Here is a 53,086-nt window from a genome sequence, read left to right as displayed (position 1 = left end):
TGGCATCTTAATGTGCAAAAACATTATTTTTTTTTGCTTGGTTTCTAGCTGGCTACTTTGGGTTTACCGATGGTGTCCTTGCAGTGACAGCACAGCATACCTTTATGCCTGTGCTTTATAGATACTACTGTGAGGCATAAATGCCTCAGGACAATGGCTCGGGTTTTGCATGTGCATCAGGAAAGAAGCAAATGAACTTGAGTTCTGTAAATGGTTTTCCTGTGGCACTGGGGATTAGTGAAATACTTGACCAGATTTCTAGCCCATAGCTCCATCTAGTGGGAATGCAAGATGGTCTCTTACCGCAGCCAGCAATTTTCCATCATATATTTGAAAGTGGTTTTCTGATTTACCTTTTTTAAAATTTATAATTAATTTCTTTGCCTCATATATCCATAATCATGTGCATATCCTGAAAAATGTTTAGAATTTACTCTTCTAGTATCCATCCATGTTTGCAGCTCCCCAGATGGTTTCTTAAAATTGAAATTGTCTCTAAATGTTTTTTAATTATTTAAAATAAGATTACTGATAAGCAGAGACACAGAAGCAAAGTTTGCCTTTCATACAAATAATAAGCATGGGTGTTTTTGTATTATTCGATGTATTATTGGGTTATAGATTTGGAATGGTTTTTATTCTTTATTGCTTCAACACAGAGTTCTTTCCAAAGTGCAATTGAAAATACTTTGTACAGAACAGCTTTGGCACAGTTTGTATAAATATCAGTTTCCTGGAAATTTTAGCAAGCGTTGGACGCTAAATCAGGGAAATTGGACATTCTGGCTTGGTTTTCAGTATTTTGGAATGTCTGAAATGGAAACTGGAGTTGCTGTTATGTGATGCCGAGTAGATGGCTACGTGTGGCTACACTCAGAGGTAGTTTTGAAAAGCTAGTTCACTTATTCCATGAGGGAAATGTCTCAAGCTCTACAAGAGATGATCATGACTAACAGTTTTCTGGTTTCTGTGGCTTATACGACAAGCAGTAAGGTCCTGTGTTTTCAATACCAGAGAAATTTTTTTTATTTTTACTTCTCCCCTTCCCCCCTATTTTGTATTTATGTTATGTTAAGGAAGCTGAGGACATTTTAAAAACTATATCTTCACAAATTAAGAGTGAGAGAGACATCTAGCAGGGCATTAAATTATATATATGTTCTTATTGCCTTTCAGAAAAATACTGTAGAGGTGTTTAAAAGTGCAGTTGCAAGTATCGTGGAGAAATAGTGGTGATCAAGAGGTTAGTTCAGAGCAGTGAATAATGAGTGCCACTGAGTACTTATTTGCATGTGATGGTAGGGCAATGCAGGAATCCTTTTCATCCTCAGAGTGAGAATAAAGCAATGTTAATTTGAGGTTCAAGGGATCTCATTAATTGATTTATATTTGAGATTATTCTCACATTATTTCCCACTCTTCCACCCAGAAAATAAGGATGTGAGTTTGCATCTTTTACTTGGTTCCCACTGCTCTCCTTTGGTCTAAATCCCTCCCCATTAGTACGGCTGGTGACTGTCAGTCAAAGGAAATCAGAATTACACCCTGGGTCAAGTCTGACTTTAAGTCTTTCTTCACACAGAGGGACAGAACCGTGCCTAAGAGACAGGAAGGAGCCAGGCAGAGAAGTGAGGACTAAAGGTCTGCTTCACCTTGCTGTACCCTTGACTTTAGGATGCAAACCTCAGCTTGGCAACCTCCCATCCGGACCCTAAAATTTGACCAGCATCTGATAACTTTATCTGGAGGTGAAGGGTTTGGTAGCATCATTCGTAATATGAAGGCCGTTGTCATTCTTGACTGCATAGAAATGCATAGCAGAAACCTTTGCTGATTTTACATTCTTTGTGTGTGTGTGCTGTACATCTGTGCATCCTGCAGTGTCCAGCTGTGCTGTACAGATGTCTGAGACACTCCATCTATTTTGTTCTCCTCAACCCCCAAACTCCATTCTCTTGTGCAAGATGCTGGGAGGTCAGGGCTGGAGCCACTGGGCCCCAGGATTTCAGCCAGTTTACCCTCTTTGTACTGTTACTCTGTGAATATGCAATTACTTGATTTGTTAAGTGTTATTTATTGCATTAAATCACTGCTAAAAAACAGTGCATATGTAATTCAACTAACTGGACAGAGAAAGCGAGGAAGGAAGCTACCAGAGCAACTCATCAATTTAATCTATCTGCATTTACTGGAAAGTTTTTCTCCAATTTTCATGGTTTTGTTTAGTAGTCATGGTACTACAGTATCTGTCCCCATAAACTCTCCGAGGAAGTGGATAATAATTAGGAATTGATTAGAGAGAAGATGAGTCAGAGCTAAAGTATGGGAGTCAAATTTACTAAATTTGGTAAAGAATTAACTTTAGTAGCTTGGAAATACTGCATAACATGCTGGAGAGGAAAATTAAATATTTTTTCTGTTCATTCCTTTTCTGTTCGGTGTTTATTCAGAGAGCACAGTGATTTTCAGAAAGTTTGCAATGTGTATCTGAGGGAAATGGACTGTGTTACAGCGGTGTCCTGCTGCTGGAACGTGCTCCGTCGGGTTTCTGTGGCTGTGGCTCTGAGCAGTTGCAATTATCTGATCTCCTGAACCTGCTAGAAAGCCGTTTATGGGACTTACCATCATGCCATGGGTACAGGCACAAAGGTCTCAATGCATCAAGCCTGTGGGGTCAGGGCATTGTGCAACAGCAATAGTTTGGTTTGCCTGTGCCTGTTCCTGGACTCATCACACAGACGTGGCTCAAATGGTCCAGCTCTCCCATGCAGCAGCTTCCCATGAATGGCTCTGATAAATAGAAAATTTTTCAAAGCAGGTTGAGATGAAGAGTGGTTATGGAAAACCATGTCGATTGGTTTTTTGGTTTTTTTTTGTTTGTTTGTTTGTTTGTTTGGGTTTTTTTTAAGTATGAAAAGGATTTTCTATTCAAAGACTCAAGTATAAATACATGAAACTACCTTCCCTTAGTAGTTAAAGCAGTTAGTCCATCTTACTAATAAAACCAGACCAGCCTCCCTTCTCTTTCTGCATTTCATTCCTTCCATCATTTTAATTCACATTCACTGTATTTTTCTTAGATTTATACTTTTAACTGCTAGTAAACTAAATGCTTATCATAGCACTGAATCTGATCCTGCGCTTTGCATTTTCATGGGCTCCCTTGCTTTCATTTAAAGCTCCATAGCATGCAGAATTTAAGCACCATTAGCCAGGACGATTTCATCCCACCTTCTTTTGAACTCTGGGGTAACCTCACAAACTCAGGACCTTTTCAAGCTGGTGACTCTTGCAGCACTTGCATGAGAAGTGAAGTTCTGCACCGGGGCAGATGGCACACACGGGGTCGCAGCATTTCTTCCGTCTCCTGTTCATGGGCTGCGGCTGCTTCCAGGGGAAGCATTGCCTTCCTTTCCTCCCTGGAGTGGAGCTCAGGGTGCAGATCACTGCTCTGCAGAGGAAAATACAGGTGTCAGGTGTTAGTGATTGAGAAAGCTGTGATTTAGGCTGTGTCCCTGCAGTAGTTGTGGGGTCTTGCTGCATCTGCCTGGCTGCTCCCCCTTCCTAAAGCCTCTGAAAACTAAGAGAGGAGCAGCACCCCATGGGGCTGACCCTACAGCTACAGTCCTACAGGAGAAGTAGGTATTTAAATAAGAACCTCTGGTCAGGTAAGTCCATGAGGAGGCAAACTGAATCTAAAACCACTGTTCTCTGTGGGAGCTGCCCACGCTGTGTCCAAGGGATGTTTCACTGTGGTTATCAAGCAGCTGCTGCTGGTGCTGTGTACAGCGGTGCTGAGCGGGGGTGGCTTCTCGCAGGAGGAGGGCGATGCAGGGGGGAAAAGCTGATTTCCATGGAAGTCGGAACTGAGTGTCTGTTCAGGAAGAAGAGCTGCAAGCTGTTCTCGTAACAGAGTTGATTCCAGTTTTCTGTGGGACTGGGCAGGTCTAGCAAGGCAAGAGGAGATTCTGTCTGCATCTCGGGTGAGTTCACATGTCTCGCAAGGAAGGAGAGTTGACAATCTGGATTGGAAAGCTAGAAAGTTTCAGGATGCTGTGACTGCTTTAAAATTCTGTATGGCTTTGCTCTCATCGGAAAAAACCCCAAACCTGCAAATCATCCAGAAACAGGCAAATATAACAGAAAAGGAGCTCTAGCTGTCACTCTTTGGTGCAGAACAAACCTGTAATAAAACACACCTGTAATTAACTGTAGAATGAGTTTTCCAAATGTCTGAGTCAGAAAGCAGGGTCAGAGACAGTACTGTGCTTGAGAAGAAGGGTACCACTGAGGTCAAGGGAGTCTGAGTGTTGAAGTGCAATGTGAATTGTAGAATGCAGCTGTGGCAGCACGATTACGGTATTGCTCCTGCCGCTGTTGAGATGGGGCTTGTGAAAGTGAGCAGCAAGGTTAGACGTCATCTGTGGTTGAGGGAGGACATCTCATTTGAGTTGGAGGTTGGGATCTTGGAAGGAAACCTTCCTTTTGAAGAGGAGTTGGCAAAATAATGCTGCGTTTCACCAGTGTGGTCAGTGGAAGATGAGTATTTTATTGATGTAACAGAAAAGGGTTTACAACCATGTAAATGTTACCATTACACATACAGACTTACGTAAAGGGTAATAATATACTGAAGCTATGACACACATTTTCTTTCTTACAATCTATTAGTTTTACTTTTATTTATCCTCAGCTAAGTGGTTGTTTGGTTTGTTTAATGAAAAAGCACTTCCCAAGATTGGGCCAGAGTGCTGTGCAGAAGGAAGAGATCTATTGGGGTTGGTTCCAGCCTGTGCAACAACTGCCTGCAAGCACCAAGGGCCATTGCAAACCTTGCCACCACATTCAAGGGCTTCCTCTGCTCAAATTGCTTTATTGACTGAAAAACAGAGTAATTTTATTTTATTTTATTTTATTTTAAATTTTATTATAAAGCTAATCTGCCAAAGCTCTCTGCTCAACACTGTTTCTGTCCTGGAGGAGCAAACAGAGTAAGATCAAATCAAATCCCATGTCACAGATGTTCATAGTGTCATTTAATTGGTTACTAGACATGTTAGATACTACAGCACCTCTCTTGCTACAACTCAAGAAAGGAAGTTGGAGCAGCGTTAACTACTTTTCCATTACATCTTATTTGAAGCCTTGTGTTGCCAGCTCAGTCCTCGGTGTACAGCTGGACAACTGCAGGACTGTTGCCTGACAAGTGACTAGGGGTATTCTTCCGACCACGTGTAGTACCTCCACAGCACATGGCTGGAGAGCTGATGCATCTCCTGTGCTCAGTCCAGTCTTTTTCACTTGAATCAGTTCTGTCTGAGGTTTCCATAAATTTGTTGACTCCCATCAGCTGTACAGTTAGGCTTTTTCCTGACACTGAATAATCTTTCAGGTTATTACTGAAAAGCTTTGCTACTTGCCCTGTCTGCTATAAACACGAACATCATATGTTGCCTGCTTCCTCTTTTCAGCAGCTTACTGTATATCTGAAGACTGCTAACACATTCTCCCTTTGGGCTTTTTTCTTCTGAAGACAGAGGACAGTTGTTCTCAGCAATTATTTTAATCTCTTTTTATCTCTGGTCACATTTTCTATACCTGTCCTCACCACTGGGCTCTTTCCAGTTGATTCAAATCCTTTTTGAAGTGAAGTGCCTGGCCAGAGTGCAACTCTTGCAGCCGTATGAATAAAGTGCAGCCACATGCAAGGGTCCAACTGCACCTTCTAGCAACTCAGAAGAGACTGAAAATTCATTTATCTGTGGCTAGCAGTAGACCGATGTTATAAAGGATAATATTTATTCTTTAAATCTGTCTTCATTCTGTGAGGGTTTGAAATTCCAGCCTGGTTCTGGCACCTGGTTCCCCTCTCCAGGAGCTGCTGTGCTGGCTCACAGCACTCGTGTACCCCGTGTATCTGTGGCACGGATCGTTAGCACCAACCAGCCAGATATATCTTGTTTCAGTTAAATACTTAGTGTTACTGTTTTGATGAAATGTGGATATGTAGTTGCTGAATGCATAATACAATTTACATTTTTTTCAGTAAATTATTATTCCATTTTCAAAAAAAGATATTGTACACTTCATGTGTGATTTCATGAGAACGGGGAGGCCTTTGTGTCTCACTTCTCATTGTTCACAAAATCTCAGCAGTAAAATGTTACCAAAGAATCTTAGATTTACTGCTCAGTTCTACATGGTTTCCATATTAAATTACATACAGTATACTAAGATAGATACATATATATATATAAAAATATGCTCTCCCCATTACTGCAAGTAACATATTTTGTGGTGGGATAGTTTTCTTTCTTGGTAGTCTCTCTACTCTTGGGTACTTCTGCAGGCTGTCAGTGCAGATTGAACTGGTGTCTTGTAGCTCTGACTCACTTTTTCTTCAGCTGTTTCCCTCATAAGTTAGGGCATCACAGCCAATCTCCTCTATTAAAAAATCTTTAGACATAGCATATGCCACACAGTTGTTGTCCATCAGATAAACTGAAGATTGAACAAGACAACATGTACTTTCTCATCTTTATCATAGAAGTGTTAGACTCGCTTAAATAGAAATCAAGTGGTAGAAATTTTATTTCTAAAATTGAAAGGGTTATTTATGTATCTTGTAGATGTTATGATATGCAGATGTTACTGTAGGGAAATATTTACGTAACTTTCATATAAACATCAAATAACTGTAACATGCTATTAACCATTTATTTTACTTAATTGTAAATCCTTTTATTTAGAATCAACCATTAATTATTCCATTCAAATATGATAATTGCCTGTGCAAAACCCTTTGGTCAAAATTACATCCTCATGTTATATTACACTAACTATGCTGCTACCACTAAAACTTGAAATTTACCCTCATTACAGGAAAACAATTCAAGCAACCTATCAAACATGAGGTTAGCTTCTGGATATCAGGATGCCTACATTAAAATCTTTTTTATGGCAATTCCTTTTCTTAAGTCTGTTTTCTTTGCCTGCATTTCTCCCAGACAACAAGAACCCATCAGGGTTAATACAGTCTTTCTATGATGAACTGATGTCCAAGTCAAGCAAATACAGGTTTTTCTGTGGAAGCGGGCGTTGATCAGAATTGCAAGATGTGCAGTCTGGGGTGGGCTTTGCAGGAGCCAGTCAGCCTTGTATTTACAAAAACACATCGTATTATAACATTTTTTTTCTTTTTATGTTGTTTGAGCCATTCTGTGGTAGATATTGAATGGGAATTTGGTGAAGGTGTCCTGTTGTTGCAGGTGTCATTGAAAGTAAAGTAGGTCAGGGCCAATGATACTGGTCAGACGTCTGGTGCAAGGAGTGGGGTGCCACCCCGCTGGAATTCCCCTGGGACTCAAAGTCTTATTCAAAAGGTAAGGCAGGGCTGGGATTTGGTAAGAAACATGGTTTTATGGGAGGATTGTCCCTCTGATTTTTGCCTGGTACCTCATTATTGTGATATGCTGCCTGTATGTTTTATATAAAATGGTGTTTGCAATTCCCATAGCTGCTGCCCTGCAGGGGATCAGGTTGGAATTTGCTTTAGGGGATTTTCTGTTTCTGAACCAGACCCTTGCCAACCCTCAGCTACAGCAGGGAAATTGTGCTTCCAGGAGAGTCTGCTTCAGCAGAGAAATATAACTAATTTATTTAAAACAATGGTCACAGAAAATTATTTCCAGACACTGTGCAGTGATTCTGAAGAACAAGGAATGGGAAGTGGCACGGAAACTCAAGGCAGAGAAAAGTGCCTTAATCTGACCCCAGACCTCCTGTAGAAGGGCAGTGCAGGAGTAAGGAGAGCTGGGACTGTCTCCACGGAGAGCATCGGGGCAAGGCTGGAGCCATGGCCAGCGGCTGGTCCCTCCAAGCAGGGACCTGCACTCAGGTGTTGACGGTCATTCATGGCTTTGCTAAGCACTTGGGCCTCTCTGAGCGGGAGAGTCCCAGGGTGTAGCCTCAAATGTCCAAATTTCTGGCATCTGATGTTGGAAGTCAGTTTTGCCTCTGAATACTGTTGAGTACTCAGGAGGCTGGAGGACAGTTGGCAAGTACTTATGCAATATTTTGGAAAACACATTCTAATAAAGAAGAGCACAACTGCAGAATTCAGTCATGTGTTTGTGCTGGTCGAACAGTTGTTCCCCTCATGAAGCATATTTCTGTGGTTTCCTTTTTTTAAAAATACGTCTTTCTGGGTACAGTCTCTCTCCTTTTTAATAGAAATGTCCTTGGCTTTGACTTTTTGTCTGGCTGTGGGCTTATTTATTTTGTCAGGATGGCAGAAGTATTTGATGCAATTACAAGTCATATGGGGAAAAGGAGACATAACTGCTAAGCTCAGAGCTAACAGTGACCAGCACATCCCAGCCCAATTCATTAAACTGTTGCCCTAAATTCAAAACTAGGTGGGATGGATTGTTTAGGAATTTGGCCAAAATGTATCGGCAAAAGTATGCACTGATAATATATAGCATTGTTAGTTTATCTCCTAGTGCATAAACAATGTGGGAACATTGTCAATATTTGTGTAAAAGCGGTGTTAAACTTTATTTAATGTCAAAACAAAGCGTTTTGTCATTTGTGGGTGTGAAGCAATTCATGACAGGTTGTGAACTCTAGCATCAACTTTGGTTTTGGAGTTCCTGGTTGCAAGAAAACATAAATTTCCAAGTTATGATATCTGTAAAATGCTTCTGGTTATCCTCAAGTTTATGGTAACATTTTTACTTTTCAGTGAAATTTTATGGGACTGTGGTTTGATGGACCATTCTACTATTTTCTGTTCTCTGCTCAGCGAACAGTAAGTTTGTTTCAGATCCATCCTCCTTCTGAGAACCACTGCTTGCCTTTTTCAACTTCTGCTGTTTTGTCGGATATTAGATCAAGTTTGTTCAACAAGCTTGAGAGAAGATTCAAGGGAAATATTGGATGGATGGAAGCTGAACTGCGTTTCCCCATCTCATTCTGGCATCAGTTGCCACCAACTTTGGAGGCACTTAAATTTGGGACTCCAACATTTAGTACCTAAAAGGTCTGAAATGGTGGTTGATCTCAGCTAGTGCTGTGTGTGCTATGACTGGATGAGGCTACCTACAGACGGAAAAGTAGAAGGCATTTTCCTCTGTACGTGGGTCATTCCCATCTTATAATAGCTTAGAAATTAGTCTGTTCAGCAAGGAAATTCCCAAGGTGAGAAGGGGTCAAATGCTTAATACCTTAATACCTTAGGTATTAAGACTTCATAGCAACACGGATATTCTATGAAATTTTTTTTTTCATTTATTTTTCCTTTGCCATTGAGCCTTTATCTATCTTTACCAGCTAACAGTCTGAGTGTGTTGATTTAAGAAGTGAAGAGTGAATGTTCACATAAGGAGTATCTCATTCTCTGACATGCTGGATAATATATTAGCGTGTTTGTTACTAGAAAATAAACAGGGATCAAACAGTTCCTGGTCTGCAAGATGCCCCCTCATTGCAAAGTAAAAGCATTTGATTTCTGTGATCTCACACATACCTTCTGTAAACAGGTCTTGTTGCTTTCAAATGTTGTGATGAGCTTGTGTACCTCACTTGAGTGTGAAGAAAATGTTGGAGCTTCAGAAATAGAGAATTTGGGATGAATTTTCCCTTGTTTTCTACACTTGCCCGTATCCCTGGACTTACGCTCCTTGTTCTCTGGGAAAATTTGTGCAGTTTAACAGTGATCAGTGTGCGAACACTGAATTTTGGCTTGAGTTTGTGACAAAAATCAAAAGATTAATTTGGTGGTTTCAGATTTGCAGTCGATGACTGGTAGAGCTTAAACATATTGGCTGAGTCTTGCTACCCTGGTGAAAATATAGCATGTTGAAGGGTGAACAAGGGGAAAACAGAAAAAGATGAATGTACTCACTTTCTACTACATGTTTTTGTGATGTCTATTAGGACAGAAATACTCATAAAAGCAGGCTAGGGGAATTCAAGGTAATTCAGCATTATAGTTCCAAACTATTCTACCTCCAGAAAGTTACCTAATGTGTAACTAATACATGATGGTAAGTTATGTGTGATATTTGACTTGGTCCTTGAAACTGTACCTTCACAACATCTTTAAGGGACTGAAGACATGATGGTTGCCTCTGAGTGATGCCTTCCCAGTGGCTGGTGGGTGTGTCTCCCCAGGGGAGCCCAGGCCAGTCAGAAGGGTCTCTATAAGCCCCTTGATTGTTTCCCACCGTGCTCTTACCCTTCCACATCTGCAGTCACAAAAAGGAAGGCTCTGCTACACAGACTTAAAAAACAGCTTTGGCTCAGAGACAACTCAAATCCAAGAAAGGGGTATGTTACATTAGTGACGGCAACAGAACTTCACAGCTGGAAGAGGGATGGGATGGAAAAACAGCTACTGTAACCACTTTTGTTCTCTACCTTCCCTGAGGAACACAGCAGGTATTGTCTTCTTGTAGAACCAGGAAACTATAAAAAGTTGAGTAACAAATCAAATATATAGTCATGGAAGTTACGGAAGTAACAGTCAGGAAATGTGTTTGATATTGACCTAGTGACAGGTCAGATTGGGCTGCTGAGCTACACCCTTTAGGGTCTCTGCCTATAAATTCTTGTGTTCTCCCGTACCAGGAGCTCCAAGATGCTGGTTGCGACCATGATCTTGTCTTGGATGGTTATGATTAGTCTTCAGATTTGGGTAGATGCAGGTAAAGAGTCTCACTTCTGATTACCTTCATGGCTATATTTCACATCAGGTTAATGTTGAGATTTAAGGGTAAAAAAAAGTGTAGTAGCATGGCTTAGCTCTTTCAAAAAACATGAGCAGGTCAAACCTATAAGCTGAGCAAATAAATTGTTATACTCATTAATTCAAAAGCTTTTAATGAAACTGCTTAATGAATTTAAATTGGTCTTACCATTTTTGTAAAGAGAGTAGAAAAGGAAATTCAAATGAATATACCATAAAGTCACTGATATCATTTTCTGAATCTTTGTATTGGAGTAATGAATTTAAAGACTAGTATGTATCCTCTGAATTAAATGTGTGTTTATTTTAAAGAGTTTGAGGCGCGCTTTGAACCATGTGTTTTGGTTTTGGTTAAGTATATTGTTACAACTAACACACTGGTGTTTAATAACAGAGTGTCCTAGCTAAAACAAGTATGGTACATGTCCCTGTTTCTATTATTATTGTAATTATTAGAACATAATAAGAATTACTGTAATTTTATGTTATTCTAATTTGTTCTGGTTGCAGAGGCAGTGATCTGCCCAGCTACTTTCATCCCTTTGGGGATAAATGGGTCTGATGGGGGGGAGGATGTTTCAAACAGGGTTAAATGGTCTTCCTGTGTTCAAAAAACCCTTTCCCCTCTTTCAGGTGAGGTTTCCCTTGCTGAGCGGAGTTCCAGCATGGTGCTGTGAGAAACAAAACATTTCTTTTCAAGCAGCTGTTGTTGCATTCTTTGTGCAGAAAGGTGGAATGGAAAAAGATCAGAAGTGTTTGCCATAGCTGCTGTCTTTCCATCCCTTCCTCTTTCAGATGTAAAGTTCTGAAATGAACTTGACTTGGCCCAATGAACCGAAAGCAAAAACCTGCTTTCCCTTTCTGTGCTCCCTCACACATCTGCAGGGCAACAGCGGGTCGTGGGTGCGTGTCCCTGACACAGGATACTGTGTTTCAGAGGGAACGTCGGGGCTGCTCTTGGGGCGATGGCTCACGTGCAGAGCAGGGTGCAAGGAGGGGGTTGGATGCTCAGGGAGATGCAGGATTGCTTGGTTGCCGATAAGTGGCACTGGGAGGTGCTCAAGACACACTGTCCCTGGAATTTGTCCACGTGGTGTTTTGGGGATCTGTACCCCCAGTGCTTTATGGCCATCAGCTAACGCAATGTGCTGGGTTTAGCCATTCTGTTTAGATTGTTTCTCTTCTCTGCTTTCCTTGTCTGCCTTTTTGGCCTCACCTTTGAAATAGGTGTAGCTTTCTTGGCCTCCTGTACACATTTGTGCTGGGTAAAGGCTATTCTTGCCAGAGGTTGAATGTGGGAATCTCTTTAGATGTGCTTCAGGACTGTCTTCCTTTTCATAAAATGGGACTTCATGGTGGGTATTTATTCTCCTCTAGCTGCAACAACTACAGCGAGCCCGACAACAACAAAGACCACGACTTGTAAGTTGGATTTAGTACTGTCTTTCCCACCCTTACATGCCAGGCCTAATCCAAGCATGAAATATGGCTTTCTAAGTTTACCACCCTTGTGCTGTTGGGAAGTCCCTCTTATGATCCTGCTGAGAAGAATTTGTATGATGTTATTCAGGGCCTAAACCATGTGCTTGATAACGGCTAATCCTGTAAGTTAATGGAGAAGTCTTCGTAGCATTAAAATACCGCTGGCTGCCCGTGTTGAGTAGTGGAGTGCATAAAATGTAACAAATCCTCTGATATTGCTGCGATATGTAAGGTGGAGCTCACAGATGAAAAGGTTCCTGTGTTTCTTTACACAGGGGAAAGGGGTGTGTGTAAGAACAAGTTATCTGGGAGCCAGGATTTCAGGGATTGCTCAGCCCCCAGGCAGCCTACATCCTTCCTAGGAGGAAAGAGCTCTTCCGCCGCTTGTGCCCTTCACTGGGGATGGGTCTTGGGTCACTGGGGAATGGGCAAAGCACACTGGTGGCCCCCAAAGGATTTGTGATAATCCATTTGCTTTCTGTGTATTTTTCTCTGCTTGTTCTCTGCAGTTGAAGTCATAGCTGATGGTGAGTCTGTCTGCCAGGGCCCATGCTGTGGCCCCGGGAGCGGGGACGCGTGTGCCCGCTGCTGCCCCAGCCTCTCCATCACCCAACATGGGAGCCCGAGAAGGGGCTGATGGCCCTGAGCTGTGCTGCGGGTGGATGCTGCTGGGTGCCAGGAGCAGTCGTGCGTGGGGAGGACAGGGGAGCCAGCTCTCTCCCGTCAAATGGCATTGCCTGAACCCAGAGCACTGCTGGCCTGACCACGAGGGTTTGTGTCTCTCAAAGACCTGCTGCTGCGGCTGACCGGTGGACCGAACGGATGTGCAGGCAACGTGGAAGTCTTCTACTTTGGAGCCTGGGCTAAAGTGTGTGGGTACAGGTGGGACATGCGGGACGCCCAGGTTGCGTGCCGGCAGCTTGGCTGCGGCTCGCCGCTTGGTGTGATGCACTATTTCCCTTCGAGCGACGCGTACCCGTACATGATGACGGAGGTGAACTGTGTGGGCTCTGAAGACTATCTGTGGTATTGCCCTTACAAGGAAGATTACTCTGCCTGTTATCACGGGGACGCTTCTGTCATATGCTCAGGTGGGTTTCTGTGTTTTGGTGGCATTTTCCTGAAGAAAACCCAACTGGAGTTTGTGTGAGGCTGGGAGAAGTCTGGCCAGCCCTTGCTCGGTGCTCTGCAGGGCAGCGGCGGGTCGTGGGTGCGTGTCCATGACACAGGGTGCTGTGTTTCAGAGTGAACATTGTGGCTGCTCTTGCAGACTGTGTTCAGGAGGTCTGGGATTTGGGCGATGGCTCCCCTGCAGAGCAGGGTGTGAGGGGGGGGTTGGTTTTGAGACAAACCACCCTCTCCACGGCTCCCTCCGTAGCTCTCCGTGAGCTTCTAGGATGTGCTCTGAGGGGAGCCAAGGGGTGCAAGTGCCTCACACCCTCTGGTTCTCTCCTATTCCAGACTCAGGACTAACAGTGCCTCCACCAACAGGTAACCAGATATTTCTGTTTACATCCTTTTTCTCCTTGGGGTCGTCTGCCTCTTGGGTGCTCTGTCTCCATCAGAGCACAAGACCCAAACAGGCTGCCCTTACAGACCCCTTGTAAGGTCTGTGTTGCTCAGGGAGATGTGGGATTGCTTGGAATCCATGGAGACTTCCATTCTGGGGGAGAGGTTTGTTTGGCACTCATGTTCATGACGCTGCAGTGGTGATGTCCTTGAGAAGTGCTGTGTTGGTTGGTACTGCAGCCGTCGTGCTCGGTCCTGCCACATTACAGTGCCGACTGTGGGGTTTGAGTTTCATTGTTCTGGGCTTCCTTTTGGAGGGGGGTGACTCCCAGCAGCATGTTCCTCATAGGCAAAACACTGCTCGCTCACCTGCTGCTCTCTCCCTGCAGCACCAGGTGGCTCCAGCTCCACTTCCCCTGTGTCATCGACCACAGGTACGTCCGGAGCAGTTGATGGGTCTGACTAGATCCTGATCCCAGTTGTGGATCACAGAATCACAGGATGGCTGAGGTTGTAAGGGATCTCTGGATGTCAGCTGGTCCTGTGTCCTGGCTAAAGCCAGGTCACCTAGAGCTGGCTGCCCAACATCATGTCCTGATGGCTCTTGGCCATCTCCAAGGATGAAGAATCCAACACCACTGTTGGGAACCTGTGCCCATGGTCAGTCATCCTCACCATGAAAAAGTGATTCTTGATGTTCAGGGGGAACCTTATGTGTTTTGGTCTATGCCCATGGCCACTTGTCCCATCACTGGGCACCACTGGAAAGAACCTGGTTTTTGGAGAAGGTTGACTTCCAGCAGGTTATTCCCCTTATGGCAAAAGCTACTCGCTCACCTGCTGATTTCTCCCTGCAGCACCAGGTAGATCCAGCTCGACTCCCCCTGTATCGTTGACCACGTTTAGGTCTGGAAGGGTTAAGGGGTCTGGTTATCTCCTGCCCCAGGTGTCCCACTGTACAGGCAGGCCCTGCCAAGGGGGGTTACTGCCCGTGCTGGGTGAACCTGTGCTCTGGGTTGGGGGGAGACAGGGGTGAGGCTTTGGGGTGGAACCATGTGCCCAAGAAAGAGGGTCTCTGTGGGGCCCCCCCCTTGCAGGGTCCCATGCCCTTCTCTGGCAGTTTCTGGTGATACGATTTCAAGAGCTCTCTGCCTGTCCCCGGGCTCTGCTCCTTTCCTCAGGGGACAGCTCCTGTGGTGGCTTGCTTCAGGGTTTATCCAGCTCAGTCCAGAGCCCAGGCTACCCGGACACCTACCCCAACAGCGCCCGCTGCGTGTGGCACATACGGCTGCAGGAGCTGGATCACAGAGTCGAGCTCCAGTTTTTGGATGTCGAGTGAGTCCGGCGGGGTGGCAGCTCTGGTGTGGGCAGGGTGCCCAGTGCTGGCTGTGGGCTCAGGGGTGGCTTTGTCCCCATTGCGGGGCCTTGGCCACCTCTGCCTGAGTGCCGGGACCAGGCTGGGAATGGGATCGGGTTGCTTAAGCCCTGCAGTTCCCCCCGGTACTCATGCTCAGAGGTGTCACAGACCCTCCTCCCTCTCTGCAGGCTGGAAGGCAGCAGCTGCCAGTTCGATGCCATTGAGGTGTACGACGGCGGGTCCCCTGGGAGCCCACTCCTCGGGGCCGTTTGCAGGAATGACCATCGCATCTTCAAGTCATCCGGACACCAGCTGACCATCTTGTTTCGCAGTGATGGCAGCGTCACCCAGAGAGGTTTCCAGGCCTACTACTACTCATTTCCTGCCTCCCACAGCACCACAGGTAAGACTAGATCCATCCTTTACTCTTCGCCGGGGCAGAAGCACAAACTCTTCCTTAATGGCCTTCTAACAGCTCCTAACACCTGTGGGCATCCAGACCCTCTGGTTCCACTGAGGCGTTTTGGCTCAGGGGCATTTTTTTTGAACAGGACTGCTACCAGCATGCTGGTTTTTTTACCTGATGGGAAGGGATGGGACTTTCTCCACCTCTGTCAGTGCTGTTGCTGAACCATTATTGATTTTTCTGGCCTTTACTACAGGCAGAGGAGTTACATGTTCATGGCACACTCATTGCTGCAGCTGAAGAGGCCAATGTTCCTGCTCACAGTTACTACTCATTTTCCCCAAATAAAGAGGGCTGACGCATTCACATGCAGAGCAGTGAATGTTTTGCAGCTGAGTTGTTGAGGAATGAGCCCAGGTGCTGCTCTCTGCCTGAACCCCCAGTCGCTCCAGATGAAGTTTTCCCCTTGTCGCTGACTTCAGGTAGGGCCTAGAGAAGTCTAGTTATCTCCTGCCCCTGCTCTGGATCACAGAATCACAAGATGGTTGATGTTGGTCTTGCTCGGTCCTACCAGGTTACAGTGCCTACTGTGGATCTTGGGTTTATGTATCCCAGGGTTACCTTTGGGGAGGGGTGCCTCCCACTGGGCTCCTCATCTTAGGTAAAATGTTGCTCTCTCACTTGCTGCTCTTTTCCTGCAGTGCCAGGTATCTCCAGCTTGACTCCCACCATGTCATCGACCTCAGGTAGGCCTGGAGGGGTTGAGGGGTCTGGTTATTTCTTACTCTTGCTCAGGGTCACAGAATCACAGGAGGGTTCGTGGGGTCTGGTTATTTCTTGCTCTTGCTCAGGGTCACAGAATCACAGGATGGTTGAGGTTGGAAGGGACCTCTGGAGGTCGTCTAGCCCAACATCCCCTGCTAAATCATTGCTGGGTCATGCTGAACTTGGTGTCCATCAGGACCCTCAGGGCCTTTTCTGGAGAGCTGCTTCCCACCTGGGTGGCCCACAGCACATACTGGTGCTTGGGATTGTTCTTACCCAAGAGAAGACTTGGAACTTTTCCTTGTTGAACTGTATTTCCTGTTAGCCCATTTCCCCAGCCTGTCGAGGTCCCTCTGGATGGCAGCAGGACCCTCTGGTGGATCAGCTACTCTTCCCAGTTCGATGTCATCAGCAAACTTGCTGAGGATCCACTCTATTCCATCATTCCAGTGATTAACAAAGGCATTGGAGGCTCTGCTGATAGGAGCTATTACACATGCAGAACACGAGCTGTGCTCAGGGCTGGTGGGATGGAAGGGGAAGACTTTGAGGTGTAGTCACACAGGGACCTGTCATGCATCCAAGTAGCGATTGTGGGTCTTGGGTTTCAGTGTCCCACAGCCTTTCTGGGGACAGGTGACTCCCAGAGGGTTGTTTCACTTAGGCAAAATGTTGGTCGTTCGCCTGCTGCTCTCTCCCTGCAGCACCAGGTGGCTCCAGCTTGACACCCACCATACCACCAACCTCAGATAGGTTCAGAGGAGTTGAGAGGTCTGACTAGCTCCTGCCCCCAGTTACAGATCATAGAATCACAAGATGATTGAGGTCGGAGGGGACCTCTGGGGGTCATCTTGTCCTGTGCCCCGCCTAAAGCCTGGTCACCTAGAGCTAGCTGCCCTCATGGCGCTTGCCCATTTCCAATGATGGAGAATCCACCACCTCTGTTGGCAACCTGTGCCCGTGCTCAATCGCCCTCACAGTAAAACAGTGTTTCCTGATCTTCAGGCAGAACATATATGGAGCATGTGAGACGGGGTCCCCAGATGGAAAGGCTCATATTTGTATTGGGGTTGTTTCTGTACGAGTGCAGGCAAAGGATTTGCTTAGTCCTGGTTGTAGCCAATGAGAGGAATGTAACTGCTCATAATTTTGGGGCATACTCCTCTTAATTTAATACCAAAAGTACAATGCCTCAAATTATCCCAAAATAGCAGTGCAGGCGATTTCACACCTGGTGTAGCCACTTCTTTGCAGTCAAGCAGTAATGTCACAAGTGCTCAGAAAGCACTGTCTTTGACCACTTTTTAAGTATTGTTGTTCCACTAATTTCTATTTCAGCTGTTTGTTCAAGCACATCATTTGAGGATAGTGCATATTTTGAAAGTTTAATTGTTCACATAGTAAATGTTAGGTCAGTGACAGAAGGGTTTTTTCATGTTTGCTAGAAGGTGAAAATAAAAACTGAAAATCTCTCAGCCCTCAGTAGGTCTCTTGTTTGTTCTTTAGGTTAAAAGAAGTAAATGTGTATTTTTTTCTAATTTAGCATATAATTCAAAAGATGGTGTCCATTTACACATTTCTCCTTTCTTGGGGTAGTTTGAGCTTGTACTGAAAAGTATCCTACAAATTGATGAGTTTATTTTACTTCTTAGATCTTCATTCCCCTGTTAGTTGATTAGGCTGCAATTGATCTATATATAAATTTCATGCAATTTTTTGACTGTGACGTAAGGTCTTCATGTTTATGAATTGGATATTTCTCAGCATTCTTTTCAGAAACAAAATAATTCTGATCTTTTTTCCCCTCCCTTAAGTCATTAGCAATTGTAATAGAGGCGAACCAGGCTCAGCTGTGACTTTTTCTCCTTCAAGGAACAGCTGACCTTCAGAGGTCTAACCTTAATAACTGTGCAGTTCAAGTACTTGTATCCTGCTAGTGCAAACACTGAAGATCAGCATTATAAAAGCTATTCAGTATGTTTATCATCTCTTAGTCTGCATTAAGATGATATATGAACCTTATAGAAAGACCACTGAAGCTGGTAGAAGTCACTGTCTTTAAATTTTGGACCTAAAAATCTACATAGACATATTCCAAAAACAACCTTAAATGGTGCATATATATGTTATTCTTTTCATATTTTTCTCTACAGAAGATTATCCTTGTGGCGGCTTGCTTTCCTCTCCATCTGGTACATTTCAGAGTCCATTTTATCCCAGAAATTATCCAAATAATGCCAACTGTGTTTGGGAAATAGAAGTAAAGAGCAACTTTCATGTCACACTCACATTTAGAGATGTTCAGTAAGTAAACATTTTTTTACTTGTGAAGGTGAATGTATGAGTTCAACAACTTGGACTTACTAAGCAGATAGCTGCTTGATTTCAAGGATCTTTTTCAAAACTTTTAGTACATCTGAGATGAAAAATATATTAATTTTTGTTTATTTAGTCAACAATGTGTCTGGCATCTAATGAGACAGAAATGAGAGGTTGTAATTTCTTCTCCAAGATTTGATAGTCATATCAATAAAATGTACTCTTTTGCAATGAACAGTTAATCTGAATAAAAAAAAAAAAAAAAAAAAAAAAAAAGAAGCATTTAACTAGACATGTTTTTTCCCCAGGATGGAAGGTGGCAGATGTCTGTCTGACTATGTGGAAGTCTATGATGGGCCACTTCATACTTCTCCTCTCCTTGGGAAATTTTGTTCTGGTTATTTTCGCACATACACATCTTCCTCAAACCTGCTGACTGTCCGATTTTACAGTAACTCTCGATACACATACAGAGGGTTTCTGGCTGACTATTATTCCATTCCAGCAAATCAGAGTACTAGTAAGTTCATGTTTAAAGCAGAAACGTGTTTCTCATTTATTTGCTAATTCACTAGTTGTTAATCTCGTACCACTTCAACGAATCACCCATTTCATGTTATTTCAAATTAGATCTGTAGCATTTCATAGAGATGCAGGTATATGGTTTGGATTCTGAACTCCTTCTGCAATATCAGCTGCTTCTATGAAAGATATGGTTTGTTTAAGTCACAACTTATAACCTTTCTTGGTCACTTCACTGAGCCTGTAACATATTTTCTTTGTCATCTGCTAGCACTTCTGTGTTTGCAAGATTACATGCATGTCGTTGTGAGCAGATACTACCTCCGGTCACAAGGCTACTCTGCCTGGAATCTCACCTTGAATGACCCCTATTGCAAACCCAACATTACATCAGAGTATGTTATATTCAACATACCATACACTCGCTGCGGCACAGTGAGAGAGGTATGATTTAAAATGTTTCCACAAAATGTGCAAATATTGTGAGTCTCTAAAAATTCAAACCAAATTTTTCAGTTTGGAAACCAGCACAAATTTAAAGCTATATTGAGCTCAGCAGGGCCTGGAAGTGTCCTGGTGGTTATGGGCTGTCTCTCCCTCTGCTGAGGGATAAGATTTGTTAGCACTCCTATTTCCTGCATCTTCTGCCAGAGCATTCACTTACAGCCCGTTATTGACCTCCTAAGGAATAAAGTGTGGAAGGAAGCAAAATCTTGACATTTTCAAGGTCCCACATGGAGTATGGTGGTTAAAAAGGTCTCAGAGATTTTATTAAATATAGCCAATTATGTTTTAATCCAGATTTCAGCTTAAATACTGTGCTGGACCTGAACCTTCAGTCATTTAATGTTCAAAGCATTGTACAGGTTGTATCTAATTCAGTTATGGCTACATTTAATGTGAGTAGTTTTTGAGGCACACATTGTAGGCATTGAATATTACGTATAGATTACAGATTCATTGTCTTGAGAACAGGAATGACTAGGTTCAGACTTCTCCGTGGCAGACTTTCTGGGGAAAAATACATTTACTGGGCACATTGCTGTAAGGATACAGCAAAGTTTAGAATACATAATAGGAAAACTGACTATATGAATTAATCTTGCATTTTATTTTATATGCCAAACAGGGAAACAACAATACAATAATATATTCCAACATTATTAGAGGATCTTCTTCTGGTACTATAATCACAAGAAATAAAAGTCTTCACTTGCATGTCAACTGCAAAATGCTCCAGAACACATGGGCACAAACAATGTATGTTGCAGAAGATAATTTTGAAGTCAGCGAAACTCAGTATGGCAGATATGACGTAAACCTTACATTTTATCATTCTTCATCCTTCTTATGGCCAGTGTATGACTCACCATACTATGTTGATATCAACCAGAATTTGTTCCTTGAAGCTTACTTGCACAGCTCTGATCCAAACCTGGTGCTATTTGTGGACACATGTGTGGCATCTCCCACTCCCCACAATTTTACTACCGTAACCTACGATATAATCAGGAACGGGTAAGATCTTTTGCATTACAATTACAAAGATAACTGCCTCTACACTCCTGTAGATCTTCTTTTTTTTTTTTTTTTTTTTAAATGGAGTACTGTAAATACAGCAGCCATTAACGTCAGCTTCTAATTAATTAATGAACATGGGAATTTGGGGTTTACTGGGGGAAAGGGGATGGATTGACCCAAAATATAAGATACACACACACACAGAGCTTAAAATGACACATAGACTGAATGGCCAGTTCACCGTGGATTGTTATTACTGAAGACGTAACAGTGACATATCTCAGGAAAGGATAATTCACCTTCAGAAGCACATACAAACACTAGGTATATAGACACACGACAGGCTGAGGGGAGATAACATGGCTCAGTGCTGCTTTTCCTTATTGCAAGTTTCTGAACCATCTCCATCATGTTTAAAAACCGCTTGTCATGTTATGTGTTATATTGCATGTAAATGACTGATTGCAGTGTGTATTCATGAGAACTCTTTTGTTTCTTTTTAGGTGTGTTCGAGATTCTACCTATGCTACCTATTATTCACCCTACAGACATGTGGTCCGGTTTAAATTCAACGTCTTCCAGTTTATTCATAAGAATCCGTTGGTTTACCTGCAGTGTGAACTAGTGGTGTGCAGGGTCTATGACTATTCTTCCAGATGCTACCAAGGTTGTGTTACTAGGTCCAAGAGAGAAGCAAGCTCTGGCCAAGAAAGTGTGACTGCTGTTGCTGGCCCAATACAGCTTCAGGAAGCTGGTGCTGAGAATATGAATTCACATGATTTTAAATAAAATGGTCTCCTTTGACAGATAGCATCTTTAAATGCCAATTTAATTCTGAAAGAAAGTATGCTGCTGCTGGATTACCAGCAGCTCTACAATAAATACTAGGAATGCATTTACTGACTCATGTCCGTTAATCTCACTTCACATCAGCTGTCTTCATCTGCATATAACAAAAATGCTACTGCAACAGTTCTGTGGGGAGTCTGATGAGAGAGAGCACAGGCAGCTCTGTGGCACTCACCTCTTCCCAAACTGCCTGCCGCTTGCAGCTGTCGTGTCCAAAAAGCCAGTCTGAAAGCTTCCCTGACAAATTTTCAATCTCTAAGCTTTTTGTTCATTGTTTGTTTTCTTAATGGTAAAAGGGAAATGTTTAAGGTGCAGTTTAAGTTCTATAAACAAGCACTACTAATATAAACCTGAACCTGGATGTATCAGAGTGCAAAAAATTGATTAATCTTTCAATTTGATCTAGAATACCTTTTTTTTTAATTTTATTTTTTATGTTTGGAGGTAACAAAGTGAGGGATCAAATGTAATCAGGTCCTCTCATCTTTCCAAGAAATGGACCCTTGTCATCCAGGAGAACATGAATTCAGCTCCTGCTCCAACTGATGTTTCTCATGTACCATTTATTATCGCTGTCAGGCCCCTGGCAGTTGCTATTTTCAGTATTGCTAGGTTTCTTTTGAAACATAAAGTGTAAAAACTAATTCCATACCAGATCATGTAAGCCTTGGTAAACACCTGCAGCTGATCACATTGGTTGAGTAATTTGATGGATTGAGTAATTTACTTGCATTGACAATTTCATTGACAATTCAAGACTAAAATCCAGGCATGAAAGGCTTTCTGTGGTGAAGGCTCACCTCATGAGAAGAGCCAGAAGGAAGCCAGAAGACCAGGGAAAGTTTGCAGCTCAATAACAACCCTCAAATTAGTTGTGACCTGCAATATTAGGCTCTCAAATCTTAGTACTTGAATTATCACCTTCCTCCTCTCAAATTGGACATCTCGACTCTGTTAGTGAAAAATGCAAACTGGGTTGTGAGGAACCCAAATGGCCAGTTCCTGCTTCACATCAAACATGAGTTTGTCTCCCTCTTTCTCAGATGTAAATTAAGATCAAGAGTCCTTCCTTTCTATAGGACAGTTGTGAATGCATCACACAATGTGTGCTGTGTGATAGCCAGTATCGGAGTCCATCTGCACACCTCTGAAAGGTACTTCAATAAATCTCAGTGAAATGCAATGTATGTATTTCAATTTACCCTTCAGGCAAGGTGGGCACTTTGGAAACTGCCCTGTAATGTTTCCTATTTCCATTGCAGTCTGTACTAGCAGGCAAAATACTTGAATGCAAGTACTACTGTTGTACTCTGCTAAGACTTCTTTTAAAATTTGTTTTCTATAAATTCCAATTTTCTAAGAAGGAGATTAAATTTTGCATAGAAGTTTCGCGGCATAATGAAATGTTTCAGATGGAGAAGGTTTTATACAGCTAAAAATACCTAGGCAATCATGCATGACTAAAAGAGAGAAATTATTCTTCTGATTGCATATGGATCCTTATACATAATGTCTGAATATTTTGTGACCAGTTCTTTAGGGAGGTCCTTTTTGTTGAAAAAACAATCTATTTGTTATATTTTCAATTATGGCTGACTTTCAATATAAATTATGTAATTATGAAATCAGGCAGAATTTTTCTATTGTGATATTACTGTCTTGATTCCTGAAAGTGTGTCTGCATTTGGACTCAAAGTTTTGTTGTCTTGAAGAACATCATCTGTAAAATATAATTTTTCCAAGCAATTTGTTGTTCATACATGTGTTTCTCCTGAAAGAACACAGGACCGTCATATACCTGTGTTCTGGAAAAATCCAGTAAAATCTTATTTGTGGTCCAGATCTGCTGTGAGATCAGCCCTGCATAACAGCTTATGTCTATGACTTACTGCTTAAGCTAGGCGCCTCTGTAAACTTCATACAAATCCTTATTATACTATTACTGTGATGGTATAATTGCTGCTACAGCCTAACCTAGCACTTCAGCGTCAGCCAAAAGCAGTTCTGGAAAACAACTTAAAATTCCCATGTCTAGTTTTGAGGGGTTTTTTGTTTTTTCTTTGTCAATGAATAAGGTCAAATGAAGTCAGTATAACTTTATTAGGTAACAGCATAACTATGCTTCATATCAAAAAAAGGTGCCAATTTTTCTGCTTGCATTTTTGCAGGAAAAAAAGGACAACTAGCAGCCACAACAAGTGAACATCACCAGGACTAACAGTGCCTTCCTGGAGTGCTGTGTGGCACAAACATCTCGGCGGTTGCAGGATGGCAAGAGGTCTGTCACTCCAAGAATGCCTGGCTGCAGTCCTCCTTCTCCGGGCTGCAACAGCCCCGACTCCTCCTCAGGGCATCCGCAGCTCAGGTGGGTCAGCACCATAGGGGCTGCAGAGGTGACCTAGTTTGATTTTCCTCTTCAGGTAACGGTTGCACACAACCTCTGGTCATCACTGGGCTCTGAGGAGAACAAACCACTATATAAACCGATACAACATCAGTCTTGACTATCCAGCTGCGGGTTCCAGTAGCCAAACCTCATCACAGTCAAATGCAAGGCTTCTGCTCCTGTTTTCAGGTGAACAATAAATATTGTGAATATTTTTTTAATATTTAATATTGTAAATATCTTTGCCTGCAGAGACATCTGTAGTAGGCAGTTTCTAGAAAGATCTTTGAAGAAGTTGGTGCCTTGAAGAAGTGCTGTGCTTCTTTGTCCCCTGCCTGTGGCTGCCTGCATGAGCTGGGCTGGTCTCCTGCACCTCTGGTGGCCATGGCACAAGATGGGGCACAGCATGATGTTAGCAATGGCACACACCTCATTAGAGCCCTCATCGCACAGCAGCTTTGCTTTGTTGTCTCTGAAAAGTGCTTTTTCACCCTTAGCACTGGATTGTGTGTGATCAAGGCTGGCCCTGGACTGTGGCCAAGGCAGGTAGAGATAGACTTCAATGATTGCTCTCAGATCAGCTCCACCTGAATCAATAGACCTTTGGTACCTTTATTTCAACATTTATGACCTTTGGAAGAAGGGGCAGGCAACTCAGAAGGACTCCAAGGATGTCTTGAGGGAGAAAACTAGAAGAGCCAAAGCCCAGATAGAACTTAATCTGGTTACTGACGTAAAAGACAATAAAAAATGTTTCTATAAATACATTAGCAACAAAAGGAGAGCTAAGGAGAATCTCCATCCTTTATTGGATGTGGGGCGAATCATAGTGATAAAGGATGAGGAAAAGGCTGAGGTATTAATGCCTTCTTTGACTCAGTCTACAATACTAAGTCCAATTTGCCTTGGGGTACCCAGCCCCCTGATCTGGAAGACAGGGACAGGGAGCAGAAGGAAGCCCCCATAATCCAAGGGGAAATGGTTAGCGACCTGCTACAGCACTTAGACACACATAAGTCTATGGGGCCAGATGGGATCCCCCCCCGGGTACTGCAGGAGCTGGTGGAAGTGCTCACCAAGCCACATTCCATCATTTATCATCAGTCATGTCCAACCAGGGAGGTCTCGTTTGACTGGAGGTTAGCAGTCGTGACACCCATCTACAAGAAGGGCCAGAAGGAGGATCCAGGGAGCTACAGGCCTGTCAGTCTGACCTTGGTGCTGGGGAAGATTATGGAGCAGATCATCCTGAGTGCCATCACGTGGCGTGTACAGGACAGCCAGGCGATCAGGCCCAGTCGGCGTGGGTTTAGGAAAGGCAGATCCTGCTTGACTAACCTGATCTCCTTCTATGACAAAATGACCTGCTCAGTGGATGAGGGAAAGGCTGTGGATGTTGTCTGCCTAGACTTTAGTAAAGCCTTTGATACTATTTTTCACAGAATTCTCCTGGAGAAACCGGCTGCTCATGGCTTGGATGGGCATAGTCTTCACTGGGTAAAAAACTGGCTGGATGGCTGGGCCCAAAGAGTGGTGGTGAATGGAGTTAAATCCAGTTGGTGGCTGGTCACAAGTGGTGTTCCCTAGGGCTCAGTACTGGGGCCAGTTCTGTTTAATGTCTTTATCAATGATCTGGGCGAGGGGATTGAGCGCACCCTCAGTAAGTTTGCAGATGACACCAAGTTGGGTGGGAGTGTTGATCTGCTGGAGGGTAGGAAGGCTCTACAGAGGGAGCTGGACAGGCTGGATCGATGGGCCAAGGTTTGTATGAGGTTCAACAAGGCTGAGTGACGGGTCCTGCACTTGGGGCACAACAACCCCACACAATGCTATGGGCTTGGGGAAGAGTGGCTGGAAAGCTGCCTGGTGAGAAAGGACCTGGGGGTGTTGGTCTACAGCCAGATGAATATGATCCAGCAGTGTGCCCAGGTGGCCAAGAAGGCCAACAGCATCCTGGCTTGTGTCAGCAGTAGTGTGATCAGCAGGACCAGGGAAATGATTGTCCCCCTGTACTCGACCTTGATGAGGCTGCACCTCAAACACTGGGTTCAGCTTTGGGCCCCTCACTGCAATAAAGACATGGAGGTGCTGGAGCGTGTCCAGAGAAGGGCAACGAAGCTGGTGAAGGGTCTGGAGCACAAGTCTTGTGAGGAACAGCTGAGGGAACTGGGGTTGTTTAGCCTGGAGAAAAGGAGGCTCAGGGGAAACCTTATCGCTCTCTACAGCTCCCTGAAAGGAGTTTGTAGCGAGGTGAGGGTCAGTCTCTTCTCCCAAGTAACAAGTGATAGGACAAGAAAAAACAGCCTCAAGTTGCCTAAGGGGAGGCTTGCCTTGGATATTATGAAAAAAGTTCTTCACTGAAAAGGTTGTCAGGTGTTGGAACAGGCTGCCCCGGGAAGTGGTAGACTCTCTGAAGGTATTTAAAAGACATGTAGATGTGGTACTTTGGCACGTGGTTTAGTGCTGGGTTAATGGTTGGACTCAATGATTTTAAAGGTCTTTTCCAAACTAAATGATTCTATGATTAAAAAGCTTAGCACACTGGAGAAAGTCAGAATACTAACCTTCTTAGGTGTAATTGGAGCTGTGAATGAACAAACTGAGCTAATGTTACAGCCTCTTGTTTTGGAACATGTTCAAAACTTCCCAAGGGAAAAAACCTAGGTCAGACTTTACTGCCTTTTCACTTATCACATTAGCACTGTGATAACGTAACAGCCCGAGGAAGATTTTCTGTGTAAGGTTTCTGAGGAAGAAGAGGGATAAAAGATAACATAGATTGAGGACTGTACCGGATGAAAGTTTAATGATTCACAAGTACTTAATATTTAAGACTAAAGTATGTGGAGTAGCTAAAGGGCTATAACAAACTTCTGTTATCATGAATCTACAACCTACATTATTGCAGCAAAACTCCAAATGTCTCCATAATTTTTCACTCTATTAAATACTGGTGAATGAATAGAAAATACATGAACATCCCTATAACAATATTTACACGATCATCTTTGTACTCAGGTCTGAAGTTTTCCCCACCATTCTTTGGTTATGTATAGTGAGCCTCCTCCATCTATATATCAAATCTCAAAATTTAGGTCAAATGGTGTCATTGAAGTGCTCTTAGTAAATACAAATAATGATTGTTAATAACAAACATCTACTCTTACATTTTCTTTTTTTAATCATTTTTCCATAAGTGTACTGATAATTCTCATTTGAGAAGGCTTGTATTAGTATTTATTTCTCTTCCAAGGCTTCTTGTCAGTTCAGTAAAAGCCTTTATTATTAATTTTCTTAGCTCAGGTTCTTGGTTCAAAACTGCAACAATCTTCCTACACTGTAGGGTGGCAGCTACCAAGGGCACAATTAAATAAGTCAATAGCTATTGTCTTTTTCTTTTTCTTTTTTAAGAGATGACTCATGCATCCTTATGACAAGACAGAGTAGATTCATTGTGTTATTGTATTCATGTGAACCAGGGAATGCCAAAGCCAAAGGCAGTTCAGCACAGTGGAATCCTCAGGAAAAAAATATAGGTCATATAGGGGATGAGATGTATGAGATTCTTGTAACAGATAACCTACAAACACAATGCAGCATCTTTTTTAGAGTATTTTAAACATTTTTATATCTGCACTGTTCTTGGACCGTATTTATTTGGCTTACAGTCAATCTAATAAAACTGAATGTCAGTGAAAAGCATAAGATATTTGATATCACCTCACTTTAAGGCGTATCCACCACCTTTCCCCCTTTTTTTTTCTTTCCGTTTTTTTCAGACAAATCAACCAATACAAAATTCCTCTTATCTAACAAAGGTATGTTTGCAAGGTCTGAAGTGACCGGGTTGACAGCTACACCTTGCCTAGACTTTTCAGCAGGCCATGAGCACTTGGGCAGTCAGTTAGTGTCTGCCCATGCATTATGCTAAGCCAGCTTCTAAGCTTTATACTAATTATTGGTTATTTACATAATGCCAAACACAGGCTGGAGCCCACTGGGCAGACTTTATCACTTGCTCAAACTACTCAAGAGCATCACTGTGTTTTCTCTTCATGCTAATGAACAAAATCTACTGCTTGACATCAGCGCGGTCCTGCCCCAATTGTGCCAGGCTCTGTAGGAAGGCATAGTACAGTCTGATTTGGCCTTTTGGAGTTTTCCAATGTGGAAGTTGAGGCTTGTTGCCCTCAGTATGCACCCATGTGAAATTTATAGAGTGCATCAGTTGAGCAATAAGCATTTCAGCAAATATATTTGGAATGGATTTTGAGGAGTGTATTAGAGGCCTGATCTTTCAGAGGTTAAGGCAAACATTTAACTATATTGATAATTTACAAAGATTTTGGGAGACTATTCATAGCAGAAAAGTTATGCACATAGCTTATTTAAAAATTTGCAAAGTATTTTTGTTAATTCAGATATATAATTTTAATGACATATCTTGGCTCCCAGTTAAATGTCAATACATTGTGCAGTATCTGATACAGCAATGTATGTGTAAAATTGAATTCATCTAGTGTGGCAAAATTCACTAACTTCTTTTCCCTGTCTCCAAATTTTTATGTAATGCCTAGTAGTAAAAGGGGTGGGGGAGGAACAGATGAGATGTATTTGTATTTGTCATTGCCCAGACATTTAGTACACTATGCTCTTGTTGTCTCAGATTATCACATGTAAACCACCCTTCATTTTATGAAAAGCACACTGTCAGAAATGATCTGCCCAGTTCAGTGGGGAAAAAAAAAAAAAAATAAAAGGAAATGGTACATACTGCATTTTTCATGCTATCTTGCTACATTTGTGATTCAGAGAAAACAGACAGTTCAGAAAACTAGGTCATGTTGGACTGGGTATTAGACTAGAGATACGAAGAATTTTTTTTTTAATTTATAATTTTTTCTTTGTTGCAGATTTTAACTATTAAAACTACACAATCCTAAGTAAAACTGCTTGATACTTTCAGATCTTTGATTAGTACAAGGAAAAAATGCAATGAAAAGTGTTAAGAAGTGTTAAGAAATATGATGGATACAAATAACAATCTAGTCTACTTTAAATGACAAATCAAGGCATGTCATCTTTGTATGAAAGGTATAAATACTCAGGGCCTTGTGCAGAGAAAATCTAAAAGCAGTAGTCCTGACTTTTCCATTATGGCTCTTTTTTTCTTCTGTTTTTTAACCTCTGAAGGAAGATAAAATTCCTGAGACGCAGCACTGAGCAGCACAATGTAGATTTCTGCTGTCCAGGCCACTGCTTCAGGAATTTTGGAGAAGACCTTGCATGAGCAGGGCTGAGTGGGGAAATCATCAAAACCAGCTAAAAGTGTAGACTTATATCTTTGGGAATCAAGACCTTTAGTTTGGTTGGCTTCTTTAGGATTAAAAGCATTAAGTACCTTTAATGTGTTTTTTCTCTCCCTTAGAACCAGAGGTGTTTCTCTGCACATACATATACTTGAAACACGAGACTGGATTCCAGTACCACAGTTATGTCACAAAAAGGAATTCTTACTCTATTAGCTTTTGAATTTCCTTAAACACAATACATACCAAAAATTTAGCGACACTTGTTTTCATCCAATAACATTCCAAGTAAAAAATATGTATTAATTTTTAAGTAGCTTAATTCAGCTTTTACTTTGAATTTCTATGTTTAACCAGAAGAAAAATTGCTTTAAGATAATTTTTTGGACGACGACAAGTTCTGGCAGATATACAGAATGAACAAAATGTCCTTGACAGACATATTGTGGCCAGAGAATTAGTTTTAAATACATTTTCAAAGTTCACAGGGTCATTAAAAAGCTTCAGAAATATGCTATTGTTGTCAATTTGTGACAACAAAGGGGAAAATATGGAGGCTTGCTAAAATCAGACATGGAAACACATTCTTGAAAGGAGCTGGAATGGTTAAAAGCATTTAGACAAAATGGTATATACAGGTCACTTTTAGCTTTCTGTAGAACTTTTGTTGTTTATCAGTTTGTATCAGTTGTAAAGTAGCATAAAAGTTGAGCAACACATTATAAGTGGATTGGTGCTGAGGAGCAATCACCATGAAACTGATAAATGACTGACTTCTGTGTCTTATATTGAAATTACCTTTTACACACAAAGAAATGCTTATTACTTCCCTATATACTTTCCTTGGGTTTATACATAAATCACATAGCACACACCTGCAGTACAACACCTCTGACGGACTCTGTGTTTCAAGCACATGTGGCTTTTTATGCATCTGGGTATTTTTGCACATGAACCAATGACTTCCTTTGAGCAATTCCCCTTGGCAACTAGCAGCAAATTTCCTTCCTGCTGGTCCTTCTCCTGGTTTGAAGGCAAAGCATCAAGGTGAAGAGATGGCAACAATTGGGAGTCTTGGAGACAAGTCGTCTTCTCAGTTCACACCTTCTTTTTAGCAGCCAGCTGCCCCTGGCTCCCCACATCTAGTATATATTTTATTTCAGTAAAGCTTGGAAGAGAAACAGGCATTGCTTGAAGACTAAAAATCACTCAAATAAAAATGCTTCAAAGAACTAAGGATGGTTTAAATAGAGATGTATGAAAAGAGGTTGGAAGGCTAAACCCAGGCTTGAGGATCAGATAAAAAGCAGTAGGAGAGAATGCAGCTGCAGGGTATTGTAGGACGGGAGCAGATATGGCCCATAAGAAGCATTCACTGAGGTTGTACTCACAATGTTTTCCAGAAACCTTTCAATTGTAGGCTGTTCTGACTGTTGAGGACCTTCATTCATTGTGTGACAAAAATGCACATGTATCATGTCATAAGAGAAGCGCAGGTCTGATCATACAATGAGAGAGTGGCTTGTAGGTTGGGTTGTATCCTCGAAGACTATTTGTACGTCCCATATCCCAGGCATATTACTGGGAGGCATTTGTGCATCACCTCTGTTGGATCCTGGCTGTCCAGGGTCTGCAGATGTAGGAAGTTCCTCGACACTGGCAGGTAGTGCAGGAAAGCTCACAGAACACGAGTGTCCAAAAATATATGCATTACCTGTCAGCAATTAACTATAAGCTCTGTGAAATTCTGTGCAGCCATCGGCTAGTGTTGCCAACCATCTCTTCCATGCTTTATCCTGCCTTTTTCAGAGGTCTTGCAATCTTACCAGACACTACCAGGGCCAATGTGGGATGTGCAAACAGAGCCATGCACAGAAATTAGAGATGAACAGACTAAAGATCTACAGGAGAATCTAAATCAAATAGAGGAATGGGCAATGAGAAAGCAAATGCAATAAAATTGTAGAAGTGGTGAAAAGAGCATGAAATGTGTTACTTAAGGAGGTATTTGCTATGGACAATAAAAGAGGCAAAACTGAACTGTTGTTTTAAGCACGACCAAATCAGATGGTGTAGTCTGCCACTGGAGTTGGTAATGAATCACTTGAAATCTTTATAGAAAAGCACTTACAAATTTAGCAGAATGTATCTTTTGGTATGTATACTATTTAATAAGAAGCATATACATCTCTACAAAAGGATTAGGGGCATATATTCAACTCTGTATACCAAATAGGATCAGTCAGGCACCTAGTTAAACAGCAGCTGCCACATAGGCATATGTAGAATAATACAGGTGCCTGAAATAGGCTGTGTACAATCTCTATATTTCTGCCTGATTAAGTCTAAACAAGGGAAGAAAAATGACTCTAAGCTATCCAATATGGCTGTACCCAGATTTCAAATGTAAACATGCTGACAACCAGAGGTGACAATGAGGTTACATACAAGCCAAAACTTGGTTATTGACTCTTCTGCTACAGGCAGAAAGAATCGGTTCAAAATGGAGAACAGGATTCAAGAAATTAGATGTTGCTGCAAACTCTTGATTCAAAATTTCTTTAGCTTTTCCAGATTGTTTTGTGGATATGAGACCCTACCCAACTAGGAAACTACCGAAACATTAGACATGGGTATTATGGATGGATGGCGTACAAATTTATTTCACCTGTATATAGCTCTTCATAAGATTTCTGATATTTATTCTTACCACTGTCTTAGACTTACAAATGAACATTTCTCCTGTTGTAGGGACAAAACAAAGCAGACTAAAAGTACAAGTCTGAGAAACACTGGGTGCTCTCCTGGTGGGATATTACCCGTTCGTATTCAACATGAAATGAATGGAAATATATCTAAGAATTTAAGTCCTGCAGAACATTCCTGGACAGATACAAAGGATCAATGTGAAGACTGATGTGTGTAAGCTCCCTTGTGCAAGAAGCACATGTCAGAAAACTAATTCATGGATCTAGAACACAGAACATTATAGTAAGTAAAATCTTTTTTTTCTTTCTTAAACTGAAAGAAAATTATTGATCAAGGGAGATAGCAGGACTTTCTAGGCTATAGAAACAGCTCTAAGTGCCACTAAAAATGAAAACTGTATTGGAAAAATTCAATCTTTGGTAGTTTGGACTTGCATTTTTCATTGAAAATGCATAGAAAAGATAACATTTGTTTCTTTAATCAAAGTATAACCATATAATTTAGTGAACACTTGTTCCCGTGAACAGCTGATCTCTCATAGAAGATATCATGAGTTAACTGAGTCTCATTTTCTTAGACAAACTTCTTTAGATTTCATGTGCCTGACACCTTTTGTATTAAGACCCCATGTATTCTATCTCAGTGACACGTGATCAAGAGTCGAGGAAACGGTGAGAACAGCAATGACTTGCTGATACGCTGTCAGGAATGCAACCTCATACATCAGATTGTTTACAGTTTTTTATGGCACTTTATTTTGCAGAAAACTTCCTGCTGCTCTAATATCAGTACGTGCAATAGAAAGGAGAGGTAACCTGAGGCATATTTTGTACAGAGGACTCTGGCATTTTAGCAGCTCCAAATCAAAGGTGCCTGTTATCAAACTTGAAGACGTAGGTCCTAATATAAGCTAAAAAACATTTACCACAATTGTCAGAAATGCACCAGTATGCTGGATTTGGTGACGCCTGACAAGAATTCTGACAGCAAAGTATGTGTTAAAGAATCATACTAGCAGATGTAATTGTTGTGGATAAACTTAACCACAGCACATTTAGTCTTCCTCTATCCTTGAATCTCCTTAACATCATCCATAAATTTTCTATTCAAGGTGTTCTATTCATATTCACTAGATAAGGCTGGATGATCTGGAGATCCTCTAGTCCATGCTGTTATTCAAAGAAGAGTCAGAGAAAACAAATTGCTCAGAACTGTGTCCAGTTGGGTTTGAATATCTTGAAGAACAGAGGAATCTGTGACCTCTCTGGGAAACCTATTCCACTGCTTGACCACACTCACAGTGAAATTCTTTTTTCTTATGTTTAAGTGGAATTTACTCTACTTCAATTCATGCCCATTGCTTCTCGTCCTGTCACCAGGCACCACCGAGAAGAGTCTGGCTCTGTCTTTATTCCATCTCATCAGGTATTTGTACACATTGATGAAATCCCACTGAGCCTTCTCTTCTCTGGGCCTCTCCTCATATGAGAGATGCTCCAGTCCCTAAATAATCTTAATGGCCTTTTGCTAGACTTACTTTAGTATGTCCATGTCTCTCTTGTCCTGAGGAGCCCAGAACTGGAACCTGCACCCCAGATGTGTCTCATCAGTGCTGAGTAGAATGGGAGGATCACCTGCTTTGACCTGCTGGCAATACTCCTCTGAATGTAGCACCAGGATGCCACCAGCCATCTGGTTGCAAGGGCACATTACTGTCTCATGGTTGATTCGTTCACCAGGACCTCTAGGTCCTTTTCTGCAAAACTGTTTACAGCTGCTTGGGCTCCTTGGTCTGTGCAAAGGTTTTATTTTTCAAGAATTTGGAGGTAGGATTATGACTTCATAGCCCTTTCCCAATGACAACTTATGATCACACTCTACTGAGCCCATGGTATTGTTTTTGCTTTTATCAGGAAGTCAGGAACAGTAGAGCTGTGAATAGTAATGTTCAGGCTTACATTTCTTTATTAACATATGAATATAATCAGTTGTATTTATCATTGTCCTCCAGTTTGTTTGCTTTTCTCAGCAACTGCTTTGACAGCTTCTGATTCTGTTTCTGGACTCTGGCCTTTTGTCTTTCCTTCCTCTGTTCTACCGGTGTGAACCTCTGCAGAAAGAGGACTCTTTATTCCCTTTTTCTCTGCACCCAGACTGTGCTTTTCTACAAGAGGAAGGTTGGAATATACCAGAAGGAATCACGAGTTACGTCAACTATTGCGGCTTGGTTGCAGTTTGTATCATATCCAAAATGAACAGCTAGGTACAGCCTGGATGAAGTGTAATGAATAGAATATTACACTAACAGTTGGCCCGTTTCTATCTGGCCTGTATTTGTCCTCATCTGATGAGGAGAAACAGAAGTGCAATGCAGTGACTGCAGCAAACAGATTAACAGTACAGGATTATGGGCTGTTGCCCATAATCTTTCTCTTTTTATAAACTTTGTGATTCAAAGGATTGGAGGAAATCTTGTTGGCAAATTCAGCTAAGGAACACAGCAGTGGATTGAGAGAAGACATTGGTAAAGCAGAGCAAGCTCAACAGAAGACCCCAAATTAGGTCTACTTAGGGTATGTTACAAATAGCTCATGTTAATTTACTTCCAATACCTGACATAATCCCATTTATGACTTGCTGTCTCTGTACAAGCAGCAGGGAAACAAAACTGTAATTTCAAGCGAAAACCATCAGAAATATACAAATTTATGAGACCAAGGCTCTCTGCTGAAGGATTTATCAGAAGGCTTGCTATGAATTTGCTGCCTCATCTTGCAGTGCACTACAGTCTGCTTAGTTAAGTCATTAGTTACAAGCAGTAAATAAATAAAATTGGGATGGTGGGGGCAAAGAAATACATAGATTTACTGGTCTGGTTCCAAAGGTAATGCTGGGTCTGCACACGCAGTTAATTTATAATATGGGCAGCAGCACAAATTTTCCAGGAAATGGAAACTTTACCTTTCATATGTAATCATTCTGTAAAGACCAGGTAGTCATAAAAATATTGCCTAAGAAATCAGACATATCATGGGCCAGACTGACCTTGGAAGCCTCACTCTTTTACAGGTGCAGAGTATAAATTCTGATGCCCTGCTTTATTGGCATCTCTGGACAACATGGGTACCAGCAAGAACATGCTGTGGTTATTCCTCTTAAATGCAGCACTCCTGGATGCCACCTCAGATAAACCACTTCAAACCTTTAACGAGGATTCTTTCAAAAAAGGTAGGAAAAAATAAGGTGTTTTACTCCTCTATGTTGGTTCCACACCTGTAATTCATGTGCTAGTATGATCAACTTTGTGCAAAGATTAGAAGTAAGACAGACTAAAATTAGATAGCATTATGTTGTCTTATTAAAAATATGAACAATTCAATATCATGATTAACTATTATTCATGTTGAAGTAAAATTAATGCAACGAAATTAATATTGCTCTGTTTTGCAGTATTATCTTGAAGCATAGTTTAAACCAAATAAAAAAGAAACACTACCATGAAAATACTAATGAAAGCCTTTGGTTCTACAAAACTGTGCTTTTCATTATGGAATTAAGAGGGAATATAGTTTCTTTGGCTGCAATACATATTTACTTTAAAAGACTTCAAATTCAACCTGGCAGATGCACATGGAACCACCTAATTCTTAATTAACTTTATATGATTTAATGGAAGCACAATAACAAGACAGTTTCTATCCTGTATGGTATCACAAAGCCCTAGACATGTGCGTTTTGCTCACAGTTGCACCCTTGAGACTTTCACGTATGTGGAATAAAAACCTGGAGACTGTAACAATCCAGTATGCACATTTACACATGCAGATCACAACAGTGATGGGTTTTCTCTGAAACCAATATTAGTATCACTGAGACCTTGCTGAATACTATCGGCAATTTACAGGGATGAATTCCTGGGTTTACTATTCCCAGCCAACACCTTTAGAGTTGTATAATGACTGCCAGCTTCTCACTTTGCCTTGGCAAGGTGACTTCCTGCTTTAACTCAGGCACAAACACTTGTAAGAGTAAGGTTAAAAATAAATAATTAATTAAATAAAAATGAATACCTCTCTCACCTACTTCAGAGAAGGGATCTGAACTATTATGGTCCTGCTAGGAATTTCTTCTGATCAGGACACCTGTCTGTTCACTGTTCTTTGCAGCTATACATAAGAAACCTCTGAGAAAATCTGTACATCCGCCTTCATCCTCACAAGCACCACTTGCTACTTTCTCTTCCTCCTCTACAGCTGCCATAACCACGACCCCAGCCACCTTCACAACGTCCGCTCCTCCAGGTAGGTCCGAATGTGACAGGGTTCCTCTGGCCACTGCTCTGGGCGGTGCCAGTTAATGGCTCGCAGGGTGGGGGTTGGCCTTCTCCTTGGGAGAGCAGAGCCAGGGTTAACGCACAGCCTAATGAAGCGGAGGGTGCCATTCCTGGTGGCCTGAAACTCGCGGACAGCTTTGTCAGGCCCACGGCAAGAGAAGGTGCCTGCGTGATGAAGGGTTTTCCCAAGTTTTCCCTGTCTCCTCCTCTCCAAGGTGCCTTCCTGCGCCTGGTGAACGGCAGGAACCGGTGTGAGGGGCGCGTGGAGATTTACCACTACGGGGGCCAGGGCACCGTCTGCGATGACGGCTGGGACATGAATGATGCCCAGGTCGTCTGCCGCCAGCTGGGGTGCGGCTCTGCTGTTTCTGCAACATCCAGTGCCCACTTTGGACAAGGCAGCGGCAATATCTACCTGGATGAAGTGCGCTGCACGGGGAGCGAGTCCTCCCTCTTCCAGTGCAGACACAGTGGCTGGGGCGTCCACAACTGTGGCCACTCTGAAGATGCTGGTGTTGTGTGCTCAGGTACCGTGCCTCTTCCTTCCTTAATCCAAGTACGCCTTCCAAAATTTGCGCGGCTTGTCGGCATCTACCTGCGGAGCTGCGGAGGAACGACATGCCGGGACGGATTCAATGTGGGAGATAGAGCATCATATATCGTATCATATCCCTTTATTGGTCCAGGGTACATATATTTATACAGACAACGCTAATTATTATTCCTACTAGTCACTAGCTGATTGGCTTAATCTCTAAGGGTCATATTTGCACGGTCCACCTACTTGCAGTTAGCTAACAGCACAAGCTTCTCATAACACTATGCTTCTCGTGCCACCGTTACCATAACACTAGGTTTCTCAGGCCACTATTTCTAATTCCTCTTAACTTGTTTTGACACACCACGGTACACAAGGCCAAAGCGTCCTTGACATTCTTCATGTATCAGCAGCTGCAAGCAGCTGCACGCAAACCCTAGTGAGGCCCAGCATCAGCGAGGCCCAGCATCAGCCCCCAGAACAGGTTCTTATCCTACAACTGCTCAGTGTGCTCATGACCTTTGTCTCTGAGCCATTCTCCAACATCTACCTAGGTGTTGGAGATGTCTATAAACTCTGTAGTTTCAATTTCTACCACTATGGAAGAGCACTCTTCTGACACCCCCAGGCTCTCCATCACACATGTGACAGGGTGGCACCAAAATCCCCCCCAGTGCGATGAGAAATTTGGCCATGCACCTTCATCCTCAAGGGCTTCACATGCTTCTTTCTCTTCCTCCTCTACAGCTGCCATAACCACGACCCCAGCCACCTTCACAACGTCCGCTCCTCCAGGTAGGTCCGAATGTGACAGGGTTCCTCTGGCCACTGCTCTGGGCGGTGCCAGTTAATGGCTCGCAGGGTGGGGGTTGGCCTTCTCCTTGGGAGAGCAGAGCCAGGGTTAACGCACAGCCTAATGAAGCGGAGGGTGCCATTCCTGGTGGCCTGAAACTCGCGGACAGCTTTGTCAGGCCCACGGCAAGAGAAGGTGCCTCCGTGATGAAGGGTTTTCCCAAGTTTTCCCTGTCTCCTCCTCTCCAAGGTGCCTTCCTGCGCCTGGTGAACGGCACGAACCGGTGTGAGGGGCGCGTGGAGATTTACCACTACGGGGGCCAGGGTACTGTCTGCGATGATGGCTGGGACATGAATGATGCCCAGGTCGTCTGCCGCCAGCTGGGGTGCGGCTCTGCTGTTTCTGCAACATCCAGTGCCCACTTTGGACAAGGCAGAGGCAATATCTACCTGGATGAAGTGCGCTGCACGGGGAGCGAGTCCTCCCTCTTCCAGTGCAGACACAGTGGCTGGGGTGCCCATGACTGTGGCCACAAGGAAGATGCTGGTGTTGTGTGCTCAGGTACCGTGCCTCTTCCTTCCTTAATAGTGGAACATTTTCCAAAAGTGACATTTGTTGGCCACAACTAGATAGTTGAAGGAGACAAGATCAAACATTGTGGTTTGCATTGCTCCCATCAAGGAAGAGCATTCTGCTGAGAACCCCAAGGTCTCCATAATGCATGTGACAGGGTGGCAACAACATACCCAGAACTCTGAGAAAATCTGTACATCCGCCTTCATCCTCACAAGCATCACTTGCTACTTTCTCTTCCTCCTCTACAGCTGCCATAACCACGACCCCAGCCACCTTCACAACGTCCGCTCCTCCAGGTAGGTCCGAATGTGACAGGGTTCCTCTGGCCACTGCTCTGGGCGGTGCCAGTTAATGGCTCGCAGGGTGGGGGTTGGCCTTCTCCTTGGGAGAGCAGAGCCAGGGTTAACGCACAGCCTAATGAAGCGGAGGGTGCCATTCCTGGTGGCCTGAAACTCGCAGAAAGCTTTGTCAGGCCCACGGCAAGAGAAGGTGCCTGCGTGATGAAGGGTTTTCCCAAGTTTTCCCTGTCTCCTCCTCTCCAAGGTGCCTTCCTGCGCCTGGTGAACGGCAGGAACCGGTGTGAGGGGCGCGTGGAGATTTACCACTACGGGGGCCAGGGCACCGTCTGCGATGACGGCTGGGACATGAATGATGCCCAGGTCGTCTGCCGCCAGCTGGGGTGCGGCTCTGCTGTTTCTGCAACATCCAGTGCCCACTTTGGACAAGGCAGCGGCAATATCTACCTGGATGAAGTGCGCTGCACGGGGAGCGAGTCCTCCCTCTTCCAGTGCAGACACAGTGGCTGGGGCGTCCACAACTGTGGCCACTCTGAAGATGCTGGTGTTGTGTGCTCAGGTACCGTGCCTCTTCCTTCCTTAATCCAAGTACGCCTTCCAAAATTTGCGCGGCTTGTCGGCATCTACCTGCGGAGCTGCGGAGGAACGACATGCCGGGACGGATTCAATGTGGGAGATAGAGCATCATATATCGTATCATATCCCTTTATTGGTCCAGGGTACATATATTTATACAGACAACGCTAATTATTATTCCTACTAGTCACTAGCTGATTGGCTTAATCTCTAAGGGTCATATTTGCACGGTCCACCTACTTGCAGTTAGCTAACAGCACAAGCTTCTCATAACACTATGTTTCTCGTGCCACCGTTACCATAACACTAGGTTTCTCAGGCCACTATTTCTAATTCCTCTTAACTTGTTTTTGACACACCACGGTACACAAGGCCAAAGCGTCCTTGACATTCTTCATGTATCAGCAGCTGCACGCAAACCCTAGTGAGGCCCAGCATCAGCGAGGCCCAGCATCAGCCCCCAGAACAGGTTCTTATCCTACAACTGCTCGGTGTGCTCATGACCTTTGTCTCTGAGCCATTCTCCAACATCTACCTAGGTGTTGGAGATGTCTATAAACTCTGTCGTTTCAATTTCTACCACTATGGAAGAGCACTCTTCTGACACCACCAGGCTCTCCATCACACATGTGACAGGGTGGCACCAAAATCCCCCCCAGTGCGATGAGAAATTTGGCCATGCACCTTCATCCTCAAGAGCCTCACTTGCTACTTTCTCTTCCTCCTCTACAGCTGCCATAACCACGACCCCAGCCACCTTCACAACGTCCGCTCCTCCAGGTAGGTCCGAATGTGACAGGGTTCCTCTGGCCACTGCTCTGGGCGGTGCCAGTTAATGGCTCGCAGGGTGGAGGTTGGCCTTCTCCTTGGGAGAGCAGAGCCAGGGTTAACGCACAGCCTAATGAAGCGGAGGGTGCCATTCCTGGTGGCCTGAAACTCGCGGACAGCTTTGTCAGGCCCACGGCAAGAGAAGGTGCCTCCGTGATGAAGGGTTTTCCCAAGTTTTCCATGTCTCCTCCTCTCCAAGGTGCCTTCCTGCGCCTGGTGAACGGCACGAACCGGTGTGAGGGGCGCGTGGAGATTTACCACTACGGGGGCCAGGGCACCGTCTGCGATGATGGCTGGGACATGAATGATGCCCAGGTCGTCTGCCGCCAGCTGGGGTGCGGCTCTGCTGTTTCTGCAACATCCAGTGCCCACTTTGGACAAGGCAGAGGCAATATCTACCTGGATGAAGTGCGCTGCACGGGGAGCGAGTCCTCCCTCTTCCAGTGCAGACACAGTGGCTGGGGCGCCCATGACTGTGGCCACAAGGAAGATGCTGGTGTTGTGTGCTCAGGTACCGTGCCTCTTCCTTCCTTAATAGTGGAACATTTTCCAAAAGTGACATTTGTTGGCCACAACTAGATAGTTGAAGGAGACAAGATCAAACATTGTGGTTTGCATTGCTCCCATCAAGGAAGAGCATTCTGCTGAGAACCCCAAGGTCTCCATAATGCATGTGACAGGGTGGCAACAACACACCCAGAACTCTGAGAAAATCTGTACATCCGCCTTCATCCTCACAAGCATCACTTGCTACTTTCTCTTCCTCCTCTACAGCTGCCATAACCACGACCCCAGCCACCTTCACAACGTCCGCTCCTCCAGGTAGGTCCGAATGTGACAGGGTTCCTCTGGCCACTGCTCTGGGCGGTGCCAGTTAATGGCTCGCAGGGTGGAGGTTGGCCTTCTCCTTGGGAGAGCAGAGCCAGGGTTAACGCACAGCCTAATGAAGCGGAGGGTGCCATTCCTGGTGGCCTGAAACTCGCGGACAGCTTTGTCAGGCCCACGGCAAGAGAAGGTGCCTGCGTGATGAAGGGTTTTCCCAAGTTTTCCATGTCTCCTCCTCTCCAAGGTGCCTTCCTGCGCCTGGTGAACGGCAGGAACCGGTGTGAGGGGCGCGTGGAGATTTACCACTACGGGGGCCAGGGCACCGTCTGCGATGACGGCTGGGACATGAATGATGCCCAGGTCGTCTGCCGCCAGCTGGGGTGCGGCTCTGCTGTTTCTGCAACATCCAGTGCCCACTTTGGACAAGGCAGCGGCAATATCTACCTGGATGAAGTGCGCTGCACGGGGAGCGAGTCCTCCCTCTTCCAGTGCAGACACAGTGGCTGGGGCGTCCACAACTGTGGCCACTCTGAAGATGCTGGTGTTGTGTGCTCAGGTACCGTGCCTCTTCCTTCCTTAATCCAAGTACGCCTTCCAAAATTTGCGCGGCTTGTCGGCATTTACCTGCGGAGCTGCGGAGGAACGACATGCCGGGACGGATTCAATGTGGGAGATAGAGCATCATATATCATATCGTATCCCTTTATTGGTCCAGGGTACATATATTTATACAGACAACGCTAATTATTATTCCTACTTGTCACTAGCTGATTGGCTTAAGCTCTAAGGGTCATATTCGCACGGTCCACCTACTTGCAGTTAGCTAACAGCACAAGCTTCTCATAACACTATGCTTCTCGTGCCACCGTTACCATAACACTAGGTTTCTCAGGCCACTATTTCTAATTCCTCTTAACTTGTTTTTGACACACCACGGTACACAAGGCCAAAGCGTCCTTGACATTCTTCATGTATCAGCAGCTGCAAGCAGCTGCACGCAAACCCTAGTGAGGCCCAGCATCAGCGAGGCCCAGCATCAGCCCCCAGAACAGGCTCTGATCCTACAACTGCTCGGTGGGCTCATGACCTTTGTCTCTGAGCCATTCTCCAACATCTACCTAGGTGTTGGAGATGTCTATAAACTCTGTCGTTTCAATTTCTACCACTATGGAAGAGCACTCTTCTGACACCCCCAGGCTCTCCATCACACATGTGACAGGGTGGCACCAAAATCCCCCCCAGTGCAATGAGAAATTTGGCCATGCACCTTCATCCTCAAGAGCCTCACTTGCTACTTTCTCTTCCTCCTCTACAGCTGCCATAACCACGACCCCAGCCACCTTCACAACGTCCGCTCCTCCAGGTAGGTCCGAATGTGACAGGGTTCCTCTGGCCACTGCTCTGGGCGGTGCCAGTTAATGGCTCGCAGGGTGGGGGTTGGCCTTCTCCTTGGGAGAGCAGAGCCAGGGTTAACGCACAGCCTAATGAAGCGGAGGGTGCCATTCCTGGTGGCCTGAAACTCGCGGACAGCTTTGTCAGGCCCACGGCAAGAGAAGGTGCCTGCGTGATGAAGGGTTTTCCCAAGTTTTCCCTGTCTCCTCCTCTCCAAGGTGCCTTCCTGCGCCTGGTGAACGGCACGAACCGGTGTGAGGGGCGCGTGGAGATTTACCACTACGGGGGCCAGGGCACTGTCTGCGATGACGGCTGGGACATGAATGATGCCCAGGTCGTCTGCCGCCAGCTGGGGTGCGGCTCTGCTGTTTCTGCAACATCCAGTGCCCACTTTGGACAAGGCAGAGGCAATATCTACCTGGATGAAGTGCGCTGCACGGGGAGCGAGTCCTCCCTCTTCCAGTGCAGACACAGTGGCTGGGGTGCCCATGACTGTGGCCACAAGGAAGATGCTGGTGTTGTGTGCTCAGGTACCGTGCCTCTTCCTTCCTTAATAGTGGAACATTTTCCAAAAGTGACATTTGTTGGCCACAACTAGATAGTTGAAGGAGACAAGATCAAACATTGTGGTTTGCATTGCTCCCATCAAGGAAGAGCATTCTGCTGAGAACCCCAAGGTCTCCATAATGCATGTGACAGGGTGGCAACAACATACCCAGAACTCTGAGAAAATCTGTACATCCGCCTTCATCCTCAAGAGCCTCACTTGCTACTTTCTCTTCCTCCTCTACAGCTGCCATAACCACGACCCCAGCCACCTTCACAACGTCCGCTCCTCCAGGTAGGTCCGAATGTGACAGGGTTCCTCTGGCCACTGCTCTGGGCGGTGCCAGTTAATGGCTCGCAGGGTGGGGGTTGGCCTTCTCCTTGGGAGAGCAGAGCCAGGGTTAACGCACAGCCTAATGAAGCGGAGGGTGCCATTCCTGGTGGCCTGAAACTCGCGGACAGCTTTGTCAGGCCCACGGCAAGAGAAGGTGCCTGCGTGATGAAGGGTTTTCCCAAGTTTTCCCTGTCTCCTCCTCTCCAAGGTGCCTTCCTGCGCCTGGTGAACGGCAGGAACCGGTGTGAGGGGCGCGTGGAGATTTACCACTACGGGGGCCAGGGCACCGTCTGCGATGACGGCTGGGACATGAATGATGCCCAGGTCGTCTGCCGCCAGCTGGGGTGCGGCTCTGCTGTTTCTGCAACATCCAGTGCCCACTTTGGACAAGGCAGCGGCAATATCTACCTGGATGAAGTGCGCTGCACGGGGAGCGAGTCCTCCCTCTTCCAGTGCAGACACAGTGGCTGGGGCGTCCACAACTGTGGCCACTCTGAAGATGCTGGTGTTGTGTGCTCAGGTACCGTGCCTCTTCCTTCCTTAATCCAAGTACGCCTTCCAAAATTTGCGCGGCTTGTCGGCATTTACCTGCGGAGCTGCGGAGGAACGACATGCCGGGACGGATTCAATGTGGGAGATAGAGCATCATATATCATATCGTATCCCTTTATTGGTCCAGGGTACATATATTTATACAGACAACGCTAATTATTATTCCTACTTGTCACTAGCTGATTGGCTTAAGCTCTAAGGGTCATATTCGCACGGTCCACCTACTTGCAGTTAGCTAACAGCACAAGCTTCTCATAACACTATGCTTCTCGTGCCACCGTTACCATAACACTAGGTTTCTCAGGCCACTATTTCTAATTCCTCTTAACTTGTTTTTGACACACCACGGTACACAAGGCCAAAGCGTCCTTGACATTCTTCATGTATCAGCAGCTGCAAGCAGCTGCACGCAAACCCTAGTGAGGCCCAGCATCAGCGAGGCCCAGCATCAGCCCCCAGAACAGGCTCTGATCCTACAACTGCTCGGTGGGCTCATGACCTTTGTCTCTGAGCCATTCTCCAACATCTACCTAGGTGTTGGAGATGTCTATAAACTCTGTCGTTTCAATTTCTACCACTATGGAAGAGCACTCTTCTGACACCCCCAGGCTCTCCATCACACATGTGACAGGGTGGCACCAAAATCCCCCCCAGTGCAATGAGAAATTTGGCCATGCACCTTCATCCTCAAGAGCCTCACTTGCTACTTTCTCTTCCTCCTCTACAGCTGCCATAACCACGACCCCAGCCACCTTCACAACGTCCGCTCCTCCAGGTAGGTCCGAATGTGACAGGGTTCCTCTGGCCACTGCTCTGGGCGGTGCCAGTTAATGGCTCGCAGGGTGGGGGTTGGCCTTCTCCTTGGGAGAGCAGAGCCAGGGTTAACGCACAGCCTAATGAAGCGGACGGTGCCATTCCTGGTGGCCTGAAACTCACGGACAGCTTTGTCAGACCCACGGCAAGAGAAGGTGCCTGCGTGATGAAGGTTTTTCCCAAGTTTTCCCTGTCTCCTCCTCTCCAAGGTGCCTTCCTGCGCCTGGTGAACGGCAGGAACCGGTGTGAGGGGCGCGTGGAGATTTACCACTACGGGGGCCAGGGCACCGTCTGCGATGACGGCTGGGACATGAATGATGCCCAGGTCGTCTGCCGCCAGCTGGGGTGCGGCTCTGCTGTTTCTGCAACATCCAGTGCCCACTTTGGACAAGGCAGAGGCAATATCTACCTGGATGAAGTGCGCTGCACGGGGAGCGAGTCCTCCCTCTTCCAGTGCAGACACAGTGGCTGGGGCATCCATGACTGTGGCCACAAAGAAGATGCTGGTGTTGTGTGCTCAGGTACCGTGCCTCTTCCTTCCTTCCTTAATAATGGGACACTTTCCAAAATTGGATCTTGTTGGCAGCAGCCTTGTAGGATACGAGTTGAAAGACTCTGGTTTGCATTTTTCCCACCATGGAAGAGCACCGTGCTGATACCCCCAAGCTCTCCATCGTCTCTGTGACAGTGTGGTACCAACATCCCCAGTGCTCTGAGAAAACATTGCCACATGTCTTCATCCTCAGGGTCCTCACTTACTTCTTTCTCTTCCTCCCCTACAGCTGCCACATCAGTGACCACTGTTCCCACTCCACCCCCAAGTACACCAGGTATGTCTTTTTTATTAATATGTACTGTGAGTTATTTTGGATTTATATTACTTACTAATTGTTAAATATATAATTTTATTATTTGCATATTTTAATTATTTTTGATTAATTCCTTTTTTGTACTAAGTATAAATCATACATAGTCATTTTTTAGGTCCTTCAGTTCTGCTGCTGGAATTGGATTTCATCTGTGCCTTTTTTGTTGGAAACGTCTTCTTTCTTCTCTAGCTTTTTTGTTATTTGTGGTAGAACCTCTTGCTTTCTCTTGTATGGATGTATGAATTAAGCCTATGAAATTTAAAATATTAAGGGATAGTCAGAATTCTCTGAAGAGGTCATTTTACTTGTAGCCTGAGTGATAAGAGCACAACAGTTCACTGTCCCTTGAGGTTTAAGCTATTGTTGCTATGATCTAGACACATAAAATTTAGTTTCATTTCAACAGATGTAAATCTAAAGGCATCACATCTATGTATTTTTTTATTTATTTTTTTTTCTTTTTTTCAGTTATAAAAGATATTTGTGGTGGCTTACTTTTTAATTCCTCTGGAACACTTCAGAGTCCTTCTTATCCTTTGAATTATCCAGAGAACACAGATTGTCTGTGGCAAATACAAGTGACAAATAATTTCCGCATTATGCTCACATTTAGAAGTATTCAGTAAGTAAACCTCTTCCTTCTTGGGCAATAAATGGATCCCAAATCTCAACTATAAACACAGTTTCCAAGCACACTTCCCATTCTTATAATAAATTTTAAATATTACATCGGAATTGTGTGAGTGCAGTATCTTAGTTTATTGTTTGCTCAGCACTTAAAGGCTGAACTTTATCAAATGCCTTTTATTATGTATTCATATTTCTTCCTTAGGTTGCAAGGAGGATGCCAGAATGACTATATTGAGATCTATGATGGGCCACCCAATACTTCTCCTCTGCTTGGAAGAATTTGTTCTACTTCTGATCTCACATACACATCATCCTCAAACTTCATGTCTGTTAGATTTCACAGTGACTCCAGATATTCAAATAGAGGGTTTCATGCTGAGTATCAGTCCTTTCCAGCAGACCAGAACATCAGTAAGTTTCCATTCTGTTTGTAATGTTTTCTTTGCTGAGAACCTTTTATACCAGCCAACATGGCTTCACTAAGGGCAAATAATGCCTGACAAATTTGGTGGCCTTTAACAACGGGGTAACAGTGTTGGTGGATAAGGGAAGAGCAACTAAAACGAGTTTGTGCAAAGCATTTAACACTGTCCTACATGACATCCTTGTCTCTAGACTGGAGAGACATGGATTTGATGGATGGTCCACTTGGTGAATAAGGTATTGGTTGGATGGTTGCACTCAAAGAGTTGAGGTCAATGGCTCGATGCCCAAGTGGAGAGCAGTGACGAGTGGTGTTCTCAGGGGTCACCGTTGGGACCCGTGCTTTTTAACACCTTTGTCAGTGACATGGACAGTGGGATTGAGGGCACCCTCATGAAATTCGCCAACAACAGCAAGCAGTGTGGTACAGTTACATGTGGGAGGGAAAGGATGCCATCCCGAGGGACCTGGACAGGCTGGAGAGGGGGGCCCGGGCAAACCTCATGGAGTTCAACAAGGCCAAGTGCGAGGTCCTGCCCGTGGGTCGGGGCAATCCCCAGCACAAACCTAGGCTGGGCGAGGGGTGGCTGGAGAGCAGCCCCAAGGAGAGGGGCTGGGGGGGTTGGGGGGGCGAAAACTGCCCGTGAGGCAGCCCCGTGCGCTCGCAGCCCAGAACCCACCCGTGCCCTGGGCTGCAGCCAGAGCAGGGGGGGCAGCAGGGCCAGGGAGGGGATTCTCCCCCTCTGCTCCGCTCTGGGGAGACCCCCCTGCAGTGCTGGGGCCAGCTCGGGGGCCCCCAACAGCAGAAGGTCACCGAGCTGCTCGAGCGGGGCCAGAGGAGGCCACGAAGATGCTGGGGGGGCTGGAGCAGCTCCCCTGGGAGGCCGGGCTGAGAGAGTTGGGGGGGTTCAGCCTGGAGAAGAGAAGGCTCCGGGGAGCCCTTCGAGCGGCCTCCCAGGACTTAAAGGGGGGACAGGGGAGGGGGGGAGGTACTCTGGGTCAGGGGGTGGGGATGGGATGAGGGGTGTTGGGTTTAAACTGCCAGAGGGCAGATTTAGGTGAGATCTAAGGCAGAAATTGTTCCCTGTGCGGGGGGTGAGGCGCTGGCCCAGGGTGCCCAGAGCAGCTGTGGCTGCCCCCTCCCTGGAAGGGTTCAAGGCCAGGTTGGACGGGGCTGGGAGCCCCCTGGGCTGGGGGAAGGGGGCCCTGCCTGGGGCAGGGGGTGGCACTGGATGATCTTTGAGGTCCCTTCCAACCCAAACCATTCTATGATTCTATGATTCTACCCTGATTATATTTACTAAATAAGTATTTGTTAATGTTGTTGAAGAAATCCCACATGGATGACATTCCTACTTGAATTTCATAACTGGTTATTGACTGATCATGTTCAGATAATAATTAGTTTTTCTTTTTAAAAAAGTCTTCAATATCAAATTAATTGCCTTTAGATGTTTTCTACAATGTCCAGTCTAAATTCATATTTCTTCTTATCACAACATTATCCATATATATTTTTTCTACCTTTGTGGGCACATTTTCATAGAATCATAGAAATATTGGTTAGAAAGGATCTTTGGAGGCTTCCTAGTCCAACCATTCAAAGCAAAGGTATTTCCAAAACCAGGTCAGGTCCATTATGAATTTTCCTATCTGAGTCTCTAAAAACGTTTAAAGGATGAAATCATCTAAGTTACTCTGAATGACCCATTCCAGTGCTGTCCTCCATTCCCAGTGCGAAATTTTATCTAATGTGCACTCACAGCCTCCCCATGCACAACCAATGGCCATCACATTTGGCTCTTTTCAAGAGAGCCTTTCAAGAGGCTGTTTTGTCAGTAGGTCTCTGCCATCACCTATCTCACTCTACCAAAGACCAAACTCTCCTTGAGATCATTGTTTTTCCTGCCATGGACTCAGTGAATTGTCATGGAGATGGTTTCAGGATCCTCTCCCACCCAAGTAATGTTTCTGCAAGCCAGGGTGCACACTTGGGTCTACACCTTCCACATTTGGATTCTTATTCAGGAAAATCATCCACTTAGCATTTTTGTGTGAGTGGTGATACAGGCTCAAGGTGTCAGTAAAAGCCTATTGTAAGCTACATATTTTTGCCAGGAGAGTAACTGAAGGTCAGCTGAAGTTTGTCAGAGACTATTGTTTATTCATATTGAAGTCGAAGGTGTAAAAATAAGGTGTTTGGCTTATGAATTCTCTCCCCTAAATGGTAGAAGCTGTTGCATTTGTTGAAGTTGTAACATGCGAGCATTATCATGTACTTGAAATCACTAATAATTTGTATTTTCTTCCCTAGCCCTTGTGTGCTTGCCAACCTACATGCGCGCAGTTGTAGACAGACACTACCTCCAGTCACAGGGCTACTCAGTCTGGAAAACCAGCTTGTCTGACTCTTGTAGACCAACAATTACATCAACTGAAGTTATATTTGACATTCCATACAACGGCTGTGGTACACGTAGACAGGTTGGTGTCAACATATTTTGGAGAGCCCTCCAAATCTGGCCATGGAAATTTAATAGATATTTTGGAAAATTGTCATGAATTGCAAAGGGTGTTGTAGCTCACAGGCATTCAAAACACAGAAAAGAAGCATATCGTTCTGGAGACTAAGGTTTGTTAAACATTTCTACTTATCATTTCCAGGATTTAGGTAATCCCTATGTCTATTTCAGAGTGATGTTATAGAGAACTAAGTATAAGAGAGTTAAGTGAACAATCCCATTGAGGATGCTTGGGTTTTTTGAGTATGACATGTTCTTTCTGACTAATACTAGGACCTGGCACATACAGACGTTCATAGTACACACTGTGAATATGACTACATGCAATAATTTTGTACTCATCTAATGTGTCAAATAGGGCAACAATGAAACGATCACCTACTCCAATGTGATAAAAGTGCCTGCTTCTGGTCACATCATCAAGAGGCAAAAGGACCTTCACTTGCATATCAACTGCAAAATGCTCCAGAACACCTGGGTGCAAGTAATGTACATTGATAATGACATCGTTGATGTCAGTGAAACCCAGTATGGCAGATATGACGTGAACTTGACATTCTACAATTCCTCATCTTTTCTGTGGCCAGTGCATGACTTTCCATACTACGTTGACCTGAATCAGAATTTGTTCCTTCAAGCTTCTCTTCACAGCTCTGACCCAAATCTGGTGGTGTTTGTGGACACATGTGTGGCATCACCTGATCCTAGCAATTTTAGAACACTGAAATATGAATTGATCAGACATGGGTAAGAACTTTCTAAAGAATTACTTAAAAAGTATCTGTATGCACAGTTCTGAAAGAGCTTAATTTAAGGAAAGAGGTGATTTAGGGCCAGTGTATTTTAGTTGCAAATCTCAAAACAAATAAATTTCTAAGAAAGACCTTTTGGCAAAGCCTGAATAAAATATAATATGACAAAGAAATGCCATTCAAAAGTTGCAGTCAGGCACTGAGATTTCACTCAAGGAGGCAGTGTAGAAACTGAGATCTGAATTTGTTTCTGAAATAGATGCATGAAATGTGGGAATGTCAATGACTCTACATTTCCGTACACCACATTAGAGTTTTGCAATGTTATAACTAGAATACAAAACAGTCTGTTCAAAAAGAAGATAAAATCCTTATTTTTTTTCTTGCTATTCCAGAAGCCAAAACCATTTTGCTTAATTTGATACAAAATATGCCTTTTGATTTGAAATGGAAAAGTTGTGGACTCTTGTAAAGAATGCAAAAAAGACAGAGCTAGAAGCATAGAAGTGTGACTCTTAGTGTCTCATTTTGTTCCAGGAACTAAAGGCTCATGCTAGTTTATGACCCTTCTGTACTTGGTGGGATTCAAAATTCTCTGCTTCTTGGGAGGGTGTTCACATCAGTAACCATAGCAGTGTAGAAACCTGTTGCTAGGCTGGAAGTCAGGCTTGTGACATGCCAATGAAGTGACAATGCCTCCTGCCTGCTGGGTGAATGTCCTCCCTTTAACATTTTATGTGACTCTTAGGAAGGTTTTTTTCCTCTTCTTGGGTTTTCTTTTTATTTTTTCTGTAAAAATACATATTCATTAAGCAGGACACAGAAGGGCTGTCTACCTTTGTGAACAGGACACTCACCAGAGAGATGGGACAAATAGATTCTGATAATATTCCAGTTAATTTTTATTCTTGTGACATGGAACTGTGCTAAAAGCAAATGTATTTACTAAATCTAAAATCAGTAATATCCATCTATAAATATCAGGTGTGTAGGGATATCACTGCAGTATAAAAGTAATTAAGAATGAGAGAACTTAAAATCCGTGGTGTATTTATTAGGGAAATGAGCACAAATATAATGAAAGACAACTTTGAAATATTACAGGGTAACAGTTGTAGATGAATTACTGTGATCTTTTTTCATGGTGGTTAAATTAAACCAGAATGACTAAGAACTAAGTTAGGTAACTTCTAAGGCTAATAATTGTCAGAAAGTGAAACTCATTGACAAGAAAGTTAATCTAGCAACTTGCTCCACAAAACATCTGGAGATCTCTGTCAGGTGTTGAGATTCCTCAAGCAAGGTACTCTACAAACACTGAAGGACTAAAAAGCATGTTTATTTCCCAAAAAAGATGTGTGTTAAGAATTAGGTTTGTCCTTCCAGAGTATAAAGGGTCCCTTTCTCTTTCTGCAACAACCTGCAGGGACCTCTTTGCGAACAGGTAATCATAGAATCACAAAATCATAGAATGGTTTGGATTGGAAGGGATCTTAAAGATCATCTAGTCCCAAACCCCCTGCCATGGGCAGGGACACCTTCCACTAGACCAGGTTGCTCAAAGCCCCGTCCAACCTGGCCTTGAACACTTGAACACTTTTGCAAGTGCAAAACAGGTCCTCACCTGAAACACAGAAACAAGCAGAACCACCAGTTATTTTTCAGCTATTTGTGTTTACACAAACTTTGTTGAGCTATGAAATTTCTGTGCTGTATAAATTATTGTGGTGGAAAACACTGCCACTCTTACTTAATTTTGTCTCTTAATTTCTCTTCTTGCCAAAAGCACATCTTTTTTTTTTTTTTATCCTTTTGAGTTCTCTTATAGTCTTACCTTCTGGTTTTATAATTAAACTCAAGACATATTGCACAGAGATAGTGTAATAGTGTTTCTATTTACGATAGCTAATCTATTAATTTTTTATCTTTCCAGGTGTGTTAAGGATCCTACCTACTCTTCTTACTATTCACCACAGAACAACGTTGCTCGATTTGCATTTAATGCTTTTTCGTTTCTTAATCAATACCCATCAGTTTACCTGCAATGTGAGCTGGTGGTGTGCAGGTTCAATGACTATTCTTCCCGCTGCTACCAAGGCTGTGTGAGCAGGTTCAAGAAGAATGCAGGCTCTTCCCAGGAAAAAGTGAATGTTGTTATTGGACCTGTCCAGCTTTGGGAAGCTCACAATAAGAACAGGAATGTTGGTAAGTTTATATAACTTAAATAACATGAGACTCGATTTATTACTGTATGCTTGCGTGTCAGTTCAGACATGAAATCCAGCTCTGAAATATACCTTTGTTGGTTTATTCACAACTCTGTTATAATTCTTATGTGAAATTATTATTTTTTATTTTTTATAAAATTGTTTTAAAAGGTTTACAAGTTATTTCCTTTCTATCGTAGTTTAGGTCCGTTATTCATTCTGCAGATGTCAAATGGCAATTGATTCAGTTTTGTGGGAAGAGGGATGAGATGTAACTTGTTTCCCTGCAGAATTTATATTAATTTTTCAGTGCTGTCTGTGCCTAATTGGCATGTCTCTTACTTATTAGCAACCAATCTGTAGGTCCCCTTGGAAATGTTGTTACCCAGTGTCCTGTAGCTGCAGTCTCCACTATCAGAAAGCAATATTTTATAATCTTAGAGTGTAATCATTACAAACTCTTAGTTGCTCTTTAATGTCTTGCCATGACTTTTACTTGTTTGGTATGGCCACAGAATTATTTGTGAAGCAACATGCAATAAAACTATTTGGTTTTTGATCAGATCTGGATTTTAATTCAAGTTCTCTTTGCATAATTACCTTTGAGATTATCTAGCTCAGGAAAAGAAATGTAAGCCTCTCTCTCTTATGCACAGAGCTGGCCTCTGACATCCAGGTGAAAGTGGAGTCTCAGAGCTCAGCACCTGCTGCCAGCTCCCACGTTCCTCTGACTGTGACCACCGTGGTGCTGGTAGCTGCTGTTCTCACAGTGGGAGGATTTCTTTTGAAGCGTAAACTGCAGGAACCCATCCCATACCAGATAATGTGAGAGGTAACCCAAGAACTCGCAGGTGGCAAGATATGTTCACCAGCCATCTGATTTTCTTTGCAATCTGTGTAGGCGGCACAAGTTTTGCAATCTGTGTAGAGGGTAACTCGTTTGACTATTCCACCACCCAGATCTTGTTTGAAGAATGTACTGTATCAAGATAACAGCCGGCATTACCAAGAACTGAACTTGTAAAGGAGCGTGGCTTTAAAATCCTCAAGTCCAAATACACCTAAGGCCTAAAGGAAGGTTAATTCTTCCATCTCAGCATCCAAATAAGCTACCATCTTCAGTGCTAGACATTTCAGAGAATCCTAGTTGAGCTCCTGGTTGAGCGTCTGTCTGAGAAGACGGATTTAGGAAACTTGAGAAAAAATAACTGACTTCTTTTGCCATTTTTGATACGTAGATAAAACACCTCTGTAACACCAAGCAATACTCTGGAAAGTAGTCCAAGAAAAATGTTTTTTTGTGGTAAATGTATCTCAATAATGAGACATCAGCAAAAATGCGCATAAAGAATTGCTCCTGTACAGCATTCCTTATTTTGGGCAGTATAGTTCTTCAC

General features: G+C 43.9%; 2 protein-coding genes across 2 annotated transcripts; both read left to right on the top strand.

The window, feature by feature from the left end:
- Positions 1–13,121: 13,121 nt before the first annotated feature.
- CUZD1 (CUB and zona pellucida like domains 1) lies at positions 13,122–21,420 on the top strand. Its single transcript, XM_032988756.2, has 8 exons — positions 13,122–13,323; positions 14,923–15,076; positions 15,287–15,501; positions 18,423–18,573; positions 18,897–19,108; positions 19,382–19,554; positions 20,240–20,628; positions 21,135–21,420. The coding sequence occupies exons 1-8, from the start codon at positions 13,122–13,124 to the stop codon at positions 21,418–21,420; spliced, it is 1,782 nt and encodes a 593-aa protein (XP_032844647.2).
- A 13,583-nt stretch (positions 21,421–35,003) lies between these two features.
- Positions 35,004–52,518, top strand: DMBT1 (deleted in malignant brain tumors 1). The gene is made up of 20 exons (XM_042805833.1): positions 35,004–35,112; positions 36,051–36,185; positions 36,433–36,744; positions 37,503–37,550; positions 37,798–38,162; positions 38,643–38,979; positions 39,729–39,776; positions 40,024–40,388; positions 40,869–41,205; positions 41,965–42,012; positions 42,260–42,624; positions 43,105–43,453; positions 44,502–44,807; positions 45,069–45,116; positions 45,624–45,777; positions 45,988–46,196; positions 48,523–48,692; positions 49,089–49,477; positions 51,416–51,687; positions 52,346–52,518. The coding sequence occupies exons 1-20, from the start codon at positions 35,004–35,006 to the stop codon at positions 52,516–52,518; spliced, it is 4,539 nt and encodes a 1,512-aa protein (XP_042661767.1).
- Positions 52,519–53,086: the final 568 nt, after the last annotated feature.

Source organism: Tyto alba, unplaced genomic scaffold (genome assembly GCF_018691265.1).
Source record: "Tyto alba isolate M040663 unplaced genomic scaffold, T.alba_DEE_v4.0 Super-Scaffold_1, whole genome shotgun sequence".
NCBI lineage: Eukaryota > Metazoa > Chordata > Aves > Strigiformes > Tytonidae > Tyto > Tyto alba.
The sequence above is the reverse complement of the archived record's forward strand: the minus strand, read 5'-3'. Positions and strand labels throughout refer to the sequence as shown.

What these genes read in the sequence shown, in the direction of transcription:
- CUZD1 (XM_032988756.2), top strand. Translation starts at nt 13,122, where the DNA reads ATGCGGGACGCCCAGGTTGCGTGCCGGCAGCTTGGCTGCGGCTCGCCG. An exon ending in TCCAGCAAATCAGAGTACTA is followed by an intron (nt 19,109 to 19,381) that starts GTAAGTTCATGT and finishes GTCATCTGCTAG; the next exon opens with CACTTCTGTGTTTGCAAGAT. An exon ending in GCTGCGGCACAGTGAGAGAG is followed by an intron (nt 19,555 to 20,239) that starts GTATGATTTAAA and finishes TATGCCAAACAG; the next exon opens with GGAAACAACAATACAATAAT.
- DMBT1 (XM_042805833.1), top strand. Translation starts at nt 35,004, where the DNA reads ATGGGTACCAGCAAGAACATGCTGTGGTTATTCCTCTTAAATGCAGCA. An exon ending in ATTTTCCAAAAGTGACATTT is followed by an intron (nt 38,163 to 38,642) that starts GTTGGCCACAAC and finishes GGTTTTCCCAAG; the next exon opens with TTTTCCCTGTCTCCTCCTCT. An exon ending in CACAACGTCCGCTCCTCCAG is followed by an intron (nt 42,013 to 42,259) that starts GTAGGTCCGAAT and finishes CTCCTCTCCAAG; the next exon opens with GTGCCTTCCTGCGCCTGGTG.